This window comes from Chrysemys picta, chromosome 13 (assembly GCF_011386835.1).
Source record: "Chrysemys picta bellii isolate R12L10 chromosome 13, ASM1138683v2, whole genome shotgun sequence".
In the NCBI taxonomy this organism is placed as follows: Eukaryota; Metazoa; Chordata; order Testudines; family Emydidae; genus Chrysemys; species Chrysemys picta.
Window position 1 is genome coordinate 19,709,049 of NC_088803.1, and position 72,089 is coordinate 19,781,137.

The 72,089-nt window shown below is 43.0% G+C and overlaps 3 protein-coding genes and 2 pseudogenes across 3 annotated transcripts in view; 2 read left to right on the forward strand and 3 right to left on the reverse strand.

Moving 5' to 3' along the window:
- LOC135975080 (olfactory receptor 14A16-like) overlaps positions 1 to 3,506 on the forward strand; it is a 4,281-nt gene extending 775 nt beyond the window's left edge. Inside the window, exons 1-2 of the mRNA XM_065565124.1 lie at positions 1 to 83; positions 3,408 to 3,506. The exon at positions 1 to 83 is cut by the window's left edge and continues 775 nt beyond it. Of these exons, the coding sequence (XP_065421196.1) occupies positions 1 to 83; positions 3,408 to 3,506 (182 nt within the window). The remainder of the gene's footprint in view (positions 84 to 3,407) is intronic.
- A 16,215-nt stretch (positions 3,507 to 19,721) lies between these two features.
- On the forward strand, positions 19,722 to 20,660 carry LOC135975285 (olfactory receptor 5A1-like; annotated as a pseudogene).
- A 9,754-nt stretch (positions 20,661 to 30,414) lies between these two features.
- On the reverse strand, positions 30,415 to 31,374 carry LOC103306978 (olfactory receptor 11A1-like). The gene has a single exon (XM_008176715.2). The coding sequence runs from the start codon at positions 31,372 to 31,374 to the stop codon at positions 30,415 to 30,417; it is 960 nt and encodes a 319-aa protein (XP_008174937.2).
- Positions 31,375 to 36,479: 5,105 nt separating this feature from the next.
- LOC122174146 (olfactory receptor 10A7-like) lies at positions 36,480 to 41,972 on the reverse strand (annotated as a pseudogene).
- An 11,321-nt stretch (positions 41,973 to 53,293) lies between these two features.
- Positions 53,294 to 54,238, reverse strand: LOC103306980 (olfactory receptor 10A4-like). Its single transcript, XM_008176717.2, has one exon. The coding sequence runs from the start codon at positions 54,236 to 54,238 to the stop codon at positions 53,294 to 53,296; it is 945 nt and encodes a 314-aa protein (XP_008174939.1).
- Between the last annotated feature and the right edge of the window lie 17,851 nt (positions 54,239 to 72,089).

Below are 72,089 nucleotides of genomic sequence, written 5' to 3' on the forward strand. Positions count from 1 at the left end.
AACCCACCTCCAGCTCAACATCAGTGCTGGATCTCTTGCCGACTGTTCTCTATTCTGTGATGCCTCCAATGATGAATCCGATCATCTACAGCAGAGATTCCCAAAGTGGGCGATACTGCCCCCTGGGGGGCACTGGAACGATCCAGGGGGGCAGTAGTAGCCTCGGGTGCAATTGGTGGGCATTGAATAAAAATAAGGGGGCGGTGGAAGCATAAAGAAAGAAGAGAATATAAGAAAATTTTGAAAAACTGTTCGTACATGTTTCATCTGTTGTGTAACATAGAGTTAAAGTTGTAGTGATTACTTTATTTTCCAAATAAATTCACAAATTATAACCGATCAGGTGTGAAGTCCGCCAACAGCTCTTAACAAGCAAGTGTTGGCAGGCGAGTGTGTTGCGCATTGTCGGGAAATCCAGCATGCATCGGCAGGAATATGTGAGTGTAATGACTTGTTTACAATACGATACTATAAATAGGCGACATGTATGAAATCTAATTTAGATTGTTTCTGAATTGTGTAAAAAGCAGTTAACAATAGTGCAATAAGTATTTAAAATTTTTTATTCATATTCGATACCTTCGATCTTTACGGATTACGGATCACATACAAAGCAAATTGTATTATTGTTGTTTCAATAAAACAGCAATTTACACGTGAGTATTTTTATACATTTTCTTACATATCTACCGTACGTTTCTGTGTCTCTAGTGCTTACTAATAATAAAATCGTAGCAGGCTTGTGTCGGTACAGTACCTGTACTGTACTTGTGTACAGTCAATATATTTGTCATATTTTTTATTACAATATTAACGAAAACAGGGGAATGAAATAGTAAAAAAATCTGTTAACTTATCATTTATTTATATCTATCGAATCATCTGTGTTAATTGGTAAATAAGGCGCATGTTAATAAGGAACAATTATTTAAATAAGGGCAAACTAAATTAAAACTATTAACTGATTTTTAATTGCATATTGATTATTTTTAAAATTAATTATTTCTTGATAAATTTAGTTTGATATTTGACAATTTAATATCAAATACATATATCTAATGCTGAGCAAAGAACAAAATCCAGTTTATTAGTTTCAGTAGTATTTTAGTTTAGTTGTCTTTTGCCATCTTACGCAAAAACCACTGTATACCTGATGTCGTGGGCGATATTCTAACAACACAACTATTGCAAAAAATTTTGGTTCCGGCGAGAGAAATTGCACTTTTTCCAATTATATAAATTGTTATATATCTTGATAATTTTATACCCCTATTATGATAAATAAACACACAAATTTTATTTCTTTTACAGATAATATCATGGCTGAACCCAAGAAAAAATGTAGACAATATAGTATTGAATATTTGAACTATGGCTTTATTCAGTCGCCTACAAACAATACATTACCGATGTACCTGATTTGCCAAGAAGTTTTATCAAATGAAGCTATGAAGCTTTCAAGACTACAAGAACATTTGACAAAAGTTCATGCTGATGAGAAAGATAAGGATTTATCTTATTTTCAAGCACTTAAAGAAAATTTTTGAGACAGCCGACATTGGCAAAACTCTTTTCAATAGCATCCAAAGAAGATGACGATGGGTTGCGTGATTCTTACAACATTTCGTTACTGATTGCTAAATCGGGAAAACCGCATACTATTGGTGAAGAACTAATTCTACCGGCTATAAGTGAGGTAATACGCACTATGCTACACAAACCAGCGTCTGATATTACCAAGAAAATTTCTTTGAGCAATAATACAGTGCAAAGAAGAATTGATGAAATGGCTCAAGATGTTGAAGACTCATTATGTGAGTATTTAAAAACATCCCAGTTCTCTATACAGCTTGATGAGTCAACTTTGCCAGGAAATGAAGCCTTACTTTTAGCATACATGCGATTCATAACAGAAGAAAAAAATTGCCAAGAATTATTATTTGCTAAAAATTTGCGAACTGATACTAAAGGAGAATCGATATTTCATGTATTGGAAGTGTTTTTTAAAGAAAAAGAAATCCCCCTGAGTAATATCTTGTCAGTTGCTACTGATGGTGCTCCAGCGATGATAGGGCGCTACAGGGGTTTTCTTGCATATTTAAAAAAAGCGGTTCCAAATGTATTCGCTGTACACTGTGTCATTCATCGTCAACATTTAGTTGCCAAAAATTTGAGTGAACGCCTACATAGGTCATTACATTATGTCATTAAAGCAATCAACAAAATCAGAAGCAATTCATTAAATGACAGATTGTTTGGACAACTTTGTACTGAAAACGATGAAGAATTCAATCGCTTGCTGCTTCATACAGAATTTCGTTGGCTATCAAAATGTGTCTGTTTGGATCGGTTTTATAAACTCTTTGACTCAGTGCTAGAGTTCCTAGAAAACAAAGATGATGCTTTACGAGCCAACTTGATTGATTCCAAAAATGACATCGCTTATTTGACAGACTTGTTTAATAAATTTAATGAAACAAATTTACAGCTCCAAGGCGATGAGCTGAATTTAATCAAAACAAAAACTGTTATTTCCGCGTTTGTGGCAAAACTTCTTCTGTACAAACGAAATTTAGGATGAGGAGAATTCAGCCAGTTTCCAAATTTATTAACAGTAGAAAAACATGATGAAGACTTGCTTACCTATTGTCAGCACTTGGAGGCTCTCCATTCTGACTTCAATCAATGATTTGAAGATATTCTTAAAATGAACATACCCGATAGGGTTTTGGTCCCTTTTTCAAGTACAAATACAGAAGAATCTCCAAAATTACAAGAAGAACTGACAGAAGTAACAACAAATGAGGAATTTAAATTTAAATTCAAAGACGGCTACCAACAGTTCTGGCTGCAAAAGCAGATACCTACACTTTATCCTGGATTATGGGCTATAGTACAAAAGTTTTTAATTGCATTTCCTTCATCATATTTAGTGGAATGTGGGTTCAGTGCGGTCACAAGTCTGTTAACTAAAAAAAGAAACCAACTGCAAATAGCTAATCGCGGTGATTTAAGAATGCTGCTGACAAAAATAGAGCCGAACATTAATAAATTGATAGCAGTGCACCAGGTTCATCCTTCTCATTAGGATTATTTGTAATGTTATTTGTAATTTTTATTTTAATATTGTCCTTCATTATCTTAATTTTCTGTGTGTAATGTGAATGTTACTATAGTTGATTTTAATAAATAATTTTATAATTTCAAGCTTCAAGGTGTCTTATTTACAACACCATCTTTCTTTACTATATTGTAGGACGTAGGTAGAAATATAGATACATAAAAGAACGCAAATTTGTCACTGCATCTTTGTTTGTTCGCTTAAAGAAGGTAGATTTCCAGGGGGGCGCTGAGTAATTTTTTTTCTGAAAAGGGGGCGGTAGGCCAAATAAGTTTGGGAACCTCTGATCTACAGCATGAGGAACAAGGCGATCAAAGCTGCACTGAAGAAACTGATAGGGGGGTGGTTATTCACCAAAAACAAAATGTCCATCCTTTGTCTTTGATCATGATTTCTTTTGGTGTTTCTTTTCAAATATAATCAAATGAAGGCATTATTGTCTCCTTGAGATCATGATTTTAAATCTGCTTGTGCAGAAAGGGGCATTTACACCAGCTGCACAAATAGGATCAGAATCTATCTATCTATCTATCTATCTATCTATCTATCTATCTATCTATCTATCTATCTATCTATTCTGTACTGCCACCCACCATCACACTATCTGAGCACCTTCCACCTAAAATGAATAGCCATAATCAAGTTCCCAATGGACTTGATGAGGTCTCTGACCCTTTTCCTTTTGGGGATATAAATGCTGCTTGGAATACCATGGCTTTTGGTTAATTGTTTGCTTGTGTGACAGAGTGTGGTGTGATGGTGTCATGTTGTGAACTTTGTTGTAGTATATGTGGAAATATTGTCAGGGTGACCGGACAAGTCTGACCTGGCTCAATGGCAGCTTATTGTGCTGCATGCTAATCAGCTGCCCTGCCTGGAGAGGTCTTTGACACCTCACTGAAGGACCATCATTGAGAACCCATCAAGACTGGAGTCTGGGGCCATCAATTTTTATTGTGTCTCCGCTACTTGCCCGTCCCCAGGGGGAAATGATTTTTCTATACAGGGAGCCCACTGGCATGGAAGTCGGAGATGGAACTTTACACAGTTTGAACCCATGGCCCATAGCCTGCGGCTTACTTAACAATGGGATCCACTGTTGGGGCCACATGGTGCTGTCCACGGCCATGTGTAATAAAGACTTTCAGGAGCAAGATGGCAGAAGGGACTCTGCCCAGCTTGAAACTCGGATGAACCCTGGACTCACAGAATCAGTGAGATCAGATTCAGACTGGGGGAGGGGGTGTCTCAGAACTGCCTTGTTTTAAAGATCTGTGTTGGTTGAAGACTTATGGCATAAAGTTTCCCTTTGCTACACCCGTGTTCCTTGCCTTCCTGCAATGATCTTCTTAAAGAGGTTCAGATAGAAGCCAAAAGGGACCATAGGCTAGTTGAAGCTCTGGTGGAGTGTATGTAAGTGACTGTGGGCTTGGAGAACTCAGATACTGGTTTTGAGCTCCAAGGCAGTTGGACAATGGCCTCCCACAGCCAATGGAAGGGGATCAGAGTGTTTCATAGACTCATAGACTCATAGACTTTAAGGTCAGAAGGGACCATTATGATCATCTGGTCTGACCCCCTGCATGATGCAGGCCACAAAGCCGTCCCTACCCTTTCCCTTGACTCTGCTGTTGAAGTCCCCAAATCCTGTGGCTTAGAGACTTCAATCGGCAGAGAATCCTCCTGCTAGCGATCCCTGCCCCATGCTGCGGAGGAAGGCGAAAAACCTCCAGGGCCTCTGCCAATCTACCCTGGAGGAAAATTCCTTCCCGACCCCAAATATGGCGATCAGTAAAACCCCGAGCATGTAGGCAAGAGTCTCCAGCCTGACCCTTGTTAGCCATTATACTATTTACCTGCCATGGCACGGTATTCCTTTGACTAAAATCATGTTTTTCCATTAAACCATTCCCTCCATAAACTTATCTAGCTTAATCTTAAAACCAGACAGGTCCTTCGCCCCCACCGTTTCCTAGAGTCCCAGAGCTAGAAACACTGATGAGACTCTACCCAGATGCAGTGGCCTTGCAAGTAAATGGCTCCCAATGATTGGGTCCTCTTGCAAGAGACAGATGACTGGACAGCTGGATAAAGGGCCACGTTCTAACACCTTGCTTATCTGCCTTTTGTTTTGTTTTATTTGATCAGTTGGTCAATTTGGTTTAGTTCTTTTATTCTTTTGGGGGAGGGGAGGGAAATTATTGTTACATGAGGGTGTCAATATTTTGTCTTGTCTTTGGGAAGCCAATGTGTCAACGCTTTGATGTTTCTTTTTTTTTTCTGAGTGAAATGAAGGTTTGGTTTCCACAATGACCAGCGGTCGGAAAGGAGCATCTGTAGTTTTCTGGATGGCTGAGTTCCTGCTGAAAGGTTTATTTGGATGGTCCTGGGATTGTATTGAATTAGTAATGACATGTTAGGGGCCTTGCACCTTGGATAAGTGCCTTTTGATTATTTTAAACCTAAAATAAAACTCCAGCCACACTCTAATGTATTCATTTAGATGGAATACTTGGGCTGAAGGTGTTAACATAACCCAGTCACTGTCCAACGTTAAACAGTGTTAAACAAGTTCCAGAGGTTGGTGTCCATAGACCACAGCGTGCTTCGCACCACGGCAAACACATAATTAAAAATCCTGTTAACTTTTTATTAATAATCCAGACAGGAAAGGAAACCAGTTACAGTATTTGAAATTTAAAGTATTAAGTCAGGCTTTCATTTTAGCCACACTCCTTGTTCCGTTTCCCTTTAGCTAGAGGCAGTTTTTAGAAGGAAAACCCCCAGCTGTTTGGCAGTCTCGTAGGCTTGGTCTACACTAAACCCCCAAATCGAACTAAGGTACGCAACTTCAGCTATGTGAATAACGTAGCTGAAGTTCGAAGTATCTTAGTTCGAACTTACCTCGGTCCACACGCGGCAGGCAGGCTCCCCCGTCGACTCCGCGGTACTCCTCTCGTCTAACTGGAGTACCGCAGTCGACGGCGAGCACTTCTTGGTTCGACTTATCGCGTCCAGACAAGACGCGATAAGTCGAACCCAGAACTTCGATTGCCAGCCGCCGAATTAGCGGCTGGGTGTAGACATACCCCTAGATATATCAGAGATGGTAATACCCGTCCTTTTGGGGAGAAGAGAAGAAGTTAGTTGAGTTGGGCTGGAGCTGTCATTGTTGCTGTTGTTTTTACTGTCCAGTCTTAGAAGCAAAATCCGCCTTGTTTGTCAATCTCTTCAGTGGTATCAAAGATGGAAATAACTGTGATTCCAGGTGGTGGTTGGGATTCAGCTGGAGCTGGTAGGGGTGGTGATATCATCTGGTCCTTCACTCTTGCGCAGGGTCAGGATGACAAAGGCCTGGGGTCCCAGGAGACAGTAGGAGTGGCAGCCATGATGGTGAAGCTCATTCTGGTAGCCTCTGTGACAGTGTACCCTATAAGGCTTTATGGGTGGGGTGCTTAGAAATGTATGTATGACATAACTGGAATATGTTTTGTGCTGCCTGTGCCATGTAACATATCTCCATAAAGGTTATGGTCTACTATATCTATTCATCCTATTTGTACACATATATCATTTTCTACTTCAGGTTAAGAATATGGGCTGTATACTTGCTTGGTTTCTAAGTAAGCTTTGTGAGGCATTTGGTCAGCTTCTTTAGGAAGGAATTCGCCAGGTTAAGTACCTGATCAGGAAGCACTTGGGGAACAATGCATCTTGGAATGCTCCAATCCAAATAAGAAATCTTCCTGGAGACATACAAGATACCATGTGGACAATGGCTTCTGCCTGTAAAGACTGAGTCGTGCAGGGACATGTGACTTGCCCAGGTGACTCCAGAACTCCATCTTGGAGCTGGACTTTGCATAGGAGTGAGGAGGGAGGGTCTCCACCACAAGAGAAAGTCTATTTAAACCCATGGGAGACCCCTCCATTTTGTCTTCAGCTGGCTAAAGAAGGAGCCTCTCCACACACCCCCAACCCCAGATACTTAAAGGAAACTGAAACAAAGGACAGTAACTACAGGGGGTGTGAGTGATTGCTGGATCCAGGCTAAAAGGAGATTAGCCTGTAAAAGGGAGCATTCTGGAACTGGTGAGGATCTTATCTGTATTTAGTTTAATTAGACATAGATTTGCACATTTTATTTTATTTTGCTTGGTGACTTACTTTGTTCTGTCTGTTACTACTTGGAACCACTTAAATCATACTTTCTGTATTCAATAAAATCACTTTTTACTTATTAATTAACTCAGAGTATGTGTTAATACCTGGGGGAGCAAACAACTGTGCATATCTCTCTATCAGTGTTATAGAGGGCGAACAATTTATGAGTTTACCCTGTATACGCTTTATACAGGGTAAAACAGATTTATTTGGGTTTAGACCCCATTGAGAGTTGGGCATCTGAGTGCTAAAGACAAGCACACTTCTGTGAGCTATTTTCAGGTAAACTTGCAGCTTTGAGGCAAGTAATTCAGACCCTGGGTCTGTGTTGGAGCAGACGGGAGTGTCTGGCTCAGCAAGGCAGGGTGCTGGAGTCCTGAGCTGGCAGGGAAAACAGAAGCAGGGGTAGTCTTTGCACATCAGGTGGCAGCTCCCAAGGGGGTTTCTGTGATCCAACCCATCACAGCCTCCATCTGTTCTTCTTTTTGTTTTTTCTGTACTTTCCTCACAAAATTTCTTTCTTTCCTTTAGGACCCAGAAAGGGAGTGATGGGTAGAATCATGTGACGTAGTGGGGATTTCCCCTTGTTATGTTTTATGCGAGTCTTACTGTTTTGCATGAATGCTGTGTTTTCCTCAGTTTCCCTGTGTATTGCAGCAATGTCTAGGTGGTGGGAATAAGGGTGTGTTACTTTTGTGGGGGGCTGCTCCAGCTGCCTGCATGGATGCTATGGCCACCTCTTCATAACCTTGAGACCCAGGAGGGGGATGCAACCAGGTGACTCTTGGCTCAGGAAGTGAGACAAAGCCTGGAGGAGGAGCAACAGGCAGGGCAGGGGCCAAGCAGCTGGAAGCGAGTCAGTCTCAGCTGGTTTGGTGTGCAGGGGGAGGGCCAGAGCTCTGGCTCTTGGCTACCCTCCCTCCAAGATGGACTTGGCTGAAAGTCACTGATTTCTCTGCTAACAAATTTTGTCCTATGCTGTGTTCCTGTCGACTGATAAATCTTCTGTTTTACCGGCTGGCTGAGAGTCACATCTGACTGCGGAGTTGGGGTGCAGGGCCCTCTGGCTTCCCCAGGAGTCCCACCAGGGAGGACTCATTGCAGGAAGCGCACAGTGTGGAAGGGGATGCTGAATGCTCCAAGGTTAGACCCAGGAAGTTTGAAGCGGTGTAAGCTTCTTGCTCTGGAGACAGTATGCTCAGAGAGAGGAGGCTCCCCCAGAGTCCTGACTGGCTTCATAGGGAGTAGGTCCAGAGCATCGCCAAAATGACTCTGTGACAAATAGTCCATCTTCTCATTATTTTCTCCTCCAGTTAGGCTTAATATCTGACATGTCAGTTTTGGCTCATTAAGATTTCTTTTCAAAGAGAATTGGAGTTCATTCTTTTATACAATGTTTTTCTATTTCTATTTTCAGAGGTAAATCTTCAATTCTATTTGGCTGTCATTTCTCCAAATCCTGATGTAAAAGTGTGTTTGCAAATGGAGATGCTCAGTCTTTGTTATGATGAACAAAATAAGGTGGCTTTTTATTGAAATTAGAAAATAAAGTGAAAATTTTATCAGACATTTTCCAGAGTTTTGGAGGGATAAAAATAAAAAGTAGAAAAATGACTACATTTACTCTTTGGGTTTTGCTTTTCTTCAGCTTTTTCTCCTCCCATCCTTCATTTTTCCTTAGAAAAAGGGAAGAATGTAAAAATTGAGAAAATAGGGACAGAAGTAGTAAAAAAAAACAAAAAACAAAAAAACCCTGAAAACACAAACCTAATTATTTTAGTTAAAAATGTGATTAATTCTAATTTTTTTAATCAAAGGAGTTATTTTCAAAACCTTTGAAATGGAAATGTTTTTGAAATTGTTGTGTAGATTTGTGAAATATTTTGTTCTTCCCAATCAGCTTTTGTATATCTAATGCTAAGTTAAATTTGTTAGCACCTGTTAGTAAATATTAACACTTTTACTTCTTTCTTTCTGCATATTTGACTCATTTATATATTAACTATTCTTTAGAATCTTTACCTTCAACAAAGAGTATGTGTGATAAATCAGATAAACTCAGAATGTATAGAACATCATAACATATGCTTCTGGGAGTATATTCTTGGCAACGAGGTTTCCTTTGTCCGACAACCTATATAACAATACTGGTATGGTAACTTAGTTTGGGAGAATGAAAACTTCACCTCTTTTCCAGATGCAGGAGAGACACAGATCCATCTCTTAGTCTGTCAACAAAGGGTGGCAAAGTATTCTCTTATTTTCTGTATTCTCCATAGTGCTGTATTAATCTCTGATTGATAATTTTAGATTAAATAATTCTAATTGAGCCCTTTATTTTGACAATCTGGAGTCCTTAACTCAGATGCAACAAATTGCTGTTCCACTGTGAAAACAGATTAAGCAAAAAAGACCTACTCTTAATCAACGGATCTGCAGTCCTAAGGTATCAGAAACTTTCAAAGGGATGTGTGCTCCTAAGTTTTAAGTGCTTTTGAAATTCCAGTACAGGTGGGTCTATTCTATTCTATTCTATTCTATTCCACTACTACAGGTGTGTCTATTCTATTCAGAGCAGAAACAGGGGTGTCTATTCTACTCTAGTCCTAGTCTAGTCTAGTCCATAAGGGTTTAGTCTATTATATTATAAACTAGTACAGGTGAGTCTATTCTATTATAGTCTATTCAACTAGTACAGGTGGGTCTACACTATTCTGTTCTAAAGAGGGACAGGTGGATCTATTCCAAAGTTTTCCAAAGGGATTAAAAAAAACATTTCACAGGAAATTTCAAACATATTTTGTTTTGTTCTAATTGAAAATAAAAACAAATGTGAAATACTGAAATTTCTCATGAAACAGAAATTTGGAGTGTCCATCAGCTCTATAAATAGACTCAGATTTTCAGAGACACCTAGGGGGTCTGGATGCTCAACTTTCCTTAACAATTAATGAAAATTGGGCATCAAAATTCCCTTGAAAAATGCCTTCCCTAACCATAGTTTGAGAAAGTCCCAAACATGGCACAACAGCCTTCTCCTCCTGTTCCCCTCTGCACACCCTACCTAAGGCCTTAGTATAATTGGAGTCTCTGTGCCAATCCTTTTCCAGTACTCCATGAAGCAGCAACAATAACCCTGGTTTGAATTCTAGACATGATATTCTTCCTGTTCATACATCATGTGTCCACCCACCTTTAATTATAGACATGTTCCCTGCTGCCATCCATCTTCTGAGTGAAATCCAAGGCAGTGGTGAATCACTTATAAATCCCTGAATAGCTGAGGCCAAGTGTCATAAACTGGGCTGTTTGTATCCAACTCACTGAGACAATGTAAGACCACTATTAAGCCATGTCCTCAGCTGATGTCAAGCAATGTAGCTGAGTTGACATCATGGAGCTCTGTTGATGTAAAAGAGCTGAGGAGCCAGCTCATTGATTTTGTCAATGTTTGTCGGTGTTATTATTACCAGAGCTCCCATAAACTTCAGACCATGCACCCTAACCTGAACTCCACCCTCTCAGCCTCCCTTTCTTCATGCACCCGCTCACCAGGTGAGTTGAGCGTTTAAGAGGGAATGGGCCCATACCATCTGTACCTTAATAACAGTCTATCAATGGCACCTGATGGGGGCATCTGGTCTTTTTTAAAGCACCATAGAGGAACAGGAAATAGGGGAGGAAGCTGTGGCAGAGGGTTGCAGAGCTCAGTAGGCTCCTGCAGGAGATAGATCTTTGACCAAGGGGAGAGCAGAAGCAGATCCTGGAAAGGGATGAAAAGCTGTTCCCAACTTGGAAACTTGAAGATAGACAGAGAGAGAGACCACAGGGGGGAGAGGCTGTGTGCAGTTTGAGACTGGGCTGGAAGACTCTTTTGTGCTTATTTTGAATTTTATGTTAATAACCCAGACCCCAAGGAGGGACACATGAGTCTTAGTGGATTTATTGAGGAACCCCATGGAGGGAAATGGAGGCCAGGCACTGCACAGCTATCCCAAGCCATGAGGGGGCACTCCAGAGGTCACCACACTATTTATACACCCGTTTATCCAACTACCATTTGCTGCCCTATCCACATAATTTGTGGATACTGATATAGTAGAATTTTGTGCTGGGAGGATTTAGTTTGATCCAGTGTGGAGATGGAAGACTGGCACTCCCAGAGGGGCAGAGTTAAGGTTGCAAGAGGAAATCTGCCTTTAGTTTTTCCCTTAACTTCTTTTAAGGGCTGCTCGGGATTTTTCACATGAGAGATTCTTCCCTTGAAAAATGTGATTTCATCAAAAATGACATTTCCTGCTGGACAGCTGGGAGCCTGGGAGATGGGCAGACAGCATGGGTATCTGGGCAGCGAGGCAGATGAAGAATCAGGCAGCTGTCAAGCTGAAGTCAACCAGGAGCCTGCTTGGTCTCCAATGATAATTTCAATTTAATCTACACATTCAATGAAAAGTTCCCATTCTGTCAAAACAGCGTCTTCCAATGGAAAATTGTTCCATAGGATAATTTTTGGGCAGCTCCAATCATTATATTTTAACATATTTATCTCACTGATTGGGTGGTGTTCAAATTATTATCAAGGCCACTCAAGAGAAGAAATGAGAATCCAACCAAGAGGTCTTCAGCTTTTCTTCTCAGCCCATTATGTGAGTAAGACTTTGGGTGCAACATTGCATACCAAGCTATAACGTCTCGTCTCTTTCCATTAATGATCAATGGGAAATTTGGGTAAACAAGGAAAGCAGGATTAGGCCCCCAGGACTTCACTGCTTTTAGTGATAAACTATTTATTGCTTCAGATTTACCAGAGCACTCATCCCAGATTAAGCCAACAGCTAACTGATTAGGATACAAGGGGACTTTCTATGGGGCCCTGGGGTTCCACCTCTCAGTCTTATCAAATAGAAGACTTAGAAGTGACTTGATTACAGCATAGATATTCCTTCATGTGGAGAAAGGGCCTGGTACTAAAGGGCACTTGCATTCTAGCAGGATAAGAACCAGTGGCTGGAAGCTGAAGCCAGACAAATGCAAATTAGGAATAGGGCACAAATGTTTAACCATGAGGATTTGAAGGGGGACACTGACCCCACACTGGCTGGAAAGGGGTTAATGAAGGCCAGGATCTCAGTCATCCCTACCCTGGTACACGTATGAGAGGTCAAACCCTGGAGTGAGGAATTAACAGAGGAAAAGCCCAATACAGTAGGTACAGTAGGGGATGAGCAGGGGAAGAGATGGTTCTCCTGTGCTATCTTGAAGGAAGGCCTAGCTGGTGTCAGAGAAAACCTATAGATTGCATGGAGCAAGGCTGGTCTGTGGACAGGGGCTCTCCTGAAACTTCTGGATATGAGAGCCTCTTTGGGGCAGATAACCTTCGTGTGGGACTTGTATATTTGCTTTGTTCTCCATAACTAATCCTCTTTCCTTCTGGGTCCTGTGGAGCAGTGGGCCCAAGAAGGGGCTGTGAGAAAGGCCTAAGGACAGGCCAAGTTAGAAAGTAGCCCAGGGAAGAAGTAATGGGTGTGAATATACATAGCTGAGCTGCTTATGACAGGGTCCCTGGGCTGTAACCCAGAGGAGAGGGCAGGCCGGGGTTCCCCTACCAGCCTCCCAGAGGATGATGACATGAAGATCCCCAGAGATGAGCTGGAAGGCCAATAAAGCCTGAAGTCAGGCTGAAGACCCAGTGTGAAGCTGGACTACTGTTGAGCTGAACTGGCTTTACCTCAGAAGGGATGAGATTATATATGATTTAGCTGGAGGGCCGAGTCACAAGAAGTAGAGCACTGCAGAGTGGCCAAAGTGACAGTTGGCACGGGGTGCCAAAGAAGACCCTGCTAGGCCATGACCAAACATGAGGAAGCACACCAGCCAGGGAGTCACTCTTCTAGAGAAGATGATTAACTATTGGAAAAAGCTACCACGGGAAGTGGTGAATTCTCCATCACTTGATATCTTCAGATCAAAACCAGATGCTTTTCTGAAAGTTGCTTTAATCAATCACACTTTATTGGACTAAATACAGAGTTAACTGGGTGAAAAGTAATGTCCTGCTATGTACAGGAGGTCAGAGAAGATGATTCAATGTCCCTGCTGGACTAAGATCTGTGAATCTATGAACCTTCTTCTAAAGCAGTTGGTACTAGCCAGTTTCGAGACAGAAGAGTGGATAAGGTAGACGACTAGCCTCCTCTAAAGTGGCAATTCCATGTTCCTTAGAACTGATAAAGAGAAACACCTCATTTGACATTAGAAATTTTCCTATTTCCATAACATTTCCTTTGAAGCTAGAACTTCTCCTATCTCCACATTTTTTTCACTTAGGTTAGAATTTCACCTGTTACACTTGTTTGTAAATTCTAAAAATAAATGCAGCATTAACTCTGCCTTTCTGGCAGCTGAAAATTCCCATTAGCAGAAGTTTCCAGGGAGTTGTTGCTCTCTCATGTAACGAATAAGAGGAGGCAGTCACTTTTGGGATCAGGTAAAAGCCAGCAATGCCAAGTAGGAGAATGGAACTGGGGGTCCTCTGTAGAACTCTCAGATCTCTTTACTGAAGTCCATGAAGAAGATGGAGATAGACTCTAGATCCTGTATCGTACTCTCTGAAAGACTGTATGAAGATATCACATCAGAGAGTCCAGCTTTTGTTATACCCATTTTTGAGGAAGCACAACGTTTCTCATCAGATTCACAGAAGATAAAGGATGACGTATACTGTCATGAATAATGTGTAACTGAGATACTGTCTTTCTGCGAGATACACCCTGAAGAGACAATTTTAGACGTACATATTATCTATCATTAATTTTCTAATGCTTTCTAAGTTACAGACGATAAAAGCAACCTTATAACACATGATCTTACAGTTTGCTAAGACTGGAAAAATGTAATTTCTAGCAGATATGAAGAAGAAATAGGCAAGGATTAAAATTAATATTGTATTGTATCTGATATTTACATGGATAGGATTTGTAAACCTGTTAAAACTCCCTAAACAAAGGCATAGAATAACAAACAAACAACTAATATTGTATGCTTAACTAAAACTTTGAATACAAATTCATCACTAAATAAGGCATCAACAAAAAATTCAGAGATGTGTTTGATAAAGAGACAGAATAATAAACCATACAAATGAAGGGCTGGGAAGGGTCTTGAGAGGTCACCTAGTCCAGTGGCTCTCAACCAAGGTTTCCTGTATCCTGGGGGGTACTCAGAGGCCTTCCAGGGGGTACTAAACTCATCTATATCAGTGTTTCTTAACCTGGGGCTTGCAGGCCCAAGGGTGGTCATGGGACAGTTGGCGCGGGGGGGGGGGGGGGCGCACAAAGGCAGGGCTGGCATTAGGAGGTGGCAAGCAGTGCAATTTCCCGGGGCCCCACACCATAGGAACCCCCTGTGAAGCTAAGTTACATGCTTCAGCCCTGGACAGCACGGCTTGGGCTTCAGACAAGGCTCACAAGTGAAAAACAGGCTCAGTATCACACTGAAATGTATCAGAGGGGTAGCCGTGTTAGTCTGGATCTGTAAAAGCAGCAAAGAGTCCTGTGGCACCATATAGACTAACAGATGTATTGGAGCATGAGCTTTCGTGGGTGAATACCCACTTCGTCGGATGCATGTAGTGGAAATTTCCAGAGGCAGGTATAAATATGCAAGCAAAAGTGAGTCGGGCTAGAGATAACGAGATTAGTTCAATCAGGGAGGATGAGGCCTTGTTCTAGCAGTTGAGGTGTGAACACCAAGGGAGGAGAAACTGCTTTTGTAGTTGGCTAGACATTCACAGTCTTTGTTTAATCCTGAGCTGATGGTGTCAAATTTGCAGATGAACTGAAGCTCAGCAGTCGCTCTTTGAAATCTTGTCCTGAAGTTTTTTTGCTGCAGGATGGCTACCTTTAAATCTGCTATTGTGTGTCCACGGAGATTGAAGTGTTCTCCTACAGGTTTTTGTATATTGTATATCCTCCCTGATTGAACTAACCTCATTATCTCTAGCCTGACTCACTCTTGCTTGCATATGTATACCTGCCTCTGGAAATTTCCACTACGTGCATCCGACGAAGTGGGTATTCACCCACGAAAGCTTATGCTCCAATACATCTGTTAGTCTATAAGGTGCCACAGGACTCTTTGCTACTGAAATGTAAGTACAATACTTACATCCCCATGGATTTATTTTAGAATTATATGATTCAGTAAGTGTGCTGTGACACTTTTGTATTTTTATGTTGGATTTTGTAAGCAAGTAATTTTTAAGTGAGGTGAAACTGGGTGTACTCAAGATAACTCAGACTCCTGCAAGGGGTACAGTAGTCTGGAAAGGTTGAGAACCACTTACCTAGCCCACCTTCCTGCGCTGACCATCTAGACCATCTCTGACAGGTGTTTGTCTAAGCTGCTTTTCAAAGTGTCCAATGACAGGGATTCCAAAACCTGCCTTGGTAACCTATTCCAGGGCTTAACTACCCTTAGAGTTATAATATTTTTCTACTATCTAAACTAAATCTCCCTTGCTGGAGATTAAGCTGATTCCTTCTTGTGAGACCCTCATTGGGAATGAAGAATGATTGATTGTTGTCCTCTTTATAACAACCTTTTACATATTTAAACACTTAACAGGTTCCACCACAGTTTTCTCTTCTCTAGACTAAATCTGCCAAGTTCTTTCCATCTTTCCTCATAGGTTGGGTTTTCAAAACCTTTTCTCATTTTGTTGCTCTCTTCTGGATTCTCTCCAATTTGTTCACATATTTCTTATAGTGTGATAGCCAAAACTGGACACAATCCTCCAGGTGAGGCCTTCCTGGTGCTGAGTAGAGTAGAACAATTACCTCCCTTGTCTTACATACAACATACCGCACAACCTGTGGAACTGTTTGCCAGAGGATGTTGTGAAAGCCAAGATTATAACAGGGTTCCAAAAAGAACTAGATAAATTCATCGAAAATATGTCCATCAATGGCTATTAGCCAGGATGGGCAGGGATGGTGTGCCTAGCCTCTGTTTGCCAGAAGCTGGGAATGGTCGACAGGGGATGGATCACTTGATGATTACCTGTTCTGTTCATTCCCTCAGGGGCACCTGGTGTTAACCACTGTCAGCAGACATGATACTGGGCTATCTGGAAGTTTGGTCTGACCCAGTATGGATGTTCTTATGTCTTTGGTTTTACTTGTTAGTATGTACAGGAAGCTGTAAGGGTCATGCAGTCTATCTGCTCCATTTACATTGTGGCTAGCATCTTCAAAGTACCATATGGGAGAGAAAATGATTTGTTATTTGGTTGCTAGCTCCTTAGGTGCTTTGAAAATCTCATCCTGTCACTTAAATTGTATGCCTAAATTCATTAGGCTCCTTTGGTAATCCAGGCCTCAATTCTCTCATTCTTATGCATGGTAAATCACTGCATAAGGACTGACCCTGCAAGGTGTTACTGGTAGCTTGTTACAGAGAGTAAACTTCAGGGATCTTGTCCCAAGGGGAACATGACACCATTTAAACAGCTCTCAAGAATCACTTCTTAGTCTTGGAGTCAGATGAGGAAAAGCTCTTTGCTCCACTCCCAGTGCTAACTGTACCTCCCTTGTCAGATGCAAGTGTTTGGGGTAAAGAAGAGTTGATATCCTGAGGTGCTGTATCACGGAGGTGGATAGAAAGACTAGACAGACAAATCAGTAAGTAGGGAGATAAACTAAGACAACAGAAAGAGAAAAGCACAGATCAGAATGATCTCACCATGTTTATGATCCACATTAAAAAGGCAGGTGAGTTGATTTATATTTTATTTCTCTCTACCAAGTCTCATTGACTTCTGCCTGCTCACACAGTGACAAGCTAGGTGAGGTGATATCTTTTATTGGACCAACTTCTGTTAGTGGGACAGACATATTTTTGAGCCACACAGAGCTCTTCTCTTTCATCCACAGAAGTTGTTCCAATAAAAGATATAATCTCACCTGCCTTAGCTTTCGAATATCTTGGGACCGAGACAGCTACAGCTACACTGCGTGCGCACACAGAGTAAGTTACAGCACAGGGGCGATGGTTGGGAACCCAGCTGCTACTTGAATCACCCATCTCTCTCTCTCTCTCTCTCTCTCTCGGCAGCACTGTGAGAGTTCATTTGGTACACGTTAGCTGTAATTTTTATTTTTGGAGAGTGTGGTGTGTGTGCGTTTTATGGGCCTGGGTAGGAGAAGACACTTAGTTTTAATAAGAATGTAAGAATGGCCATACTAGTCCACCTGGTTCAGCATTCTGTCTGAATAGTGGTCCATGACAGATGCTTCCGCGGAGTCAACAGAACATTGCAATTTATTGAGTGATCCATCCCTTGTTGTCTAGCCCTAGCTTCTAGCAGTCAGCAGCTTAGGGACCCCCCAGAACATGGGGTTATGTCCCTGACAATCCTGGCTAATAGCCACAGAAGGACCTATCGTCCATGGATTTATCTAATTGATTTTTGAACCCAGTTATACTTTTTGCCTTCCAAACATCCCCTGGTAATGAATTCCACAGGTTGATTGTGTATTATGTGAAAAGGTATTTCCTTATGTTTGTTTAAAACCTGCTGCCTATTAATTTCACTGGGTGACCCCTGGTTTGTATGGTATGTGAAGGGGTAAATAACATGCCCTTATTCACTTTTTCCACATCATTCATGATTTTGTAGACCTCTATCATGTCCCCCCGAGTTGCCTTTTTCCAAGTCAACCGCCATTTTAATCTCTCCTCATATGGAAGCTGTTCCATACCCATAATCATTTTTGTTCCACTTCAAGTTCAATAGAACTTTTTAGAGGTGGGCCAGCTACAACTGCACAGAGTATTCCAGATGTGGACATACCATGCATTTATATAGTGGCATTCTGATATTTTCAGTCCTATTATCTATCCCTTTCTTAATGGTGCCCAACATTCTGTTAGTTTTTTTTATTTCCACTGCACATTGAGCAGATGTTTTTAGAGAACTATCCACAAAGACTCCAAGATCTCTCTTCTTAAGGGATAACAGTTAATTTAGACTTCTTTATTTTTTTATATATGGATGGGATCATGTTTTCCAATATTCATTATATTGCATTTATCAACACTGAATTTCACCAGTCATTTGTCACCCAGTAACCCATTTTTGTGAGATCTGCTTGTAACTCTTCTCAGTTAGTTTGGGCTTAACTATCTTGAGAAATTTTGTATTGAATGCAAACATTTTTGTACGGGTTAACCTTATTTCCAGATCATTTATGTCTATGTTGAAGAGCTGTGGTCCCTGTAAAGATCTTTGCCAGGGGCCAGCTATTTACTTCTCTCTACTGTGAAATTTCCCTTCACACAGAATCTGCCTGTGTTTACCTTCAGATTCTAGTACAAAGTCAACCACTGTGTTTAGGTATTTATCTCATGAGTTGATAATGAAGGAATGGTGATTTTCTCTCTAAGGTCATATGGGGAGAAAAATAGATGGGACATTGGAGAGAGCATTGCTTCATTCCCATTTCCATTGAAAACGAATGTCAAAATAATCACTGACGTCCGTAGGGGCAGGATAGATTCTCTGCTATATGTAAAGCCTGATATTCAGACATGCAGAACAGTGAGTCAAATGTCCCATTGAGTCAGAGTTTAAATGACTTACGAACAACAGTCCCATTAATTTTCTATCAAGCCCCTCTTTTAAATTCATGTCACAGTGCTGAAAGAATGTTTGCTGGTCCCATTAATGTCTTCTTGAAAAATCCTGATGATTTTAATAGATCTGACTCCAATCATACACTACAGATATTAAATAGTTTTCAAAAAAATGGTCTAGAATAACTGATAAAATATAATAGAGAAAGAGATGCCCAGCAATTGCAAATTGGCCATAGCTCCATTGGGGTCAATCTTCCAAACCCCATGCTGGCCTAACTCAGCTGTAGCTCTGTTAAAGTCATATGGCCAGATTGAAGAGATTGTGTGGGAATGCCTTCATTGCCTTGTGGTTAGAATCCTCACCCCAGATGCAGAAGTCCAAGGATCCAGTAACCCTTCTACACTGCCTCTTTTATTTTGTATCCAGAGCAGAACAGGGTCAAGAGGAGAGGCTGAGGGAGCCCACCAGCAGACTGTCCCTTAGTCACAGCTGAGCAGGGTATTTGTGAATACCAGTGGGGCCTGATGCTGGGACTTAGGCATCGAAAGGAGCAGTTAGATGCTCAAGTCCTTTTGTGAATCCAGCCCATTTTGTCAATTTAAAGCACACAAATTCCATCCAGCAGCTCTCTCTCTCAATTTACTCTGTTTTAAACACAACTTTTACATGCAGGAATAGGGCTCTCTTTACAGGCATGCTACTGGTCTGAGGATCTTCACATGTGTTTTCAATTTACTTTTATTAGCAGTGTTAATTAATTTTTTTTCTGGTCTTCCAGATCAAAGATTTCCTAAATAAATGCCAATGGAAAATCAAACCAAAGTCACTGAATTTATTCTCCTGGGACTTTCCAGTGAACCACAGGTGCAGATTTTCCTCTTCCTGGTGTTTTTAGTTATTTACCTGGTTACTCTGGTTGGGAACATACTGATCGTGCTGGTGATAAGAGCTGATTCTCACCTTCACACCCCCATGTACTTCTTCCTCTTCCATTTATCCTTTGTTGATATCTGCTATTCCTCCGTCACGGTGCCTAAAATGCTGATGAACTTCCTAGCAGAGCACAAAATTATTTCGGTCAATGGCTGCATTACCCAGATGTTCTTCTTTATCCTCTTAGCCGGTACAGAAATTTCCATTCTCTCAGCAGTGGCTTATGATCGCTATGCTGCCATCTGTGCCCCATTGCATTACATGGAGATGATGAGCAAAGGAATCTGTGTTTAGCTAGTGACTGGGGCATGGACTATTGGGTTTTTACATGCCCTGCTTAACACTGTTTTCACCTTCAAGTTGCATTTCTGTGGGCCCAATCAAATCTACCATTTCAGCTGTGAGCTCCCACCCGTATTACAATTGTCCTGCACTGATACCTTCACTAATCAAGTGGTGCTTCTCACTTCTGCTGTGATACTTGGATCAATCTCCCTCCTCCTCATCCTAATCTCCTACATTCACATCATCTCCAACATCCTGAGGATACCCTCTGTGCAGAGCAAGCATAAAGCCTTCTCCACCTGCAGCTCCCACCTGATTGTGGTTGGTTTATGGTACCTGGCAGCTTTTATCCAGTACACAAAGCCCAGCTCAGTTTCCTCTGTGGCTTTGGATGAAATGTTTTCCATCCAGTACAACATCTTGACTCCCATGTTAAACCCCATCATCTACAGCCTGAAAAACAAGGAGGTGAAAACAGCTCTAAGGAATATATTGGGGAAATTCAAGTTTCTCAAGTAGTGTTGAACATAGAACTGTGGGTAACTAGTGTTTGGGACATTCTCAGCTCAGGTAGATGACTGACACTTCGGGCCAAGTCCTCCAGTGGTCTAAATCAGTGTTGATCCATTGAAGTCAATTGCCTAGATCCCTACTGCATGTAAATCAGCTATAGCTCGGTGGGAGCCTGTGGCCCTGACTGGGAAGGTGAGGCTCAGGTTCAGGCTGGATCAATAGGGCAATTCACTTCTGTATGAAGACCAAATAAATGCTAAAAGGTCATGGTACTTTTGAGCCAATTCACGTATAGGTATACATTAAAGGGAAATGTTATTGCTATTGTCTTCACTGATCAACTTGTTGATTTGCATTATACTTAGTTAACTCTAGATCAAAAAGATGTACAGTAAAAGTGGTTTTTATCTGGCACTTCACCAGCTGGAAAACTCTATAAACCAGAATTTATGATTTTCGTTGACATTTCAGTTTATAGTCTGGTTGGTACAGAGCCAGCAGGGGATTGGAGCAGGGAGGGGGTGCGGGGCACAGGCTCTGGGAGGGAGTTTGGTGCAGGAGGAGGCTGGGGCAGGAGTTTGGGTCGTGAGAAGGGGTGCTGGATCCAGGGGCTGCTCACCTTGAGTGGCTCCCCACAAGCGGTGACCTGTCCTGGCTGCTCCTAGGCAGAGGTGTGGCAGTCAGCTCTGCACACTGCCCCTCTCCCATGCTCCCCAAGCGCTAGCAATGCAACTCCCATTGGCTGGGCACGTGACTATTTTATTACAATGTAATGTGATAATTGCATTGTGCACACCACTAACTACATTGCTTATCAAATAAGGGTTTAAGGACTATAGCAAACAAATATTAATTTCAAAGCAAGGGGTCACTGCTGCTGCCTGAGGTCAATTACTCAAGTTACATTTCCCATTCATCCTCATCAAAGGAAAATCACAAGTGGTTAAAGACCCAGCTGGCTTTGTCAGCTTCTCTTCTGAGAACAAGAATAAATATCTAGTTTAAGGGAGAAATTCTGTATCTCTGAACGCTTAGATTCTGAAAGGGAGAACCCTAAGCAATTGGACAGAAGTTCCCAAAGCCACTTTGGGAAACCCTGAGAACTTACAGAAAACTAGCAAACATTACATCTCTGCATCATTTGGATTACAAACTAGGACTCACCTCTAATGCATTTTTATCTGCTTTAGCTTCTCAATAAATCTCTCTCTCTCTCTCTCTCTCTCTCTCTCTCTCTCTCTCTCTCTCTCTCATATAATAAATCTTTAGCTAGTTTACTAAAGGAATTGGCAAACAATGTTGTCTTTGGTGAGATCTGGAGTATACCTTGACCTTGGGATAAGTGACTGGCCCTTTGGGGCTGGAAGAACCTATTGTGTGGTGATTTTGGTTTTAATAACCTTTCATCACAGAAGTCCAGTTTGTCTGGGGGGTCATGGAGACCGAATGTCTAAGAGGACTGTCTGTTGGCTTCATGGTGAGCTAATACAGTGATCCAGGAACACATATTTATTTACAGTGATCCAGGAGCACATATTTATTTCTGGTTTGGTTAAATCTAACTATAGAGTAGACCATCAGTTGAGGAGTGTCTGCCCAGTTATGACAGTCTGACCTGAGACTGGCACTCACAGTTGTGACCCACACCAGACACTGTGACAGAGCCAATGGGTCTGATCTTCAGCTGAGGTAGATTAACAAAATGATCTAGGTTTGAACAGGAGAGATTGAGAGAGACCCACATTAGGATATCCCATAACCCAGTGATAAGGGCACACCCCTGGGAGGGGAAAGATCCCTTTTTAAATTGTTTCTCCTCATCAGCTTGAAGCAGGGGTCTCCCACATCCCAAATGAGAATCCTAAATGCTGGGATAAAAGTTATGCCAGAGCTCCTCTTCCTAATTCCATCTCCTTATTGTCAGAAAAAAAAACAAATGGATATAAATGGCCATGAACAAATTCAGGCTGTAAATGAGAAGAAGGCGTCTCACCATCCGAGGGGTACAGTTCTGGAACAACCTTTCATCAGGAGCTGTAGGGGGATACAACTTAAATAGCTTTAAGAGAGAGATCGATAAATATATGACTGCATTTCTTGTGATGGTGGGGGGTGAGGGGTGGGGGGCAGGGCTCAGCAGCCCTGGGGCTCACTTCTGGCTTATGTCTCAAGTTCTAAAAGCTCATGCTTCAGGGTTTTGGGTCAGGAAGGGGATCAACCCCTGGCAATGTATATTAGGAGGTGTGGGTTTTTTGCCTACTTCCTTTGAAATATCAGTGATGGGCACTGCTGGAGATGGGATACTGGATGGAGTGGGCCAGGCCTCTGAGGTGGCACCCAGCGTTCTCTTGATCAGATGTTGCCTGGGCTGTTCTTGCTCACCTAATCAGGGATCAAGAACTAGCTAAGGACACAAAAAATATCAGCTAATTTTTAAAGAATATCAGAAGCAGGAAGGCTGACCAAAAACCAGTGAGGACACTGGATGATCAAAATGCTAGAGGAGCACTCAAGGAAGACAAGGCTGTTGTGGAGAAGCTAAATGAATTCTTTGCATTAGTTGTCACTGCAGAGGATGGGCTGGAGAACTCCACACCTTAGGTGACAAATCTGAGGAACTGTCCCAGATTATTATTATTATTAGAGGAGGTTTTGGATCAAATTGATAAATTAAACAGTAATAAGTCACTAGGACCAGATGGTATTCCCCAAGGATCCTGAAGGAACTCAGATGTGAAATTGCAGAACTACTAACTGTGATATGTAACCTATTACTTAAATGAGCCTCTGTACCAAATAATGTGACACCAATTTTAAAAAAAGGCTCCAAGTGTGATCCCGGCAATTACAAGTCAGTAAGCCTTACTTCAGTACCAGACAAATTGAACTGGAGTAAAGAACAGAATTGTCAGACACATAGATGAACATGATTTGTTGGGGAAAACTCAACATGGTTTTTGTAAAGGGAAATCATGTCTCACCAATCTACTAGAATTCTTTGAGGTGGTCAACAAGCAGGTGAACAAGGGGGATCCAGTAGATATAGTGCACTTAGATTTTCAGAAAGTCTTTGACAAGGTCCCTCAGTGAAGGCTCTTAAGCAAAGTAAGCTGTCATGGGATAAGAGGGAAGGTCCTCTCACGGATTGGTAGTTGGTAAAATGATAGGAAATAAAAGGTAGGAATGAAAGAAAGGTCAGTTTTCAGAATGGAGAGAAGTAAATAGTGGTATCTCCCAGGGGTCTGTACTGGGACCAGTCCTGTTCAACATATTCATAAATGATCTGGAAAAAGGGTAAAGGGTTAGGTGACAAAATTTGCAGATGATACAAAACTACTCAAGATAGTTAAGTCTAGGAAGACTGCGAAGAGCTAAAAAGGGATCTCACAAAACTGAATGACTGGGCAACAAAATGGCCAATGAAATTCAATGTTGATAAATACAAAGTAATGCACATTGGAAAACATAATCCCAGTTATACAAACAAAATGACGGGGTCTAAATTAGCTGATACCACTCAAGAGAGCGGTCTTGGGAGTCATTATGGATAGTTCACTGAACACATCCACTCAATGTGGATACTTGTTGCAGGGAATATTTGACAATATGGTTGTTTGTTTGAAAAGTGTGAATTGGGAGTGATTTGTTCCAGGGCCTTGAGTGGTTGATTGGAGGGAAGGCTTTGAGCCCAGGAAACCTGGCTGAAATATGGGAATTTAATTATGGGGACAGAGGTGGCCCTTCCTACTGGGCTGTTTGCCTGTGGCTAAAAAGAAATCCTTCCCTGCAGTTAGCCAAGTGTGGGGAGGGGGGGAATTGGTGCTGAGCTTTTCGTGTTTGGCTAGCAAGGATCTTCCCTGATACCAGCCACGCAGTGTGGGGGAGGGTAAAGCGATCATCCCAGATAATTCATGGGGGGGGGAGGGTTAGTTTGGTTTCTGCAGGGATCTTCCCTGATACTAGCCACATGGTGGGGGGATGGATAAAGTGCTCATCCCAGAGAATTGGATGGGGGGGGGGGTTAGTTTGTTTTCTGCTGCTGAAGGTTAACAGGAAAACTGCAGCACTCAACGGGCTTTGCTTGGTATGTGGGAAAGGAGGACACAGAAGCCGAAAGACAATGGCTTACCATGGCCGCATGCAAGCCGAAGTCTGTTGCCCAGACCTGTGTCTGTGATCTCTAACACCAAAGCCACAGGCACTCAATATTAAGATGCAAAATGCGACCTTGCACTGAAATCACATGTGCTATGTAATGTGAATAGTGTTGTTCACCATGAAAGAGTATAAGCATTGTTTTGTAAAATGTATCTTTTTAAAAACTTCTCTCCTTTTTTCCCTCCCTCGAGCAGCTGCAAATTTTTCAAGCCTCCCTCCTCTGTCCTGAAGGCTATCTCAGATAAGGCGGCAGAAAAAGAGGACGCAAGACAAGATGTTCTCGGAAATCATGGAATCCACCTGCAATGAAAGAGCTCATTTGAATGAGTGGAAGGATACGGTATCAAAGTACAGGAAAGATGCGAGTGAACGTGAGGTCATGAGGGACACTCGAGATGAGAGGTGGCAGGGTGAAATGCTAGTGTTTTTGAAGACGCGAGCATCATGAACCCTTCCCGGCCAGCCCGCATTGATGTTGGTGAAACGTCCCTTGTGATCCACCAGTGCTTGCAGCACCATTGAAAAGTACCCCTTGCGGTTTATGTACTGGGTACCCTGGTGCTCCGGTGCCAAGATAGGGATATGGGTTCCATCTATCACCCCACCACAGTTAGGGAATCCCATTGCAGCAAAGCTATCCACTATGACCTGCACATTTTCCAGAGTCACTACCTTTTGTAGCAGCAGCTCAGTGATTGCTTTGGCTACTTGCATCACAGCAACCCCCAAAGTAGATTTGCCCACTCCCAATTGATTCCTGACTGACTGTTAGCTGTCTGGCGTTGCAAGCTTCCAGAGGGCTATCGCCACTCGCTTCTCAACTGTGAGGTCTGCTCTCATCTTGGTATTCTGGTGCTTCAGGGCAGGGGAAAGCAAGTCACAAAGTTCCATGGAAGTGCCCTTACGCATGTGAAAGTTTCGCAGCCACTGGGAATCATCCCACACCTGCAACACTATGTGGTCCCACCAGTCTGTGCTTGTTTCCCGGGCCCAGAATCGGCGTTCCACGGCTATAACCTGCCCCATTAACAGCATGATCTCCAAAGCGCCGGGGCCTGTGGTTTGATAGAATTCCATGTCCATGTCCTCATCATTCTCGCAGCCGCTCTGCCGTAGCCTACTCCTCGCCGCCTGGTTTTGCAGGTTCTGGTTCAGCATAAACTGCACGATAACGCGCGAGGTGTTTACAATGTTCATGACTGCTGTCTTGAGCTGAGCGGGCTCCATGCTTGCCGTGGTATGGCATCTGCATTGTTCACCCAGGAAAAAGGCGCGAAACGGTTGTCTGCCGTTGCTTTCCTGGAGAGAGGGGAAGGATGTACCCAGAACCACCCGTGACAATGTTTTTGGCCCCATCAGGCATTGGGATCTCAACCCAGAATTCCAATGGGCGGAGGAGACTGCGGGAATTATGGGATAGCTATGGGATAGCGACCCACAGTGCAACACTCCGGAAATTGAAGCTAGCCCTGATACATGGACGCACACCGCCGAATTATTGTGCTTAGTGTGTCCGCATACATTCGACTTTATACAATCCGTTTCCAAAATTCGAATTCTGTAAATTCGGATTAATCCCGTAGTGTAGACATACCCATAGATAATTAAGGGTATGCGAATGGTAAGTGTATAGTAAAGGTATTTCCACATGAGGAAAGCTTGAAAATACTGGGATTGTTCACCTTAGAAAATAGATGATTAAGGGGGAATTCTATAAAATCATGAAAATGTGGAGAAAGTGACTAAGGAAGTGTTATGTATCCCTTCACATAACACAAGAATTAGGAGTCACCAAATGATATTAATAGGCACTGGTTTAAAATAAACAAAAGGAAGTATTTCTTCAAACATTGCACAGTCAACCTGTGGAACCTGTTGCCATTGGAAGTTGAGAAGACCAAAAGTAAAACTGGGTTCAAAAGAGAACTAGATAGGTTCATGGAGGATAGGTCCATCAATGGCTACTAGCTGAGATGGTCAGGGTTGCAACTTCATGGTCTCGGTTTGCATAAATCTCTGACTCCCAGAGGCTGGGACTGAATGCTAGAGGATGGATCACTCGATAATTGCCATGTTCTGTTCATTCTTTCTGAAGCACCTGGCAGTGACCACTGTCAGAAGACAGGATACTGGGATAGATCGACATTTGGTCTGACCCAGTATGGCCACTCTTACATTTTTACTCTGAAGTGCTACAGTGGTGCAAATGTAGTGCAGCAACTGTGCTGCTGAAATATTTCTACGGTAGACATGCCCTGAAAATTATGTCTTCCTCCTGCATTTCTTGCAAGGAATGGCTTAGGAATATGCCTCCCTGAGACAGATTCCTGGCTGCGGATCACAAGTAGAGATTGGGGCCTCCCTGCAACACCAAATGTAGACACCAAATTCCATAAGAGGGGTGGGGTTTAGGACACACCTCTCTCATTCCCATCTCCTATTGGATAGCTAAGGCAGCTCCCACTTTGCATGCCGGCTTTTGTGGTTCCTGTTCTCAGATGCCTATCTCACCACAGTCACTGTTCAGGCAGTCTAGGTGCCTAACCCAGTGATTTTCTTTGAGGAGCCCAGTGATTTTCCGGGCACCTAAAAGTTGCAGTGCCTAAGTCCTTGTGTGAATCTGACTCTAAAATTTATGACTTTTCCCCCCAAAAATTGTTTTGAAATATATCTATTGGGGGGGGGGTGAGGGTGGAGAGAGAAACATAAAAAAGGGTAAACAAAAAAAAAACCATGCAAAAGTGAAAAGAAATCATGTTTTTTCCAGGTTGAACAGAAAGATTTTTCATTCTGGCAAGAAAACTGAAATAACTCTCACTTTACGTCAACCCTGATTAAAACAGACTGTTTTTTTAAAGACACGTTAAATAGTTTAATTGAGAGTTAATACCAAAGCTCCTGATATGTGATGGAGGAGCACAGGTCCACATGTACTTTCTCCTGGAACATTCACTTCATTCTTTTACTATTTCTATTTTATAATTGTATAATTTGTTTTTTAATTTTCCATTTTTAAAAATATTTTCTTTGACATTTTTTGTTTTAAATATCTTTATATTATTTCTATTTTATTGTATTTTATATTTATTACTTCGATTTTATAGTCTTTGGGTTTATTTTATTTTCATGTTTTTACAATTTATTTTTATTTTATCATTTTTATAGTGTATTTATTATTTTAATTTTGCGTCCCTTTGGTTTCATTTATTTTACTTTTTATATTTCATTTTTACTTCTATTTCTTTTACAATTTTAGAATGTTTATTATTTTAATTTTATATCCTTTTCATTTATTTTATTATCTGTAGCTCTATATAATTGTTTTTCTTTTTTAATTTATTTGTTTACAATTATGATGTATTCGCAAAACTAAATTTAACTGAAAATGACACCATCCCAATGGAAAGTTTTGATTTTGATGACTCAAACATGTTCCTGATGACAGGTTTCAGAGTAGCAGCCGTGTTAGTCTGTATCCGCAAAAAGAAGAACAGGAGTACTTGTGGCACCTTAGAGACTAACAAATTTATTAGAGCATAAGTTCCTGATGGAATATTACTCCATTAGAAAATTTCCAATCAACATGCAATTTCCACTAATCCTATTGATATTGATTTTACACAGGATCTGAATACAGGGGTGAGGCAGTGACCCAAGGGTTAGGGTCTCTGGAAAGGATTTCAGGGACCTTGAGGTTTTGGAAGATTGGATTGGTTTGAGGTCATCTCAATGAGTTTTCCTCTGCCTAGAGCATCAATGGGAATTCTCTGGGCCTCCCTTTAGAAGACAGCTGGCCCCACAAAGCCATTTATAGAGGTCTAAAATTCACAGTCTATTTATAGGGCCAAGCTCTTGCTGAGGATAATTTATTAAAAGATATTACTGGGGATAATCTTGATAAGAAATAACACTGTAATATCTAACCTGTGTTTGTGGTTTGCAGCCTGCATCTCTTCAGTCACAGCAATGTTGTAAAGGTGTGTGGAGTTCGTGGGGTGGCTAAAACAGACTTAGAGGGATATTTGGTCATGTTTGTAGATAGCAAGAAGATTCAGATATTATGATGAACAAGGTTGTCATGCCACAGTTTAAGGGTGCTGTGTTATCAATTTCCTTTTGACAAATCTTTTATTCCTGAAGAAACAGGACATCGCAACTCAACTTTTAACACACAGCACTTAGATTGGATCAGAGGGAAAGCACGTGGAAATTTATTTAAAGAAGATCAGAGATTCAAATGCTAACCAGCAGAAGTATTAGAAACAAAGGTTTCATAGACAATAAAATATCAACACAATAACAAGCCTCGACTTAGCTATAACATGAGATCCTCCTGTCTATGAAGTTTAGCTCATCAAAAGTTGTTCTCTTACCAGCATTTACTGTAAATGTATTCTGTAGGTGAAGGATGCAGAGTGAGTTTTTCTACCAACAGTTATAGTCCAAAAGTTTACTGCCATCTCTTTCCTGCTGGTTTATAAAACTCCCTCTCTCGGAAGATATTACAATCCCTTCATTGGCAGTTCACTCAACTGTAAAAATGGGAGTCCATTATGAACCATACAATACTCAATTTACATGTATTCAGACTGATAAATAACACTTGTTTATCGACTTCTGGTGACTGGCTCTAACTCACAAGCCATAAATAAGAACATAATTTTCAGTGTATATACATAGTTCCTCACATATTCTCCGTACATACATCTCACAATGCTGGTGATGACCAGTGTGACACGTGTTTTCTGTAGTGACCTTCCATGGTTCCCTTTTTGAACTGTTTGTAGAGAGTAGACCCAGCGAATACCTCAACCATTATTCACCCTGTGTCTTTTGCCAGTTGGCAATAAGTAGCCCCTGGGTCACGCCAGGAGATGCATAAGGGGAGAGGTAGGGGCCTGAGAATGGAACCCACAAAACCCAGCACCTAGGCGGGGAGTCGCTTACTTTAGCCAAGACCAGATGCTGACATGAGAAGTGTGTCCTAAGCCATGCTTCTCAAAAAGATCGGCACCTAAATCTGGGCTGCAGGGAGGTGTCTTTCTCCACTGGCGATCTACGAACTAGAGACACAAAACAGATAGTGGGGGAGGAGCTCTCCTTTATAACTTGTAGCCCCTGTGGCTAGGGAACTCACCTGAGGTGTAGGAGGAGACCCTGGTTAAATTCCCCTTCCCCTGTGCGTATGCCCAGAGACAGAAAGTTAGGTTCCTAGGGACTTACAGCAAATAGTTCGGTGTCTAGTGAATTGAGGGTTAAGCGGAAGTTAAGTGTGTGGGTGGGTGCGGGGGTTGTGGATCACAGCAGTGCCTAAATCTGGGGTTTAGGTGTTTAAGTCCCTTGATGAGTCTGGCCTTTGGTGACTGTCCCAGAAATTGTGAAAACCTCTAAGCACATCTGTTACTTCAAGTAAATCAGTAGGTGCCGTTTTCTTTCCCTTCAACTCTCCTTTCTACACACAGGTTTAGATAACCCTTATCACCTGTCACCCACTCTGAGCAAGTTACAACGCACACCTCTGACAAAGAGATGGGCCAGATTCTGCTTTTCTGGTGGTGAGGCTGAGATCACATGCTCTCCATGTCATTTCACCTTCAGTCCATTAATTCATGAAAGCCACACATTTCCCGACAGCTTTTCTCAAGGCCAACTTGACGCCTTTGTTTCTCAGGGTGTAGATCAGGGGATTAAGCAGGGGTGTCAGGACTGTGTAGCAAAGGGAGAACACTTTGTTCAGCTCCTGCAGCATCTCAGTTTTTGGTAAGATATAGACAATCATCAGGGTCCCGTAGAAAATGGTCACCACAATGAGGTGAGAGGAGCAGATGGAAAAGGCCTTTTGCTTCCCAGCAGTAGAAGGGATTCTCAGGATGGCAATTATGATATAAACATAGGATGTCATGGTCAACAGAAATGGAGGTAAAGTGAATAAGACGGAGCCCCAAAAGGTCACAAGTTCCATCTTATGGGTGTCACTGCAGGACAGTTTTATCATTGGGGTGAGATCACAAAAGAAATGGTCAATTTCATTAGGGCCGCAGAAAATTAACTGTGACATTAAAAATATGACAATGATAACAGCCAAAAATGCACTTATCCAAGATCCAGCTGCTAGCTGGAAGCAGAACCTGTTATTCATACGGGTTCCATAGTGCAGTGGTTTGCATATTGCTAAATACTGATCATAAGACATCGCAGCCAGGAGGTAACATTCTGTGTCAACTAGAGAACCAAAGAAATATAATTGTACAAGGCAACCAGTAACAGAAATGGTTCTGTCCCCAGTCAGGAGACTGGTCAGCATCCTGGGCAGGATGGTGGAGGTGTAGCAGGTCTCCAAGCAGGACAAATTCCCCAGGAAGTAGTACATGGGGGTGTGAAGATGCTGATCAGACACAACTAGTACCATGATGAGGATGTTCCCGGCCATGGTCACAATGTAGATCACTAAGAACAGCAGGAAGAGAAAAATCTGAAGTTCAGGATGATTCCCAAATCCCAGGAGGATGAATTCTGTGATGGACGTTTGATTTTCCCATTCTGTGTTTGCCATGGGTTGCATCTAAGAGTCACAGAACAAATCAGAATAGAATTTGTAGATCACGTTTTATTTCAATACATATCATTCTAGAAATATTCAAAACTTCACTGCCAGGGAAGTGAGTTGCCTCAGTTTGGAGTACATTTTTCATATTCTGGTGCCCTATTTCAAACAAAACGAAATCAGAGAGGTTCCTTCTCTAATCAAAGACCTGACTGGTGCTATGGATGTTTAAAAGATCTGCTTTTATATTCTACCTCCTGAGATGAGAAATGTCCCTCTTTGGCTAGGTTTCCAGTACAGTGTAGACATACCCATAGCAACTAACCCAGGGTTTGTTAATTCCATGATTTTCAAGGCACCTAAACATTAGGTGTTGCAACGGTGATAGTTGTAATTCCCAAGTCCCTTTATGGATCAGGGCCTAAGGGTCAGATTTGTAAAGGGAATTTGGATGCTTAATGGGATTTTGAAAAGCATTTAGGTGTCTATTTCCCCTGGACTTTAATGAATTTTAGGCCCCTAGGTTATTTTGAAAACCCACTCAGCAACTGAATACTTTTACAAATCTGTCCCTAAATGCCTATATGGGGAACAAATATTTGGTAGTGGTCACTTGAGTCTAGCAAGTATAAAATGATCCAATGGTTGGAAGTTGAGGCTAAATAAATTCAGAATGGATATAAGGCATATGGTTTTAACAGGCAGGGCAATTAACTATTTGGAGAACTTACCAAGGTTCGTGGTGGATTCTCCATCACTGGCAATTTTCAGTTTCAACTGGATGTTTTTCTAACAGACCTTTCTCCAGTTCTACCAAGAATTATTTTGCAGAAATTCTATGGTCTGTGTTTACACAGGAGGTCAGATGATCATAGTAGTCCATTCAGGTCTTGGAAATTATGAGTCTTTGAAAGTTTGTCTTTGCATTTCCCCATTTGATTTCAAAGAGGAAGAGTGGGTAAAGGTTGCTTTACCTTTAAGGCTGATCTAAATGTTCTTGTATCTCTGATCTGACCCCCGTTCAGTCAACAGTTTGGAAATCAGGATATTTGTTGCACTCTCTGCCTTCAGTCACCATTTGCTTCTCTTGCTTCCATTCTCTGAGCAGACAGCCGGGGTCCTGAGATCCCGCTTGGTACCCATTGCCTTGTGTGAAGTACCAAAAAGCCTGCATCTCTTCTGATTCGTTATTTATCCTTCATGTGAGAAAGAGGAATTTCCCTTGGCATTTTGGCTGATGGGTGGTTGAAATTAAGCAAAAGCTAATCACATCTGTATTCTCTAGACTGTATTAAGAGCAATGGGAATGGAGTCAGCTCTTAACCTCAAAGGGGAAATTATGGAGTGGGAAGAATGGCTAACCTCCAAAGGCGTCTCAGGTAGATGAGATGACAGCTCAAGTAAAGGTGACACAATAATTCACCAAGTCATGAAGATAAGTTTAGTGGGTGTGATCCTGAATATTTTGTGCAACTAATTGTTAGGTGCAGTCTGGCTAACAATCACAGAATCTAGACAGAATAGAGTAGGGTCTCTACCTCAGAAATGGAGGTTGGATGGGGTTAGAGAGAATATAGTGTGTGTGTGTGTGTGTGTGTGTGTGTGTGTAAAGGAGGTCAAATCTATCAAATATTTCTTTTTGACATGTGTAATCCTTCTTAACTATTCTCATGTGAAAAAAGATATGTTAGCAGGATCATTAGTGGATCATTGTATGACCAGAAATAACATATTAAGCCTATATATGGACTACTGAACTGGGGTTTATGTTATATTGTATGGATGGACTTAAATGCATATAATGCGATCTGTTTAGGGCCAGATTATTTTCTTAGTTACATAAGTGGAAATTTAGTGTAACACTCATGGCTTCAATTGATTTATTCTATACTTATACCAGTGTAACTGACAGCAGAATCTGCTACTTATGTTCTAACTTCAGTCTCAATGAATTTAAAGAGACAAAAAATGTTTCTATTGAAATAAAATGTCACTGGTTTTGGATAAACTACTATTTTTTTTGTTTTAGTTTTTCTGGAAACTGACTTACTTGATGTCAGTCTATCTATCAAAGCATTAATAAATAATGGTAATTTTTTTCTAGTATATGCCGAATATAAACATAATTCAACTTCTGTTAGTTTCTTTATGGTGTAGCATCCCCCATGTATATCTGCTGCTATCTGGTGGCCACTGCTTGGAATAGCTTCATCTTTTTCACCTCTTAAATTGTACATCCATCTTGATCTCAGTACTGTATATTTGTATTATACACCCTCTTCTCATCCCTTTCTCCAATCTCAGACCTTCTAGTATGATTTATAAATTCGAATTTCCCAGCCCTCAGCTGCCAAATTCTGATTCCGTCTTTCACTTTTTATTTTATTTTCCTCTCTGTAAAGTTGTCATAGCAAATACAACTGTGTATAAATATAAACTTTCAATAAGAGATTAGACATCCTATTAAAAATCTTATGTTTATTTCTGTCTTTCCAAGTTGCCCATCTCAGATCTCAGATGGAATTTCAGTGCCTAACTCCTTTAGGTCACTTTGGAAATTCCAGACAACATCTAGATTGTTGCCAAATCTTGCAATATTTTATTCTTTAAAGCCCTAGCTCCTGGATTCCTGTGATTACATGAGAATCTCAATGTTATGTTAAAAATAAAGTTCATTTGTAGCCCATCTGGTTTGAAGAAAAGCTTCAAAATGTAGCCTCTTGAAGGCTCAATATCCATAAGGCAAATGAAAAAGATCCTCCTCCTCCTCCTCTTCTTCTTCTATTAAACAAAGCAGTGGCAGAACCTATCCAAAGATACATACATTCACACAGAGAAGAAACACTCTCATGCATACACAAACATATATTGTCAACTGCAAACATTCAGAAATTATGTCAGACCCCCAAAATCTCAGGAGGTGGGCTTGAAAATCATGAGATTTAAAAAAAAATCAGGATGCTTTTCATTTGCCTTCTTGTTTCTGAGATTTTAGGGTTCACTCAGATCGCATTTTTTCCATGATCACAACTGCAGCACTGTTACATACAAAATGAAATGCAGCTCTGGAAATGGACATCATGTGTCCACACCCCACTTACATCCCAACTAAGGTTTAAAGGTATGTCTACATTGCAATCAGAGGTCATGAGTCCAGCATGTGTACACATACATGCACTACCTTTGATCTAGCTAGTTTGGGCACCAATAGCAGTGAAGCCATGGCAGCATGGGCTGGCCATGCCTGTTCAGAACCCTGGCTATGTATTGGGGTGGCAAGCCCACACTGAAGTCCATGCAACCACAGCTTCACTGCAGTTGGTACTCATGCTTGCTAGATTAACAGAATAATAGAAATGTAAATCTGGAAAGGACCTTGAGAGGTCATCAAGTCCAATCTCCTGTGCTGAGGCAGGACCAATTAACCCTAGGCCAGCCCTGGCAGGTGTTTGTCCAACCCATTCTTAAAAACCTCCAGTGATGGGGATTTCACAACCTCCCTTGGGAGCCTGATCCAAAGCTAAACTACACGTATAGAGAAAAAGTTTTTTTCTAATATCTAACCTAATTTACCTTGCTGATGATTAAGCCCATTACTTTGTGTCCTATCTTCAGTGGACATGGAGAACAATTGATCCCCATACTCTTATTAACATACCTAAACATATCTAAAGACTGTAATCGGGTCCCCCTCAGTCTTTTTTTCTCAAGACTAAACATAACCAATTTTTTAACCTTTTTTCACCGGGCAGGTTTTCTCAACATTTTATCATTTGCATTGCTCTACTTTGGACTCTCTCAGTTTATCCAAATCTTTCCTAAAGTGTGGCACCCAGAACTGGACACAGTACTTCAACTGAGGCCTCACCAGTGCTGAGTAGAGCGGACAATTATCTCCCATGTCTTACATACCACACTCCTGTTCATACATCAGAAAGATATTTGACTTTTTTGCAACTCCATCACATTGTTGACTCATATTCAATTTGTCAGTCACTATAACCTCCAGCTGCTTTTCACTAGTACTACCACTTAGTCAGTTATTACCCATTTTGTACTTGTGCATTTGATTTTCCTTCCTAAGTGTAGTATGTTACATCTTCCTTTATTCAATTTCCTTATGTTGATTTCAGATCAATTGTCTAATTTGCCAAGGTCTAATTTGAATTGTAATCCTGTCCTCCAAAGTGCTTGCAAACCCTTCCAGCTTGGTGTTATCAGCAAATGTTATAAGCATATTCTGCAGTCCATTATTCAAGTCATTAATGAAAATATTTAATAGTATCAGATCCAAGACTGACCCCTGCAAGATTCCACTGGATACACCCTCCCAGTTTTACAGTGAACCACTGATAACTACTCTTGCAGTAATGTCTTCCCAAGTTTGCTTATGAGAATGTCATGTGGGACTGTATCAAAAGTCTCACTAAAATCAACATATATTATGTTTACTGCTTCCTCCCATCCACTAGGCCAGTAACCCTATCAAAGAAGGAAATTAGGTTGGCTTGGCATGATCTGTTCTTGACAAATCTATGCTGGCTATTCGTTATAACCCTATTATCCCCTAGATGTTTGCAAATTATTTAATAATTTATTGTTCCAGTGTCTGTCCAGATATCAAGGTTAGGTTGACTTAACTATAATTCTCCAGGTCGTCTTTGTTCCCTTTTTTAAAGCTAGATACTATTTTTGCCCTTCTCCAGTACTCTGGGACCTCAATCATCCTCCATGAATTCTTCAAGAAAATTGCTAATAAGTACCCTAGGATGGATTTAATCAGGCCCTGCCAACTTGAGTACATTTAACTCATCTAAATATTGTTTAACCTGTTCTTTCCTTATTTGGGGTTATGTTCCTTCCCCCTTGTTGTTATTATTAATTCTGTTGAGTATGTAGTGACTATTAACCTTTTTAGTGAAGACTACAACAAAATAAAAATGGCTTAACCATGCCTTTTAAGGGTGTACACACAATAGATGGAGAGCCCTAGTGAGTTAGACCCAATATTCAGATTACTGGAAGGTCTCAAAACATTTTCTTGCGTTTGAATATCCCCAGACTTTGGATCTGGATTTTGCATCTTGGAACCATTGTTACTGAAAACAGAAGTGAGGAGATTTTCATTGAAATATCCAGATTTCTTCTTCTTCTTCTTCTTCTTCTTCTTCTTCTTCTTCTTCTTCTTCTTCTTCTTCAATGTTCTGTGAACAATAACAATCCGCAATCCAATCACTTACAGGCTGAAAACCTGAGCACATAATTAAGAAGTTAGAACTGATCAGATTTGTTTTAACATCTTCATAAATATGTTAACAAATAAAATACCAGAGTTCAGATTGCTTTGATTCCTTGGGAATTCTGTTATGTCTTTTGTATGATTATTTAGGAATCAGTGCAGTGTTTGTGAATACATTCATGAATGACATGATTGTATAGAAATCTGGAAAAGTTGAACTAAGAGTAACAAACAGAATATCATCTCCCTGAGTCTGCAGAGAGCCCTAACCAATCACCCTCAGAGGGGAAGCTTGCCTGAGTCAGACCGATGCAGCAACATCTCCCTGAGTTTGCAGAGGATCTGAAACAATCGCTTTCAGATGGAGAAGTTGTGTTGTTAACAAAACCTTATTTTCTGAAAATCCTTTTCTTGGAAATTTTTCAACCAGTTCTAATTTAGGCACCTTTGAACATCCATCCCTTTTTTCCAATTTACTGTGAACAATTAGGAAGCCATGAGAGGTACACAGGATATTTCTGATGCATTGTAGACTTTATTTATTTGAATGTTCAATGGAGAGCACACACACACACACACACAAACATCCCAGGGCCAGTGATACAGATACTAACTGGCAAAAGAAGAGAACCTCATTACAAATAATAGGCCAGGTTGTGATCTCAGTGGGAAGACAAAGGACCAGCTCCCCAGATGGATTAAATCATTGGCTTCTTTGGAGACAATTGGCCAGATTCCCACCTGGTGTAAATCTGTGTCACTCCTTGGGAGTCAGATAGAGAAAAGAAAATGTATATAGCTCGAGTTTAAAACTGCAATCAGCCCAGCCTCCCATGTGCCATGTTCTAATTGTCTCCACATTTATTCCAAACAAATTCAGTCTTACGCTTAAGGAGATGAACTTCCATTCTTGCCGCTTGCTATTCTGAAGTAAATTGATCTAACTGCATTGACCCAATGGGGCCAGATCCCCAGCTGGTGTCCATGGGTGTAACCATTGGAGTCCATGGGCCATATGCCCCGCTGGTGTGAATGGGTGTAACCATTGGAGTCCATGGGCCATATGCTCAACTGATGTAAATCAGAGTACTGATGTCAGTGCTGATTTACCCCAGTTGGGAATCCAGCCATAGTGCTGAGCAGGGTTATAAATATGAAGTGGAACAGATTGTGTGCATGACATTGACAGACCCCTAATGTGCATGCCCATGCCCATGAGGGTTCTGTTTAATGTCATGCAGGAGGGGGAAGTGAGGTTTGTTCTGGCTCAAGGATGCCCCAAATATTTGAGTCTCTTCCAGGATCCTCCCTTTGCTGCCAGCTACATTCATTTTTGCTGAGTTGAGATGCCCTCTGCTATGCTCTTCTGTGTAGTTTCATCGATTCCAAGGTCAGAAGGGACTACTGTGATCATCCAGTCTGACCTCTGGGATAACACCAGTCAGAGAACTGCCCCCAAAATAATTCCTAGAGCAGAGCTTTTAGAAGAATAAGGTGAAGGGTAGGAAAATATTTGGGCATATGCTTATGCTCCAATACATCTGTTAGTCTTAAAGGTGCCACAGGACCCTCTGTTGGTTATAGAGTGTTATGATTCCTGATGTCAGATTTGTGTCCGTATATTCTTTTGCATAGAGACTGTCCGATTTGGCCAATGTACATGGCAGAGGGGCATTGCTGGCACATGATGGTATGTATCACATTGGTAGATGTGCAGGTGAATGAGCCCCTGATGGCATGATATATGCCATCATGTGCCAGCAATGCCCCTCTGCTGATAATAGGACATCTTAATTAATTAACCTCTTAGAGCTGGTATGGCATCTTCTCTGTATGTATATATATACTCTTATTATATGTTCCATTCTATGCATCCGATGAAATGGGCTGTAGTCCATGAAAGTTTATGCTCAAATAAATTTGTAGTCTCTAAGGTGCCACAAATACTCCTGTTCTTTTTACGGATACAGACGGATACAGGCTGCTACTCTGAAAACATTTAAACTTTTTTTTCCCAAATGGTGTTTCTTTTCAAAATGTTGCTAGGCTAGTTTCTTAAAGGATTAAAAACAAAATTCCAAAAATGCAACTCAGCTAAACAATGTGAAAAAAAAGTAAATGCAGAAATGAAAAAAATAATAATAATAATTGGAAATTGACCCAAAACAATTTTTTTTTTTTTTTGGATTTTTCAATTCAGCCACCCAACAAAGAAAATCAGTCATTTGCCCAGCTCTACTTTGGATCCTAAGTCACATTTTGAAAACTAAACTCATAGGAGCCTAAATCCTTTTGACTAAATCCCAGAATGAGCCTCAGCTGTCAGAGCTCAGCTGACATACTGTGTGTGTGAGACCCATTTTTAGAGATCCCCTCAAACTCAGTTTCCTGTGCTGGCGAGGACACAGTGGGTACGTCTACACTGCAGTAAAAATCCCCACGGCAGAGAGTCTCAGAGCCTGGGCCAACTGACGTGGGCTTGTGGGGCTTGCACTGTGGGGATTAGAAATAGCAATGTCGACTTTCCCGCTGGTGCTCTGAAATCTCTCAGGTGTGTGGTCTAGCCACTGGGCAATGAGATATTCTGATATGAGGGTCCCTCTCTCTCTTTCATTGAAGCTGTTCTACTGTGGATAAATAATTAAAGAGACATTGGGTCCAAGAGAATGAGAATGACACTATAGCCTGGTGGTAGAGCACTTAGCTAGGAAGGGAGTGGCCCACAGTCCTGTTCCCTTGACCTTTTGTTATTCAGCCCTAGTGGAACAGTTTCAGTAGCAGTGACAGAGAGTACTCCATGTCAGAATAGCTCACAGCCCAGTCGTTCCGACACTCACCTGAGAGGTAGCAGATCCCTGTTCAAATCCTTTCTCCCCTCAGGCAGAGGGGGGACTTAAAGAGGGGGTCTCCCACATCCTAGGGGAGAGGTCCATCCACTGGGCTAAAAGTCACAAGGACATTTCTCTTCACCCCACCCTGGCTTCTTGCAAGAAACATGTGTGACATGACTACCAGGGTGCAACCTGGAACTCCAGCCTGGGCTGTCCCTCACAATGCTTTGCTAGTGACAAGCAACCAAGGTTAGTTTGCCACTTTGTCAAAGGGTAGTGGTCATCTGAGCCTTTGTCATCTGAGAAGATTCCCCAAAGCACTTTAGTCAAACTCACTGGTAAGATAAAACATTAAAACAAGTTTATTAACTGCAGAAAGATAGATATTAAATGATTATAAGTCTCTCAACAGGAGAGACTGAAACAGTCCTATATCAAAGTATCTCACAGGTGGCCAGTGAGGGTGCAGATCTGCAAGGCAAAATCCTGCTTTGCCTCAGGCTACGCCACTGTAGTGCGTCTGGTGATCACACACTATGCCAATAGGAGAACTCTCTCCTGTTGGCATAATTTACTCCACCTCCACGAGAGGCGGAAGCTATGGGGGTCTCCAACATCCCAGGTGAGCTACCAGTGGGCTACCAGTTATGATGAATGACAGTTAGTTGACTAAAAGTCCATTTGTGAATCTAGTCTAGGGTTTCTTAGAGCATATTTGCAGCCCAGTCCTGGAAAAGGATTCTCTGAATTCAGACTATCAAGTAATACTAGGAAAAGAAAGTGTAGTCTAAACCTTACACTTACCCAATGAAGGGGAAGAACTGTGCCATATGAGTTATGCACCAAATGAAAACAACTTAAATTCTGGACTTTACATACTGAGTATTAGCAATGTGTCACCTGAAAATGAGTGTCAGCCCAGGGATTGTCCATAGAATATTCGTAATCATAAAATGTGAAAAAAACTGATCTGCTAAAGGATGCAGCTGGTGAAAAAATTGGAGTAAAAATTGTTTTCATAGAAAAAAAGAACTTTTTTTTTCCAAACTAAATCTTATTAAAAATTATCCACATTTGAAGGGAAAGAAACATATATTCAGTAAACAAATCCGCACAGATTGATTGATGGATCAATAGATAGATTAGATAGATACCAGTAAAGAAATGGCTGTTAAAATTTATCATTTACTAAAAATCATAACTTCATATATATACATTCACAGGTGTTTAGTAAATTAAAAAAGCAGTAACCAACTTCATAATGATTTCTATATACATTTAAATAAATGGAATTTAAAAATATGAGAAAGTGGCTCTGATTTCAATCCCCTCCAAATAGAAACAACCTCAAAATAAAGAGACTTTTCATTAAACTGGGTCTTTGGGTTTTTTCCATTTCTGACCAATATTCACCCACGGAGAATTCACAAACAAAGACATTATGTTTATTGATTAAATCGTTCTGTGGAACCACTTCCCTTTCCCCTGGCATGAGTTAATAGCCCATCAAGAGGGGCAACCCAGACTGCTACGCTTGGATCCAGATTCTCTCCATTTTGATTTATCTTACACAAATTAGCTTGGATGGCCCGAATTCTTCTGAAATTCATAAATTTACTGAGAGCTTTCCTCAGGGCCTCCTTGACCTCTTTGTTTCTCAGGCTGTAGATGAGGGGATTGACCAGGGGGGGTCAGGACAGTGTACAGGAGAGAGAACACTTTGTTAAGGTCTCTCAGTATATCAGTTTTTGGTAACACGTACCCAATAGTGATGGTCCAATAGAAAATGGTCACCACAATGTGGTGAGCGGAGCAGGTGGAGAACGCCTTCTGCCTCCCGGTGGTGGAAGGGATTTGCAGGATGGCAAAGATTATGCAGACATAGGATGTCACAGTGAGTAGAAATGGGGGCAGGGTGAATATAAAGGACAGGGTGGAAGCCGAAAGTTCCACAAGGCGGGTGTCACTGCAGGATATGTTCAGCAATGGGTTGAAATCACAAAAAAAAAAAGGTTAATTTAATTGGGGCCACAGAAAGCTAATTGTAAAATCATTCCAGTTACTATGGAACTAGCCAGTAACCCACTCACCCAAAACCCGGCTGCTAGCTGGAGGCATAACCTGCCATGCATAATTATTGTATAATGCAGGGGGTTACATATTGCTAAATAGCGATCATAAGACATCGTTGCTAGGAGATAACATTCTGTAGCTGCTAAGCAGCCAAAGATATAATATTGTATGACACATGCATAGAAAGAAATGGTTTTGTCCCAGGTCAGGAGACTGGCCAACACCCTGGGCAGGATGGTGGAGGTGTAGCAGGTTTCCAAGCAGGACAAGTTCCCCAGGAAGAAGTACATGGGGGTGTGAAGATGCTGGTCAGCCACAACTAGTGCAACAATGAGGATGTTCCCGGCCATGGTCACAATGTAGATCACCAGAAACAGCAGGAAGAGAAAGGTCTGCAGCTCCGGGGTATTCCTGAATCCCAGGAGGATGAATTCTGTGACGGATGTTTGATTTCCCCATTCTCCATCTGCCATGGGTTTTGTCTAGGGGAAAACCAAACAAACTCTGAAGGATCATTTGGAAAGTGTGGAGTTAAATGTTCATATTTTGACATCACTCTATTCCACATATGTGTCCTTCTGGGTACTTTTAAAGGGCTGTCTGGAAAAGATCAAATCTTCAAACTGAAATTGATAATTTTTGGAGAGTGTGTTAAGCTCCATTTCAGATAATATCACAAACACAGAACAATGCACGATAGGCTAAATCTGACAGGAATAGCAAAATTCTTGGCATGAGGGGAAAAAAACAACACAGTATAAAGCTTCCATCACCGCCACCTTTTCATTCATGCTTTGGGACACTTGCTCCCATATTTTCCCCTTATTCATTCCAGGGTTGCCCTGTCATAGGCAGGCACATTTCAGTGAAGGCTACCAAATAGGATCTGGATTGAAATCTTATTCCTAATGATCTAAGCTTGGCTTCACCCTTCCCCTACTATTGGTGCTGATATGTACACCCTCAGTAATTCTTTGTGGGCTGGATCTACAGACTGACAGACCGACGTACATACACACCACTGCAAATGAGACATGTTAAAAACAGTGCTATGCCACTGGTATTCAAGGCCCAATTCACAACTGGCTTGTAGATAGGGCTGGTTGAAATGTTTTAATCAAAACTGGTTTTAGGTGGAAAATTGGATTTTGGTTGAAACACTTTTTTTTTTTTTTTTGCAAAAACTGTCTGTGGAAATCTTTTGTTATTTTTCTCAAAATATTACAACCATAAAACAAAGGATTTTGGCCAAAAAATTGGAGCTGTACTTTGCTCCTCAGACCTTTCTCATCCTCAATGGGGCAAGGCCTCCATGATACCCATCTCCCCCTCACCAAAAAGGGAGACTGTGGTGCATTGTGGGTGATGGAGTCCAGCTGGGGATCCCAGCCCATAGAGGAGAATGGAGACTTGAGGAACAAACAGCAAATCACATTTTGCCCTACATCTTTTGGTTTTCAGCAAATTTGTTCATGAAATTCCTCATGAACAAAACATAATGTTGGGAGGAGCACTACTTCTGCTTTGTGCAGTCACTTGCTCCTCTGCAAAGCAAGTGCCAAGGAGCGTGAGACACTTTCACACCCATTTTGTTCTGGGACACATATACAGACTCAAGGCAGGGCTCAACATTCAGGCCCATAGTATTCTACATATTATTCTTTTTCTGGAACAAACCAGGGACAATCTTCAGGAACAGTCCAGGCACTGCCTTGCTCCTTGAAAATATAGTGTAGACCAGGGTTTACAACCCTTTTGCATTTGCAGACCCCCCAAAAAATTTCAAATGGATGTGCAGATCCCATTGGAAATCTTAGACATAGACTGCAGATCTCCAAGGGATAGACCACTTATCTAGACATACTATAAGAGGATGCACAACTGGATGGAAAGATATACTCAGAGAGTAGTTATCAATGGCTCACAATCGATCTGGAAGGGTATATCCTGCAGGGATCTCTCTTGCAGGGCCGGCTTTAGCAAGAGCGGGGCCCGATTCCTGGGGGCGGGGCTTGCTGCCGGGGGGACCCGAGCCGCGCCGCGCCGCCGGGGGGGCCGGGGGGGCCGGGGGGCCCTGAGCCGCGCCGCGCCGCGCCGCCAGGGGGCCCCGAGCCGAGCCGCGCCGCGCCGCTGAGGGGGCCGGGGGGACCCGAGCCGCGCCGCCGGGGGGGCCCGAGCCGAGCCGCCCCGCGCCGCCGGGGGGCCCCGAGCCGAGCCGCGCCACGCCGCCGAGGGGTCGGGGGGACCCGAGCCGCGCCGCACCGCGCCGCTGAGGGGGCCGGGGGGACCCGAGCCGCGCCGCCGGGGGGCCCTGAGCCGAGCCGCGCCGCGCCGCCGGGGGGCCGGGGGGCCCCGAGCCCAGCCGTGCCGCACCGCCGGGGGGCCGGGGGGCCCCGAGCCCAGCCACGCCGCGCCACAGGGGGGCCGGGGGGACCCGAGCCGCCGGGACCGGGCCGGAGCCAGGCCACGGGGGCCGTGCTGGGGCCTGCGGGAACGGGCCGCGCCTCCCCGGAGCCCTTCTCCCACCCCCACCCCAGCTTACCTCGTGCTGCTGGCCAGCCCGCCCCTGCTTCGTCTCAGACTTCCCGCAAATCTCTGATTCGCGGGAAGCAGGGGAGGGGGCAGAGAGTGCAGGGGAGGGGAGGGGGAAGTGAGCTGGGGGCGGGGTGAACAGCTGCAGTGCGCGGCCCTCTTGGCGCGGGGCCCAATTCAGCCGAATCGGCTGAATCGGCCTAAAGCCGGCCCTGCTCTCTTGGGTCCAGTTCTATTGACTATCTTCATAAATGATGTGGATAATGCAATAGAAGCTACAGTTATAATGTTTACAGAGGATACCAAGCTGGGAGGGGTTGGAAGCACTTTGTAGGACAGGATTAGAATTCAAAATGATCTTGACAAATTGGAGAAATGGTCTGAATTAAATAGAATGAAATCCAATAAGTACAAACACACCATGCATAACTTAGGAAGGAATAATCAATTCCACAAATACAAAAGAGAAATGACTGCCAGGGGAGGAGTACTGCAGAAAAGGATCTAGGAGTCATAGTGGATCACAAACTAAATATGAGTCAATAATGCAATACTGTTGCAAAAAAAAAAAAAAAGCAAACTTCATTCTGGGATGTATTAGCAGGAGTGTTGTAAGCAGGACACAAGAAGTAATTCTTCCACTCTACTCAGCACTGTTATGGTCTCAGATGGAGCACCGTGTTCAGTTCTGGTCACCACACTTCAGAAAAGATGTGGACAAACTGGAGAAAATTCAGAGGAAAGCAACAAAAATGACTAAAGGTCTAGAAAACACGGCTTACAAGAAAAGATTGGTTAGACGAAGACCTGTCGGGGATGGTCTAGATAATACTTAGCCCTGCCTCTGTGCAGGGCGCTGGACTAGAAGACCTGTCGAGATCCCTTCCTGTCCTAATTTTCTATGATTCTATGACTGTGGGGAAACATCCCTCTGAATGGTGAGACAAAATACCAGAATCCCCAGTCCCTCCTTAGTGCCACCCCAGTCGCACAGGGGCTAGTGAAGGTTCTTATGGCAACTGCTTCTTCAGTATCAGCAGCACATGGCCGCCTCCCACATCCCACTCCAACCACTCCAGAGACCCACGCTACATGGTCACCTATCACTCTGCTCTCCAGGACTTGCCAGTCCCACCCAACTCTGAACCTCCTTTGTTCCCTTTGCCCATTAGCTCCTTCACCCTTTCTCCCATGCTTCTCCAAACCCCAATGGCTGGAACATGTGTCTTGTCTCTGTACCCCATCTCAGCAACAATTTGCTAATTAATCTGAAAGAAAGAAAGAAACTAGATGCATATTGAACAAGCAACCACGATAGCCTAATTATGTGCATTCTGTTCCGAATCCATCTACCTCCATTGCCTGTTATTTTCTCCCCTAGCATCCTGCCTTGTCATCATTAGCTCAGTCAATAAGATCTTTGTAACAAGGAACAATATCATTATTTACCAGGGCTTGTCTACTCTACAGATGCTACATACTGCAGCTGTGCTGCTGTAGCACTGCAGTGTGGATATTTGCTGCAGTGATGGAAGGGGTATTTCCATCACTGTAGTTAATTCTACCCCTCGACAGGAGGTAGCTAAATTGATGGAAGAATTCTCCCATTTACCTATCAATGTCTATATGAGGTTTAGGTCAGCTTACCTACATCTCTCAGCGATGTGAATTTTTCGCACACCTGAATAATGTGGCTAGGTCAACCTAAGTTTTATGTGTCGACCAGCCTCAGTTCTCTACTAAAATCAAGAGACCGTCTCACCTGCCTTGAGAACAAAGAGTCGTTTCTTTGGTAGCTCATCAGTCTTCTGATAGTATGAACTAAAGAACATATCTAGCGATATGAGCCCATATGAGTGATCTCACAGAAGTCAGAAAACTACTACAGAATTCCCATGGCATTCTCTGCCTCGAATGCCAATCTCAGTAGGTGGGGATCCATGAAGCTTAAAATAAGCAACCAATCTTCCAATGCTCTTGTGAGCAATCCTTGCTCTAGTAATTAGTCCCAGAGTTCTCCTTCCTGCATCTGCAAAGATTAGTCATTGCTTGAGTGAATAAAGGTTGAAGAATTGAGTCTGAAGGGTTTTCTTAAGTTCATCAGATCTGCAGAGTTTTGTTGCAAATTTGGCCTCCTCCCGAAGCCTTCGCTCATATAAGTATCAGTTACTCTTGCAAGTTGCCAAGGTCACTTGAGTGAGTGCTGATTACTTTGGTGAGTAAGGACGGAAGAATCAAGCCCACAGAATTCAGGATCGGGCCCACATTAATGAAAATGAATTAACTCGGAGCTCAGCGCTGCTTGTGAAGTCAGCAGGAAATGAGGTGGATTCTAAACACAAACTGCCCCAGAGATTCGTGTTATGTGAAGCTTTACTGTGTATCAACTTCCCACTGTGACCAGTGGTGAATAGAATGATCAGACAGCCTTCTGAAACCAAAGTTTGGTTTCTTTTAACACTAGGTACAAGGCATTTAGAAGGAAAAATGTGAATTTTAAAACAACACATAATCTAGCTTAACTAGTGGCCTTGCTTCTTGAGACACCCCAGGGGGAGCCTGTCTCTCTGTTTCCTCTCCCTGGTTCCCCCAGACAACTTGCTTTATAATTCTGCCAGCATTTGTTTGATTCTCTGGTTCCCAGGCCTTTACCTGTCATAGAATCATAGAATATCAGGACTGGAAGGGACCTCAGGAGGTCATCTAGTCCAACCCCCTGTTCAAAGCAGGAACAATCCCCAATTAAATCATCCCAGCCAGGGCTTTGTGAAGCTGGGCCTTAAAAATCTCTAAGGAATGAGATCCCACCACCTCCCTAGGTAACCGATTCACCACCCTCCTAGTGAAAAAGTTTTTCCTAATATCCAACCTAAACCTCCCCCACTGCAACTTGAGACCATTTCTTTTTGTTCTGTCAACTGTTATCACTGAGAACAGTCTAGAGCCATCCTCTTTGGAACCCCCTTTCAAGTAGTTGAAAGCAGCTATCAAATCCCCCCATATTCTTCTCTTCTGCAGACTAAATAATCCCAGTTCCCTCAGCCTCATCTCATAAATCATGTGCTCCAGACAGTCATTCCTTGAGGGAATTAGTGTCTGATTCTGACTGAATTCAAATGGGATTTGGTCACCTCACTAACGTGGATTCTAAGACTCCAAGATATGGAGAATGTGGCACATCACTTGTCATGCTGAACATAAGGCCCTTGCTCCCTGACAGGAAAGAGTCCCATAGTAGCTTTGGTGTATATGGTTCTGTAACAAGGACTGATTAAGACAAGATCCATGGATCCAGTGCCTACGCTGGACAAACGCCCAAGGATGTTCCAGGTGGGCCTTGAGTGGGCCTGACTGGTATATAAGGGCAGTCAGCAGCGAACCAGCTGAGTGGCGAACAGCAGAGGCTAACAGAGGGAGTTTGCCTGGGGAGAGTTCACTGAGGCTTTCATCTGCGGGTTTCTCTGAGTAGTTCCTGCAACAGCTGAGGAAGCTCTTAAGAGGAAGGTGATATGGAAGGTCAGAGATCAGCTGTTGTAACCTGAACAGGTTTTGCCATGTTTGTCTTTCTTCCACAGGACAGAAGTGACTTTGTCTGTACAAAATGCAAGCTGGTCTCCATATTGGAAGAGAAGGTTCGAAGTCTGGAGAAACGAGTATCGACTCTGCATTGCATAAGGGAAAATGAAGATTTCCTGGACAGACGTCAGGAGATGCTTCTACGGCCACAATGTTCTGAAGATTCAGAGCAGGTGCAGCAGGCACAGAAGGATGGTGAAGAAGTTTGGCAGCACGTGACCTCCAGAAGGAGAAAGAGGAGCATTCATGTACCAGCAATGGAGATACAGGTGAGCAATCATTTCCATGTTCTCTCTACAGGTACTAATGCGGAGAGTGGACTAGATGACCCATCTGAGGGAAGGGAGCAGAAGGAGACTCCACTGATTGGAAGGCAAAAGATGCACTGTCCTAGGGATGGGGGTTCCACGACTACCATTCCCAAGAGGAGGAGGAGGGTGGTGGTGGTTGGGGACTCCCTCCTCAGGGGGACTGAGTCATCTATCTGCCGCCCCGACTGGGAAAACCGAGAGGTCTGCTGCTCACCAGGAGCTAGGATACACAATGTGATGGAGAGACTGCCAAGACTCATCAAGCCCTCGGATCGCTACCCCTTCCTGCTTCTCCACGTGGGCACCAATGATACTGCCAAGAATGACCTTGAGCGGATCACTACAGACTACGTGGCTCTGGGAAGAAGGATAAAGGAGTTTGAGGCACAAGTGGTGTTCTCATCCATCCTCCCTGTGCAAGGAAAAGGCCTGGGTAGAGACCATCAAATCGTCGAAGTCAATGAATGGCTACGCAGGTGGTGTCGGAGAGAAGGCTTTGGATTCTTCGACCATGGGATGGTGTTCCAAGAAGGAGGAGTGCTAGGCAGAGACGGGCTCCACCTAACAAAGAGAGGGAAGAGCATCTTCGCCAGCAGGCTGGCTAACCTAGTGAGGAGGGCTTTAAACTAGGTTCACCAGGGGAAGGAGACCAAATGGGATCCTGGGAGGAAGCACAAGCAGGAGAGAGCAAGAGGGGAGGATTCCTGTCTCATACTGAGAAAGAGGGATGATCGATGAGTTATCTTCAGTGCCTATACACAAATGCAAGAAGCCTGGGAAACAAGCAGGGAGAACTGGAAGTCCTGGCACAGTCAGGGAACTATGATGCAATTGGAATAACAGAGACTTGGTGGGATAACTCACATGACTGGAGTACTGTCATGGATGGATATAAACTGTTCAGGAAGGACAGGCAGGGCAGAAAAGGTGGGGGAGTTGCGTTGTATGTAAGAGAGGAGTATGATTGCTCAGAGCTCCGGTATGAAACTGCAGAAAAACCTGAAAGTCTCTGGATAAAGTTGAGAAGTGTGAGCAACAAGGGTGATGTCGTGGTTGGAGTCTGCTATAGACCACTAGACCAGGGGGATGAGGTGGATGAGGCTTTCTTCTGGCAACTAGCAGAAGTTGCTAGATCGCAGGCCCTGGTTCTCATGGGAGACTTTAATCACCCTGATATCTGCTGGGAGAGCAATACAATGGTGCACAGACAATCGAAGAAGTTTTTGGAAAGTGTAGGGGACAATTTCCTGGTGCAAGTGCTGGAGGAACCAACTAGGGGCAGAGCTTTTCTTGACCTGCTGCTCACAAACAGGGAAGAATTAGTAGGAGAAGCAAAAGTGGATGGGAAACTGGGAGGCAGTGACCATGAGATGGTCGAGTTCAGGATCCTGACACAAGGAAGAAAGGAGAGCAGCAGAATACGGACCCTGGACTTCAGAAAAGCAGACTTTGACTCCCTCAGGGAACAGATGGGCAGGATCCCCTGGGAGAATAACATGAAGGGCAAAGGGGTCCAGGAGAGCTGGCTGTATTTTAAAGAATCCTTATTGCGGTTGCAGGAAAAAAGCCATCCCGATGAGTAGAAAGAATAGTAAATACAACAGGAGAACACCTTGGCTTAACAGTGAAATCCTTGCTGACCTTAAATGCAAAAAAGAAGCTTACAAGAAGTGGAAGACTGGACAAAGGAACAGGGAGGAGTATAAAAATATCGCTCAGGCATGTAGGAGTGAAATCAGGAAGGCCAAATCACACTTGCAGTTGCAGCTAGCAAGAGATGTTAAGAGTAACAAGAAGGGTTTCTTCAGGTATGTTTGCAACAAGAAGAAAGTCAAGGAAAGTGTGGGACCCTTACTGAATGAGGGAGGCAACCTAGTGACCGAGGATGTGGAAAAAGCTAATGTACTCAATGATTTTTTTGCCTCTGTCTTCACGAACAAGGTCAGCTCCCAGACTGCTGCACTGGGCAGCACAGTATGGGGAGGAGGTGACCAGCCCTCTGTGGAGAAAGAAGTGGTTCGGGACTATTTAGAAAAACTGGATGTGCACAAGTCCATGGGGCCGGATGCGCTGCATCCGAGGGTGCTAAAGGAGTTGGGGGATGAGATTGCAGAGCCATTAGCCATTATTTTTGAAAACTCATGGCGATCAGGGGAGGTCCCGGATGACTGGAAAAAGGCTAGTGTAGTGCCCATCTTTAAAAAAAGGGAAGAAGGAGGATCCAGGGAACTACAGGCCAGTCAGCCTCACCTCAGTCCCTGGAAAAATCATGGAGCAGGTCCTCAAGGAATCAATTATGAAACATTTAGAGGAGAGGAAAGTGATCAGGAACAGTCAGCATGGATTCATCAAGGGGAAGTCATGCCTGACTAACCTAATTGCCTTCTATGATGAGATAACTGGTTCTGTGGATGAGGGGAAAGCAGTGGATGTGTTATTCCTTGACTTTAGCAAAGCTTTTGATATGGTCTCCCACAGTATTCTTGCTGGCAAGTTAAAGAAGTATGGACTGGATGAATGGACTGTAAGGTGGATAGAAAGCTGGCTCGATCGTCGGGCTCAACGGGTAGTGATCAATGGCTCCATGTCTAGTTGGCAGCCAGTTTCGAGCGGAGTGCCCCACGGGTCGGTCCTGGGTCCGGTTTTGTTTAATGTCTTTATTAATGATCTGGAGGATGGTGTAGACTGCACTCTCAGCAAGTTTGCAGATGACACTAAACTGGGACGCATGGTAGATACATTGGAGGGTAGGGATCGAATACAGAGGGACCTAGACAAATTAAAGGATTGGGCCAAAAGAAAACCTGATGAGGTTCAACAAGGACAAGTGCAGAGTCCTGCACTCAGGACGGAAGAATCCCATGCACAGCTACGGATTAGGGACCGAATGGCTAGGTAGCAGTTCTGCAGAAAAGGACCTAGGGGTCACAGTGGACGAGAAGCTGTATATGAGTCAACAGTGTGCTCTTGTTGCCAAGAAGGCTAACGGCATTTTGGCTGTATAAGTATTATTCAACATTGGTGAGGCCTGATCTGGAGTACTGTGTCCAGTTTTGGGCCCCACACTACAAGAAGGATGTGAAAAAATTGGAAAGAGTCCAGCGGAGGGCAACAAAAATGATTAGGGGTCTGGAGCACATGACTTATGGGGAGAGGCTGAGGGAACTGGGATTGTTTAGTCTCCAGAAGAGAAGAATGAGGTGGGATTTGATAGCTGCTTTCAACTACCTGAGGGGGGGCGGGTTCCAAAGAGGATGGAGCTCGGCTGTCCTCAGTGGTGGCAGATGACAGAACAAGGAGCAATGGTCTCAAGTTGCAGTGTGGGAGGTCTAGGTTGGATATTAGGAAACACTATTTCACTAGGAGGGTGGTGAAGCACTGGAATGCGTTACCTAGGGAGGTGGTGGAATCTCCTTCCTTGGAGGTTTTTAAGGCCCGGCTTGACAAAGCCCTGGCTGGGATGATTTAGTTGGGAATTGGTCCTGCTTTGAGCAGGGGGTTGGACTAGATGACCTCCTGAGGTCCCTTCCAACCCTGATATTCTATGATTCTATGATTGCCTACTGCTAGAGAGTATTGGAATCTGCTAAGGGGACAGCACTAGGAGACAGTTGATCCAGAAATGTCATAAGCTCTTTGCTTTGTTGATGGTCCTATGGCTGGATGGAATCCATGTCCTAATCCACTTCACCCCACTACTGACCTTGTCTGTGTATTGTTTTTTAAGGCCCCAATTCAGCAAGGTACCTTTTGCACATGTCTAGTTTTTAAGCATATTCTTAGTGCCATGGAACTCAAAGGGAATTCTCACGTGCTTAAAATTAAACACATGTTCAGGCATTATGCTGAATTCGGGTCTAAAGTGCTTAGAGTCTCCTTGGGACAGCTACCATGTTGCACTCAGTTCCCATGCAAAGAATTAACAAGGATACACATGCACTGTGCTCTTGATTTTGTTTGTTCTTCTCTCATGGTTGACCTTTAATATACAACACAATCTCATTTAGACAGTGGCTGAGGTTTTCAAAGCTGCTTAAGGGATTTGATCACCTTCTTCCCATTAAAACCAATGGGAACTATGTGTCTAAATCTCCTAGACAGCTTGGAAAAGCTCACCTGGAGACTATATGATTGCTATTTGTCCATGGGAAAGATAGTAGATGTCATAAGAGAGTTCAAGATCACAATTAAAGGCTGGAGGATTATGGCCTGGACCACTGCTGTGGATGGTGGGATTACCTTTTGTACTTCTCTATGATAAACTATAATTCAGCTCAGCAGAATATGTGTTCCCAGTGTGATGCTGTGGCCAAAAAGGCTAATGTGATCCTGGGATGCATAAATAGGGGAATCTTGAATAGGAGCAGAGAAGCTATTTTCCGTCTCTATTTGGCATTGGTGCAACCACTGCTGGAATACAGTGTCCTGTTCTAGTGCCCACAATTCAAGAAGGTTGTTAGTAAATTGGAGGGGACTCAGAGAAGAGCCACAGAATGATTAAAGGATTGGAAAACATGACTTCTAGTGATAGACTCCAGGAGCACAATCTGGTTAGCTTAACAAAGAGAGTGTTAAGGTACGACTAGATCGCTCTCTATAAGTACCTACATGGGGGACTAAAAATGGATACTGGGCTTTTCAATATAGCAGAGAAAGGTCTAACATGATCCAAAGGATGGAAGTTGAAGCTAGACAAATTCAGACAGGAAATAAGGCACACATTTTTAAAAGTGAGAGTAATTAACCATTGGAACAATTTACCAAAGTTTGTGGTGGATTCTCCATCACTGACCATTTTAAAATCAAGATTGGATGACAACTTATGGTTGCCCGTGACTCTCATTCCCACCTGATGGAAGAGACTCTGCAGCATGTTTGGAATTTTGTTGACATTCAAACATTTATGGGGCAGATTTGCAAAAGTACAGAGGGTGGTTAGGTGCCTGTCACAAGGGGGCCTGGCTGTTGAAGGAATGTGGGCTTAGCTCTACCTGTGACAAAGGATGGATCTCGGGCCAGGGATCAGGCGACAGCCTGCAGGTTGTTTGCTCCATAGGCAAGAGGCCAGCTCAGTTAGGGGTCGAGACCCAGGAGAAAGGACCTAGAAGGAGACTCTCCACACCCACCAGCTGGGAGGCCTGGCTGGAGAGACCTGCTGTGTGTGTAGGAGCCGCAGCACGGGCCAGTGTATTCTGACTGGCAATGTTGGTTGTACTGGTTTTGGAAAATAAAACCACTCCTGGACACAGGGGTTGAAATCCTGCTTCTTTTGGGAGCTGAATTTTCTTCACTAGCCACTTAGGCAGCCCCACCCACTTACAACCCCCAAGCCCCACTAGAAGTAATTTGTGCTGTTGGGAAACCTCTCCCTACATTCACCAAGGGCACATCATCCTGCCCAGCACCCTCCTCAGGGCCTCCTTGACTTCCTTGTTCCTCAGGATGTAGACAATGAGGTTCAGCATGGATATCACCACCGTGTAGAAGAGGGCCAGGAGCTTGTCGCTCTCCATCGAGTAGCTGGACTTGGGCCTAGGGTAGGTGATGATGCCAGAGCCATAGAAGAGCAAGATGATGATGAGGTGGGAGGAGCAGGTGGAGAAGGCCTTGCACCTCCCCTTCGTAGATGGCATCCTCAGGACGGAGGTGATCATGAAGAGGTAGGAGGCCAGGATGAGCGTGAACGGGGAGGTTATGAAAAGAAGAGCCACCAGGTACACGGCCAACACGTTCATGGAGGTGTCCCCGCAGGCCAGCTTCAGGAGGGGCAGGATGTCACAGAAAAAGTGATTGATCCTGTTGGGCCCACAGTATATCAAACTGAAGACATAGCTGGTCTGGCTCAACCCCACCAGCATCCCCACCATCCAGGAGGCTATGGCCAGCTGGGCGCAGGCCCCCTTTCTCATGACGAGGGTGTAGTGCAGCGGGTTGCAGATGGCCACATGGCCATTGTAGGCCATGGCAGCCAGGAGGCAGCACTCAGTGATGCCAAAGAGGATGAAAAAATACATCTGTGTTGCGCAACCCCATAGTAAGATCCTTCTGTTCTCCAACACTAGGCTCACCAGCATCTTGGGCACAATGGACGTTGTGTAGCAGATCCCCAGCAGAGACAGGTTGGTGAGGAAAAAATACATCAGCATGTGGAGGGTTGGGTTGGATTTTATGATGGCTGTGATGAGAACGTTCCTTGTCAGGTACTCCGCGTACATGGACGGAACCATTGCAAAGAGCAGTGCCTGCAGCTCCAGCAGCCGGGAGAATCCCACGAAGATGAACCCGGTCACTGCAGTCTGATTTCCTTTGTCCAATGGCATGGCATATTTCAATGGCAGAGGGAATGAACAAAGTCACCCGCATCAGGGAAGACAAGGCAAGAAAGTCACTTATTTACCTTTCTGATACATTCAAATATGTCCAACTGAGACTGAAAATTTAGGTCAAGGGCTTGCAAGCCAGCTAAGGAGGGTGGATGCTCAATTCCCATAAAAATTAATGGGGTTTGGATATCCAGAAAATGGAAGCCATACCATGGATTCATCTTGTAGGGCCTTCAACATTATGATCTAGTTCAATTACAACTTATTAGTAGAGCTGGCTGGGAAATTATCTCCCCTCTCCCCCATAAAACATATAAAAATTGGAAGTGCAAAATCTGGATATTTTTCACTTTTCAGTTGCCAAAAAGAGAAACATGATTTTAGTTTTTCACATTTTCTACGCAATCCTGAATATTTTCTATAAAAAGCAGGAATTCTACTGGGAAAATTCACAATCCATGATAAAGCCATTTTCCACGGTAAAAAAATGTTTTGATGGAAAATGTTCTTACTAGCGCTAGTTATTGGGATCAATTCACGAATCACTGGGAGAAATTCTCTGCCTTGCATTATGCAGGCGCCCTGACTCATTGATTTTAATTCATAGATTTTATTCCTAGATTCTAAGGCCAGAAGGCTAGATGGGATCTTCTTGTCTGACCTGCATAACCCAGGCCGTAATGGCCCCTACTGGTCTTAAAATCAGACCTTTCTCTCTCTTAGGATCTTATTATAACCTGTGTAGCTGAGAGTATAGCCATCTCAGAGGGTAGCCAGATTTCATTTAAAGTATAGAAATACATGTTTTAAAGACAGGTTCATGAGAGGCTGATGTCCTGTATTTGGGTTTGAATGGGGCAAAGGAAGTGTAAAGTTTTCTACACTACCCTCCAAATTTGCTCATTCCTAACAGAGATGGGTGAAATTTTTTAGCCAAAACTTTTTTCTTCAGGAGTGGGTAAAATATGCAGCTACGCAACACAGAAACATTTTATAAATTCTTGTCCATTTTACTGAACCATTCATCTTGAAAAGAAAAGAAAAGAAAAGAAAAGAAAAGAAAAGAAAAGAAAAGAAAAGAAAAACTTGGATAAAGTCGAAATGTTTCATTCTGACATTTCCAAAATGAGAGATTTTGTTTTTTGGGTTGACATGACTTTTTGTTTTAGAATTTATTTAATTTAACCAAAAATCTATTATTTGCAGAACTGTAGTTCTAACTGTCAGAACTGGTTCTGCAGATCATATCATGGTGCTTTGTTCTTGGCCAATTCACCGCTTAATAGTTTTTACCCACAAGGTATTGGGAACAATAAGACCAACCAAATCCTTTTACACCTGCTAACAACCACACAACTGATGCTGATAATTTTCATTTGCTGGTCACTGGGGATAGATTTCAGCCAACAACAATCAGTTTAGAGGATGAAAAGCTTTACAATCCTTCAAGCCATGGGACCAGATGAACCAGCACGTGGAGCCAGAAGAACTACATCTTCTCTGCCCTTGTTCTGTGCCTTTGGAATGAACTCGATGGGACTGAATGCTGGGGAAATTGTGGCACCTTCTAGTGACTGGACATTTGCTCCCTGCTTGGGTGGAAATGAGCAAGGGTTCAAAGATCAATGGCACATTCTCGAGCTACTAGCCACAGTTTAGAGAAGCAGCAATCAGAACAGATAGAGAAAATCTTTACCAACATTTAGTTCTTCAGACTGCTGTAATTTCAACTGAGAATAAGAGAATGGCCAGCAGAGAGGAGCACAAAGGACAGAGAAGATGCAGTTACACTAGGGAAGTTAAAATCCCCCATTAATACAAGCTCATGTGTTTTAGGTAAACTTATTACCTGCCTGTGGAATGACTCTTCCACTTCCTCTTCCTGACTTGGTGGTCTATAATAGACCCCCCACCCTCACATTGCTACTGTTCTTTTCCCTTGTTATCCTCACCCAGAGACTCTAAGCAGGTCTGTCACTCACTTTTCCTTGGACCTCAGAGCAAGTTTAGACATTCTTGATGTACAGTGCAACACCTCCTCCTTTCCCCCCATACCTGTCCTTTCAGAATAAGCTATATCCCTCAGTTTTGACAGGAAGTACCATGAAGTAACAACAGCAACAACAATAACAATACGTGTGTGTGTGTGAGAGAGAGAGAGAGAGAGAGAGAGAGAGTATTTGGGGAGTGTGTGTGTGTGTGTGACAGAGAGAGTGTGTGTATTGGAGGAGTGTGTGTGAGGCTAGGTCTATACTACCCGCCTGAATCGGCGGGTAGAAATCGACCTCTCGGGGATCGATTTATCGCGTCCCATCGGGACGCAACAATCGATCCCCGAATCGGCGCTCTTACTCCACCAGGGGAGGTGGTAGTAAGAGCCGCCGGCGGGAAGCCGCAGAAGTCGATTTTGCCGCCGTCCTCACAACGGGGTAAGTCGGCTGCGATACGCCGAATTCAGCTACGCTATTCACGTAGCTGAATTTGCGTATCTTAAATCGACTCCCCCCTGTAGTGTAGATGTACCCTGAGAGAGAGAATGTTGGGGGAGTGTGTGTGTGAGAGAGAGTATGTGTGAGAGTGTGTTCGGGGAGTGTGTGTGTGAGAGAAAGTGTGTTGGGGGAGTGTGTGTTTGAGAGAGAGTGTGTGAATGTGAAAGAGTGTGCGTTGGGGGAGTGTGTGAGGGAGACTGTGTGTGTGTGTTTGAGAGAGAAAGAGAGAGAGGGTGTATGTTGTGTTTGTGTGTGTGTGAGAGAGAGAGTGTGTTGGGGGAGTGTGTGAGAGAAAGAGTGTGTGTGTGACAGGGTGAATTGGGGGAATGTGTGTGTGTGTGTGTGAGAGAGAGAGAGAGAGAGAGAGAGAGAGAGAGAGAGAGAGAATGTGTCTTGGGGAAGTGTGTGAGGGAGACTGTGTGTGTGTGTGTGAGAGAGGGAGAGAGAGAGAGAATGTGTGTTGCGGGAATGTGTTTGTGTGTGAGAAAGAAAGTGTATGTGAAAGAGTGTGTGTTGAGGGGGTGTGTGAGAGACAGTGTGTGTGTATGTGTAGCAGGCGATGCTAAATAAAACCCTTCTGGCTTTTGCACATGATCAGGGACCCAGCATTGGGTTGTCACAAGCCCAGGGGCAACCCGGACACAGATGCAATTGAAATAACCCAGCCTTCATTTATGGAGATTATTTAAATTGTTATGGTTTAGGGCTGCCCCGTGGAGCCCTCAGTCTCCCTGAGGTCCTGTTCTTCACCTCTCTGGGGTAGAACCCCACCTGGTTTCCAGTCTTTCCTATCACAAACTTTTGAAGCTAATTTAAGCATGTTTTTACATCTTAAAAAATTATGTTTACTTAATTTCCATCACTAAAGAACTATCATCTCTGTGATACAACTTACAGGAAGATTTTAGTAATGTTTTGTCTAAATGTCTTTCAGAGTAAGAACACCCCCCCCCCCCCATAAAAATAGCTTACAGGAATGAGAATTGTGAAGAACTAAGTTCCTGGGGAATAGCAATATTAGAGAAAGAAGGGTTTTTACAATAATAAAATGTACAAAGGCCTGTAATAGCTTTCAAAGTGGTTAAAGGAGCTCTTTAAAAAATAGCGTTACTTTGTTTTTTTAAAGTTTTGCCTAATCAAATTGCCCAGAATCCAAAAAGATAACCCAGTGAAACTGCTCTGCCTGAAATTGTGAAGACAGTTTTAAAAAACAAGGTACAATTCAAAACTCCACAATTGAGGGATTTTGCAATAAAAACGTATTTTATTTCAAGAGATAAAAGCCCCAGCTGGAGTGAAACTCAAGTCAGGCCTCAAGCTAGTGCTGCAGTGAAGGGTATGTCTGCAGCTCATGTAGGGCAGGTCTACACTACAGCCGGGATCGACTCTTTGAGATCAATCCACCGGCGGTCGATTTAGCGGGTTTAGTGAAAAACCGCCAAATCAACAGCAGATCACTCTCTGGTCTACCCCTGTACTCTACCTCTGAAGAGAAGAGTAAGGTAAATTGATGGGAGAGTTTCTCCCGTCGACCCCTGGTAGCGTAGACCCCGCGGTAACTCCACCTAAGGTACGTGGACTCCAGCTATGTTATTCACCATCATGGCTGACATTCCAACCATCTCCTGGGACCCCCAGATCCGCTATGACACTCTTAGGCCTTCATTGTCCTGATCCTGACAGATGGCCTGATTTGACAAGGTCAAAGAGAAGGAAATCAACAACATTGCCATCTCCACCGGCTTTAGTTAAGTTCTGAACAGCACCTGACATGTGAGACTTGGTTTCCTGCTCTCATTCCTTCTCCTTGTGCATCCTTTTACTTCCCCACCTTCTTTCTTCTCTTTCCCATTTCTCTCTTTTTGCCATTGATTGAATGTTAGTCTGGGTTAGCTGGCTAGGACTGGCTCTTTTACAACACTGCTGTAAACCCATGAGCAGAGAGGCAGATGCAATTTTGATCTTAAACCGCCCAACACTGGTACAAGTTTGCCAGGTCTCAGAGTTAGAGCTGGCTGAAAAATTTCATGTGATTTTTTTTTTTAACCAAAAAAATGCAGATTCAGGTCAACTAAAACAATTTGCAAGTTCAGAAAAAAAAAAGAAAAGAAAATATTGGAAATATTGAAATGGTTCATTTTGGCAATTCCTAAATGAAATATTTTACTTTTTGTTTCAGAAAGACATTTTATGTAGGAATTTCTCTCAATTTTGAAAAAAAAATTCCATTATTTTTTGTTTCATTTAAAATTTTGAAAAATGTTGACTTCAGATTAACTCAAGACAAATTTTGGTTTAGATTTATAAGTTCAGACACGTGAACAAAAACATTATTCACACAGTTCTGTTTACTGTGGCTGTTAAGACCATATGCTGTGCATGTGTTTCTTCATTAGTGAAGCTGCAAATGAAAGTCAACACCATCGATGGAAGCTGCATTTTCTCTGGCTGATGTTCATTTTTCTCCCCTTTTGTGTGTTTGGAGCAAGATCAAACTTTAACAACAGCAGATACAATGACAGCGCCAGGCCATCAGAACTAAGTTTTTCTTTTCCCTTTCCCTAAGAAGGACAGTTATTACCATCTTTAATTGCCATATTTAATATCTTCCTTCGAGGAGAGGCTGAGGGAACTGGGCTTGTTTAGTCTGCAGAAGAGAAAAGTGAGGGGCGCAGCCTTAAATTACCTGAAGGGGGGTTCCAAAGAGGTTGGAGTTTGGTTGTTCTCAGTGGTGGCAGATGACAGAACAAGAAGCAATGGTCTCAAGTTGTATTTGGGGAGGTCTAGGTTGGATATTAGGAAAAACTATTTCACTAGGAGGGTGGTGAAGCACTGGAATGGGTTACCTAGGGAGGTGGTGGAATCTCCATCCTCAGAGGTTTATAAGGCCCGGATTGACAAAGCCCTTGCTGGGATGATTTAGTTGATGTTGATCCTGCTTTGTGCAGGGGGTTGGACTAGATGACCTCCTGAGGTCTCTTCCAACCCTAAACTTCTATGATTCTTTGCTTCTATAAACAACTGTCAGACAGAGAGGTTTCCATATAAAATCTTCACAGCCAAAGAGAAAAGGAACAAAGAATGTTATTAAACTAAAAGTCTTAGTGTTTTATATTTTAAATGCATCGTGTTTTCTTTTTCTTCTTCTGTACCTTTTATAAATGGTTCTAATAATTCTTAATGGTGTGTTTGCCATGGGACTAACCAGGCTGAGGTCTCTGTACTCAAAACCCCATACTATGTTTAGCTATTTAGTGTCATGCAGCAACAGGATCATGTGAACACCTATTACTCTCTTGTCCCATTTATTCCAAACAACATTTGTTTCTGTACTGTCCTCTTAAGTGTGTCTAACTTAGCTTGTCCCACCACACCTGCAGGGTGATCAGGGATTCCTGTATACAGGGTACTGTATCCTAGTCCTGCAAGAAGAGGGAAAGAATTGCACAAGATTCCACCCCACAACAGGGAAGGACAAGGGGCCCAAGATAGGAGGAGTGTGCTTTCGGAGGGTGACAAATGTCAGTGCCTCATTGCAGCCACTCTTCACCTTGGAAGAAGAGCCACATGAGCCACCTCCCACTATCCATGCTAGTTACCTGCTCTCCTCTTTGCAAACACATCCCATGCCATCCACCTTGTGTGTAACTTTCTGCAGCACTGCGAGCTCGGTAGACAGAGGGTAATTCTGTGTGGCAGAAGATTTAGATACTTCGCAATGAGGAACAAACCTACAAAATTTCAGAATATTCAATGGGAGGGAATGGAGCCTAGCTCAGGAGCAGTCTGCCAGGCAGGCTGTCCCAGACCTGCGTACTCTCAGAATCCTGGATCCCCCGCTGCGGGGGAAATCTGCATAGTAGGGTGCCAAGAACCTGGGCCACTGAGGAGTGGTGATCCAGGACTTGCAGGCTCTCACCTCCCTGTTTTCCAACCAGGCAGATACCTAAGGAGCCAGGACTCTGAAAGGCTGGCTGCACAGGTGCAAAGTATTAGGTCGCGACACCACTTTCTGAAATTAGGCCTAGCTACCTCTTCATCTGTACAGAAGGATGGCCAAATCATATTTCAATGGCATTGTACCCATGCCACCAGAACAGCTGTACTGATTTACTTCAGGACCATTGCTTAAAAGTAGCCGGGCCATGCCCCTTCCCCAACCCTGTGAACTATGCAACATTGAGCAAATGCAAAAACTTGGGATGCGGGATAGTGATGCAAATTAAAAAGCTTTTTTGGGGGGGTCACCCTCCCCATTCCCCCCAGTTGGCACCATTGGCCCAAATACCAGATTTAGACCTCACTGAGATTCATAAATCTCCTGCTCAGCTGCCGCTGAATCCGTGAGGCACCTAAACTCACACAGCACCTACATTTTTGTAGCAAAAGTTCCCTTGGTGCATATGTTTCTGCATCTGGGCATGTGCACAGCTACTGGACTCTGGGTGTCAGATGCCTATGCCCCAGAGTGATGCAAAACCCAGCGGAAGACAGGTGTTCCTCTATTTAACTCACTTGCAGGGGAAAACCCAGCAAGTGCGCTCTGAGCTTACTGAACTCCACACAAAATATCCCCTGGGGGAAGGAACTCAACTTGCCTCCCTCCTCACTTTTAGTCCAGTGGTTAGGGAGTCACCTAGGATGTGAGAGAGGCCTGTTTAAGTACCTGCTCTGCCTGAGGGAGAAGGGATTTGCACAGGGCTCTGCTGTCTCTTGCACGAGTGTCCTAACCACTATAGCACGGGCTGATCTGGGGGCTCCTCAATCTCACCTGTTGAAGCTGCTTCACTTTGGATAAATAAAGCAGGTGAGGGGGAAGTAGAGTGAGAAACTCTATAGCCTGGTGGCTTGAAAATGTACCTCTTGCTTCCCTGACAAATTATTCATCCAGAGTGGAACTACTTCAGGCAGGGACCCCTGCCTCAGAATGTCCCCTAACTCAGTAGTTAAGGCACTCACCTGAGAGATGCAGATCCCTTCTTCTCCTCTGGCAGACGGGGGACTTCTATATCTCAGGTGAGTACCCTAGCTATGGGGCCAACAAGTATGAGCAAGGCTCAACTCCTCCCCTCCCCTTAGGTCGGGGTGTCCAACCGGTGGCCCTGGAGCCACATGCGGCTCGTCAGAATTTAATATGCAGTTCCTTGTATAGGCACCGACTCTAGGGCTAGAGTTACAAGCGCCAACTTTCCAATGTGCCAGGGGGTGCTCACTGCTCAACCGCTAGCTCTGCTACAGGCCCTGCCCCCACTCCACCCCTTCCCACCACCTCCCCTGATCCTGACATGCCCTTGCTTCTCCCCCTCTCCCCAGAGCCTCCTGTATGCCAGGAAACAGCTGATCAGGAGGTGCAAGGATGGAGAGGAAGGTGCTGATCGGAGGGGCTGCCGATGGCCGGGAGGCGCTGGAAGCGGGGCGGGGAGGTGATGGGTGCTGCTGACATATTACTGTGGCTCTTTGGCAATGTACATTGGTAAATTCTGGCCCCTTCTCAAGTTCAGGTTGGCTACCCCTGCCTTAGGTGGTGGACTCCAGGCGAGGGCTCACAGCCGACAATCTTAAGCCGAGGCGGGCACCAAACTCCCTCAGAGGGGCAATGTTTTGGACACGCCCTCCCATTGGCTATCTTAGTGGGCTGGCTTTTGTGGATCCCATGCTGAGGCCTCTCGCTCTTCCCATTCAGACTTTGTGAATCCCAATGATTTGTCAGGTGCCTAAAAATGAGGCCTGATAATGACTATGTCCCTTTGTCAATCTAGCTCCAGGAGCCTCAAGGCCCAGCTCATTCAGCCCCATGTTGAAGAGGTGGGTTGGCAAGCTGGCAGGAAGCCAGGAAGTTCTGAAAGTTGCCAGTTTCCCCCACATGTGTTTATTTTGACAACAGTTGCGAATTTCAGCCAAACACATCTCTCATCAGAATTTTAACAACCAGCTCTAGCAATTTCCCAGGCGCTGTGGCTGCCATTGCTTGCTCATTATGACTTGCAGTCCTGTATCGTTGGGTTAATAACAATGCAAGAGCTAGCATGATAGATAATGGAGTGGCCCAACCCCTATTCAGCATGATATATACTGTGACTCAGTAGCTACTCGGAGCTAGCTGGGAACTTTGCACAAGGGCATCCTGACTTCTGTTAACCACAACCTTGCAACCACACTACCCCCAGCCAGCAGACACTGATGAATCTGTGAGTCTGCTTTTCCAACTGCATCTCTTGGAAAGCATCTTAACAACAACTGTTTCCATCTTTGGTTGTAACTAACTGTATCAGAAGGGCAGGTTGGGGAACCTGAGCCATCATGACTTTTGGCTGTAGCAGGAGAGAAATGTTATTACTAGGGTTTGCCTTTTGTTTTGTTTGTTTAAATCTGAACCTGATACAACACCAACCATATTCCATCTCTTCTTATTTATATTTGGAAAGTGGAACCTCTGAACCACCAAGCTCCATGTTAGCTTATTTTTTTTTACATTTCCAGGCTGAGATTCAGTAGGATTTGGGCTCCTAACTCTCTTAGACTCCTTTGCAATTCCCACTCGGTATCCTGATGGAGCTATACTAAATGTTCCTTTTCTCTGAAACAGATACAGGAAGAAGAAAACAGATGTTAGAGGTTGACTTGGTCCGCCCATCTGGGTGCTCCCTGAAGAGTCCATTTGCCATTGCAGGAAGAATTCCACATCACCAGGAACTCTACGGGGAAATATGGCAGAAGCTAAGGAAAGTTCTCAATTCATAAAGGTAATTTTTTTGTGATACAGAATCTTGTTTTGTTCGACCCAAATTAGATTTCTTTCAGTTTAACAAAACTTGTTGCAATTTTTGGATTCGGTTCGACCCAAACTGATTGTTCCCCCCCGCCCCAATTTCTCAGAACTTCCAGGGAGCCAAAAAAATCAGTCATTTGCCCAGCTCTACTTCTGACTTTGGCTGAGGTTTCTAGGTACAGCCACCATACGCATATAAAGAGTGAATCTTGGGTAACATCTGAGGGACCAGTGATATCTGCACCCAGACTTTACATCTCCACTCCCTGGCAGCCTTTGGAGAGATGAGGTATTTTATTGGCATTTTATTTTTGGCAGGATGATGGACATGTCCAGCTTTCCCATGAGCTCTCGGAAGGTGAGAAAAAAGCCACTGAGAAGAGAAAAGTGAAAGTCCTGGAGTGCCTCAAGAGCCTTAACATTGCCTGTGTTGAGGTAGGGGCCCATCATGCCCATAGTGCCAAGGAGAACAATCTAGCATGTTAGCCACGTGGATGGTGACTGAGATGCCTGGTACAGTGGGAGGAAATGCCTCCAAAATCCTGCCCCATGGAGATATTCCCCTTGAAATACAACATTTCCAAAGCACCAGAGGGCAACCAATGGCCACAGACATACAAACCTTATGACTTTTGGCAGGGCTCAAACTGGGGACCTTCAGTGCTAAAAGCACAAGCTCCTACCCCTTCGGCTAAAGGAGTAATACACTTAGAATGCAATAAGGGGCTTGCTAGGGTTAACCTTTAGAGAGCTGCATGCTCACGTGAATTCAATCAGTGCTTACTATATCCCCTTTGCAGTGTGTGTGATTTTGATGCCAGACAGAGCTTGCAGCAGAGAACAGAGGGGAAGGGGACATTAGAGCCGTCACTGTAGTGCATAGATTGCATTAAAGCAGTGGTTTTCAACCCCCAAACCACGTAACACATAGAGAGCTGCATATGTGGCCCACAATGGTAAATAGGTTGAGAAGCAATAGCTTAGATGGATAGAGAGTTGAGTGAGCTATTGATACTTGTCTGACTTAGTATTAATATCAGTAATGAATAGTGAATGTGTAACATACTTTCTACATGTATGACATCCCCCTCTGCTGGTTGAACTGCACAGAGGGTAAAATCCAACTCCTACTGCCCACCCCCTGTGGTTACATTGTTAACTGGCATGGTGGAGACATGGGAGGAATTTCCCAGGATCGTTGAAAAGTGATGGTCCTTGGAGGGATGCAAACTCCTGTGGACCTGACATATTTGGGAACATGTGCCCTCTGAGGGCTTTGCAAATGTCAGCTTAAGAATCTTCCACTGCTTCCTCCTCATAGTATTCTTCCTTCAGCACTAGGGAGAGTGACCTGGGTTTTTTGGTGCTCAAGGTTCAGTCTCCACTGGTGACTCACTTGGGCTAACGTTTTGTATTCAACACATTAGTACTACAGTGGGCTGACTTTTTGCATTCAACACATTGTAATGAAAAATTGCTATTTTGTGAAAACAGAAATGCTCATTTTTGACAAAAAATCAAAAGCTTTTGAAATAAAGAGCACCAAAAAAATTACTGGGTAGTAGATAGGTGATGGGGTGATCATTTTCTGGGTTTTCATATTTTGGAGAGACCCTACCCCTTCCAAAAAAGAAAGCAAATTTGTATAGGAATAAAAATCATTTCTTGAGCAGCTGCATTTCATATGTTATATTTTGGACACAAAGAGTAGTCCTTCTACATTATACACATTTGTTCAAACAAACAAACTCACTCCCGTGAATCATGGAGAGTAAGGGGCATGAACATGGAGCACAGTAAAGAGCACTAGTAAATTTGAGCCATATTTGAAGTCCAATGGAAATCAAAGAGAGTTAGACACCTAAATTACTTAGGTGCTTTTGAAATGCCCTCTAGGCCCTTACCTGCATCCCTTCGAAAATTCTGGTCCTGGTCTGTATGTTGTTGCAAAGGATTTTAAGCACGAAGGCCCAGAGTTTCAAAGAGCCCTAAGGGTTACCATTGTATGATTATGGCTGAAAATGCAGATAAGATGTATTTGCTCTTGACTGAGGATGAGACATAGGTCATTGGGCACCTGATAAGGATGCTTCCTAACATCAGGCAAACACGTCTTGGAACTTTAGGCTTTCTCTGTGAATTTCTTGAATGGACCTGTACCAAGGGCTTCATAACAGAGATCACTCAGCATTCCTAGTTCATTTGTCATTCCCTTTTTTCCTTCCCCCAGGATAAGATGCCCAATATCGCCGTGCTAGGATCAGGCGGAGGTCTGCGGGCCATGATAGCCCTTCTGGGAACCTTGGTGGAGCTGAAGAAGCAGGGCCTGTTGGACGCTGTCATGTATCTGTGTGGGGTATCGGGTTCCACCTGGTAGGTGCATGTTAGTAGAAGTGAGAATGTACCAGTTTTCTTCACAGAGTTGGTGGTCACTGGGGCATTCTTATTATTAATTAGCTCTGCACATTTTCAAGGCATTATGAGTGAGATTTTGAGAAGCACCTAGGTGTATGCCTACACTGCTATCAGGGTGCATGGTGTAGCATGCATAGACATACCTGAGGTAGCTTTCACCTTGCTAGCTCGGTAACCAATAGCAGTGAAGCTCTGGTGCTACAACATGGGCTGTACCAGCCTGTTCTGGACCCTGAGTACATACCCAGGCAGCTCACCCTCAGTGAAATACATGCTGCTGCAGCTTCACTGCAATTGACACTCAAGCTAGCTTGATCAAAGCTAGTGCAGGTCTGTCTACACATGCCGCTGTCACATCTCTGAGTGCAGGGCAGACACACCCTAAATGACTAGAATGTAGGTGTCTTGAGCCTTAACCCAGTTCCTGCTCACTCGACATCTGCCTTCTGGCCAGGCATGGAGATCTAATGCTGGGCACCCAGGCACTGGATGACATGGTTAGAAGATTCAGGGACATTCTGGGCAGACTCAAGATCTGGAGAAGCGAGGCTCAGTGGAGACTAGACAAGTGATATTTACAGAAACCAAGATGACAGAGGATAGCCTTCCAGCAGTGGGAACAGTGAGAAAAGGGCAATTTGTGGAGGTTGTTAAGGGTTTTGGGTTCATTGGGGTTTACCAAGAGATGGAGAATACACGGAGGGAAGGAGAGGGAAGAGTGAAACAGGTCTCCAGTTGTGGGGCTTGGGAAGAAGGAAGAAGAGTGGAGTTGTCCACGGAGAAAGAGGTGGGAAAGGAAAATCTTCTGACACTTCTAGCTGATCAACCAGGGCCAGAATCAGTCTCTGTGCCTGCTACGTAGCACCTCACTCAGCCATTGGGGTGAGTGACGGGGGCCTAGTGAAAAGGGCAGTGTGTGTGTGTGTGTGTGTGTGTTACCATTGCCCTCTACTGGGTGAGACCTTAATTGTTTCTCCCCATGTCATACACCCTGTACTGCCATGTAGTTTCCCCATTGGCTCAAGAAGAGCCCTCGGGTCTGATCATACTTATAATGGCCGGATTAGTGCGCTCACCACTGACCTCTGCTGGTTAGAGTCAGAATTACTTAGCATGCATCATAGGTCCTAGAGAAGCAGCTAATGGAGTTTCTCCATAGCTCAGAGTGGCAGGGGCCTTGGCTTTCAGCAGAGGATCTTAGCTCTATCCCTTTTATTGCCATGAATTTCTCAGTGGCCATGGTGACAGACAGCCGTGGATGAAGTCCTTGTTAAGTCACAGATTTGTTACAATGCCAGGCTGATAATTAGAAACTACATGAAAAATAAAAGATATGAAGATTAAAAGGGGGAGGTGGAACATCCCATCCTATTCTCTCAGTCTCAGCCATATCTGTTCTGGTTCATTGAAAGGTGCATGTCTTTCCTCTTCAAAGAGAAGGACTGGACAGAGAAAGTGCAGGACTTGGAAGAACGCCTGTGTGAGACACTTTCCAATCCTCAATGTGATATTCAAAAGGCGTTTACTACTGCGACACAGGCAGCTGAAGATGAACTCTTCTCTCTGACTGATGACTGGGCCTCTTTCTTTGTCTATCTTGCATTGAAGCAGGTGGGTTGCTGTGTAAATACAGAGTGGTTCCACTGAAAAACACCGGATTTACTTAATATATTCCTTTGTTGTTGATTCTCTCTCTCTCTCTTTCTCTCTCTCCACTGTACTTGGGATTCAGGAGCAAAAGAGTGGAAGGATATTAACTCCTGCTAATATTTTAAAGCTATCTAAACCCTTTGGCAACTTTATAAATCTCAGCATCTTACCATGAGCTCTCAAAGATCATTGCGGTATCTGAACATTTCTAAAATGAGGACTTCAAGACTGTTTAAGGGATTTAGATACCCCCTTTCCATTAAAACTAGTGGGAATTTGGCCTCTAAATCCCTTAGGTTGTTTTGACAATCTCAACCTAGCATCTGATCCCCAAATCCTTGACTTTCCAGAATATGAATTGATAACAGGGAGCTCAAAGATATGAAAGTCTCAATCATGGTCTTGAATTTTTAATAATGGGCTCTTCATTCTAGCAGAGAAAAGGTCTAACATGATCAATGGCTGGAAGTTAGAGAAATTCAGACTGGAAAGAAGGTGTACATTTTTGACAGTGAGAAGAATTAACTATTGAAACTATTGATCAAGGGTTGCGGTAGATTCTTCATTGCTGACAATTTTTTAATGAGTATTGGATGTTTTTCTAAAAGATTATTCAATCCAAAACTATTTTTGGTAGGTTTCAGGTCATTTTTTAGTTGTTTATTTTTTTCCCCGTTTTTTAAATTTAGCTAAATTTTCAAACGAAATACCATTTCAAAACAAAACAAATTGAAATGTTTCATTTCAAAGTAGCTGAAATAAACAATTTAGAATTTTTCACAATTTTTTTCTCAGATGAAAGAATTCACCAAATTTGACCTGAATTCACAAATAATTTCAATGCTCTGAAAATGAAATTATCATTGAATTTATTATTCACTAATAAGTTTTTGCCTGGCTTTACTGCTCCCTAATTACTATTAATTTTGATGGAACTGAGGCTCTGTCTCCACTGGAGCTGGAAGTGTAATTCCCAGCTGGAGGAGACACACCCACCTGATTTCTGATGGAGACCATAGGTACGAACCCAGCGGGGTTAGCCCCTCCCTCTGCTCCTGTCGCTGCAGCTACACCAATATTCATACGGTGCTAATGCGGCTGTGTCTCCTCGAGCTGTTAATCTGACCTTCCTTCTCCAGGATAGATGTATCCTAAGGCTCTTGCTTAGGTGCTTTTGAAAAGCCCTTTATGTGCCAATCTGCATCTTTAGGTGCCTAAATATTGTTGGAAATCTGCGCCTACTTTCTGTAAATTCAGTGGAGTCGGAACAGGTCCCCAGTTGAGGAGCTACTACACCATTCTGTAGCAATTATTCCAATGCCCTACTGTTATTCACAGTGATACTGTCATGTGTCAAACAGTCACTGCTTTAGCAGTAGCCTAAAGCAGTCCATGGGTGTCTGTCAGTTGTGGATGGGTTGGATTTTCAAGGATGTCAAAGGGAGACCGAGCATCCAACTCTCATTTTTGCCTTTCATAATCTCCAGCATTCCAGATAACTTCCAGATTATTATATCTAGGGCTGAGATTTTCTTAACTGATGAGGGGATTTGGATCCTAATTTCCATTAATGTTAATAAGAGTTGGGCATCATCTAATCTCATGCTTCAGGGCTTCAGCCAGTCACTGGAAGCAATCAGGAAGGAATTCCTTCCTTGATACATAATTGTAATCTCCTTTATTAATTATAATTAATCATATTATTAATATAATTTATTATTTACCTTCCTCTGAAGCATGAGAAATCAGCCACTGCTAAAGGTGGGACACCAGCTGGGGTAGGCAAATGTTCTGAGGTGGTACTGAGAATCCTCTTTCTTGATGCCTGGTTGGTGAGTCATCTTTAGGGTTCACTCAATCACCAGTTTTGGGGTCAGGAAGGAATTTCCCCCAAGGTCACATTGGCAAGAATCTTGGGAATTTTTTCACCTTTCTCAGTAGCATGGGGTGCGAGTCAGCTGCTGAGATTATATAGGCATGTCTCACCTAGTCATTCCCTGCCATTCTTGGGACCTCTGCTACTGGTGCACCTCAGTCTCTCAAATGTAACGGCTTTCTGGTCTCAAAGTCTGTGAGTCCATGAAACTATGGACTAACAGTTCCTTTAGGCAGCTTTGAAACTTTCTGTTTAGATGAAATCCTGGTTTAGAACTTCATTCTGATTTTGCAAATACTTAGCCTTTGGGACAAATTCTGGCCTCATTTACACTTGCATAAATCAGGAGCAAATGATTAGCAAGGGGTGGAATTACCCCAACTTGATACCAGTGTAGGTGACATCGCACCCATTGTATAGGAGTGTCAAATCCAAAACTAGATGATTGGTTACTGATAATTTTAAAGGGAACAACATGCTCAAGGACTGGTCTCATGATTTGAGGTGGTGTTTTGAAAACAATAGTGATCAGGTAATGTCTAGATTATAAAACTTAGATAATGATAAGATCAAAGGTTTGATTCTGGTTACACTAGTTTTACACTGGTGTAAACCCAGAGTGACAAATTGTTCTTCCCTTTGACTACCATGAATCAGAAATAATTCCAGTGAAGTCAGTGGAGTTACTTCTGACTAAACAGTGTTCCACCAGAAAATGCTGTTGTCATAATCAAAAAGTTTGTGGGAATGTGTTGATTCTCACATCATTTTTGATGGAAAATTTTCAAAATGCTTCAAAAATCAAAGTGGAGTATTTTGTTTTGACTTTATCACTTTGTTTCAACTTTATCTTTTCATTTGGTTTCAATTAGGGCTGTCAGTTAATCGCAGTTAACTCACGTGATTAACTCAAAAAAATAATCATGATTTAAAAAAATTAATCACAATTAATCACACTTATAAATTTATTAAATATTTTGGATGCTTTTCTACATTTTCAATATTGATTTCAATTATAACACAGAATACAACATGCACAGTGCTCACTTTATATTATTATTTTTATTACAAATATATGCACCTTATACAAATACTGAAATGCAATCTCTTTATCATGAACGTGTAACTTACAAATGCAGATTCTTTTTTGGTTACATAACTGCACTCAAAAACTTAACAGTGTAAAACTTTACAGTCTACAAGTCCACTCAGTCCTACGTCTTGTTCAGCCAATCGCGAAAGCAAGCAAGTTTGTTTACATTGATGGGAGATACGGCTGCCTGCTTCTTATTTATAATGTTACCTGAAAGTGAGAACAGGCATTCGCATGGCACTTTTGTAGCCATTGTTGCAAGATATTTACATGCCAGATATGCTAAACATTCGTATGCCCCTTCATGCTTCGGCCACCATTCCAGAGGACGTGCTTCCATGCTGATGATGCTCATTAAAAAAAGAATGCGTCAATTAAATTTGTAACTGTACTCTTTGAGAGGAGAATTGTATGTCTCCTATTCTGTTTTACCCACATTCTGCCATATATTTCATGTTATAGCAGTCTCGGATGATGACACAGCACATGTTCGTTTTAAGAACAATTTCACTGCAGATTTGACAAAACGCAAAGACGGTACCGATGTGATTTCTAAAAATAGCTAAAGCAGTCAACCCAAGGTTTAAGACTCTGATATGCCATCAAAAATCTGAGAGGGATGAGGTGTGGAGCTTGCTTTTAGAAGTCTTAAAGGAGCAACACTCCAATGCGGAAAGTACAGAACCCAAACCACCAAAAAAGAAAATCAACCTTCTGCTGGTGGCATTTGACTCAGATGATGAAAATGAACACGCGTCAGTCTGCACTGCTTAGGATTGTTATCAAGCAGAACCCATCATCAGCATGGAAGTATGTCCTATGGAATGGTGATTGAAATGTTAAGGGACATATGAATCTTTAATGCATCTGGAACGTACATACCTTGCAAAGCCAGCTACAACAGTACCATGCGAACGCCTGTTCTCACTTTCAGGTGACATTGTAAACAAGAAGCAGGCAGCGTTATCACCTGCAAATTAAAAACAACCCCGTTTGTCTGAGTGATTGGCTGACCAAGAAGTAGGACTGAGTGGACATGTAGGCTCAAAATTTTTACATTGTTTTATTTTTGAATGATATTTTAAAGTTTTGACTTTTTGAACCAATTTGAGATTAAAACAAATTTCAGAATGTCCAAATTTCCCACAGGGTAGAAATTCTGTTCTCTTACCCACTCTCCTTCTGAGTTACACCAATGCAAATCAGATCAAAATCAGATCCCTGATGCCTAGATCTAAGAGAACCTCAAACCTTAAAGAAAAAAAATGACATCTTTAAATCTTTTAACCCATATGTAATTTCCTAAATGATATGATTAGTGTTTTCAGCTGCGATAAATGACTCATAATGCATGTGTTTTGTTTTCCGTTGCTGAGACTTCCTGAGAGGGGAACAGCAGAATGAAGAATTTGGAGCAGGTGGGTCATTGTATTTCTGCAACCATTGGTCTGGGCACCCTTGACAATCATTCCAAATATAAAACAGCATATAGTGACTCATACAGCATGTCACCGCTAACAGTTTTGCAATAATCAGCTTTGCAGAAGGTCCCACAA

Coding starts and splice junctions, on each gene's coding strand:
- LOC103306980 (XM_008176717.2), bottom strand. CDS start 54,238: ATGCCATTGGACAAAGGAAATCAGACTGCAGTGACCGGGTTCATCTTC.
- LOC103306978 (XM_008176715.2), bottom strand. CDS start 31,374: ATGCAACCCATGGCAAACACAGAATGGGAAAATCAAACGTCCATCACA.